This window comes from Azolla caroliniana, unplaced genomic scaffold (genome assembly GCF_043228905.1).
Source record: "Azolla caroliniana isolate FFs.n. ecotype wild unplaced genomic scaffold, voAzoCaro1.0.p SCAF_9, whole genome shotgun sequence".
In the NCBI taxonomy this organism is placed as follows: Eukaryota; Viridiplantae; Streptophyta; class Polypodiopsida; order Salviniales; family Salviniaceae; genus Azolla; species Azolla caroliniana.
This window is the reverse complement of record NW_028230444.1, coordinates 21,473,742-21,545,830: the sequence shown is the minus strand read 5'-3', so window position 1 is coordinate 21,545,830 and position 72,089 is coordinate 21,473,742. Positions and strand designations below refer to the sequence as shown.

Here is a 72,089-nt window from a genome sequence, read left to right as displayed (position 1 = left end):
ATGATAAGTTCTTTTTTGTTCCCTAACTGACTGATCCTACAATTACAAAAAGATTCTCTCTCTCTCTCTCTCTCTCTCTGAAAATGATGATTATACTTTCTTAATTACTGAGAGACCATAAGGCTGTAAGCAGATCTGCTCTTCAATAGGAATCATAAGTGTTCTGTTGTGCCTTAATTGACTGAATATTTCTATAGGAATGCTATCAAGCGGGAGGGATCTGGCCGAGGGAATTGGGGTGCGGAAGTGGAGGAGCCTGCTACCAATAAGTAAGGTCTTTTAGTATATCTTTTGTGAGATCTTGAGCTCCTTGATTTCTCTGTTTAATGTATGTAATTTATTATAATGCATCCAAATGATAGAGAGGTGGCAGTGACTGTTATTCCGGAGGAAGAAAAGCCTACTGAGGAAAAGCCTACTGAGGAAAAGCCTATTACCTCAGACGAGATTCCAGAGAAGAATGAGGATGAGATCCGGGGAAATTCTGAAGACAAGAAAGAGCCCCCTGAGGAAGAAGATAAGGTAGTAAATGCAGTGGATATATGCTCAAAGTTATACTGGTGTGATTTACAATGAGATTTTGTCAAATATCTCTCATATTTTCAGGAAATGACATTAGAGGAGTACGAGAAGATTTTGATGGAGAAGAGAAAAGCCCTTGATGCCTTGAAAGCAGAGGAAAGAAAGGTTGAAGTTGATTTGGCATTCAATTCGATGCAATTGATGGAGAAGAAAAAAGATGCCAATGAGGTGTTTCTGAAACTGGTTAGTTTGCTCTTTTATATAACAAAGTTATGGCTTTTCAGCTAGTTTTTGTTTATTTTTAATTTGGCTTGCTGGATATCAGGGTGGGAACAGGCATAGAAGTCTCTGACTTCTCACACATTGTGTAAAATGCTACTGTGCTAATTATTAATTTTTTGTTTGATTACAGGGATCTGATAAAGGCAAGAAGAAGGAAAGTTTGGAGAAAGAAGAGAAAGCGAGAAAGGTGCTCTGTGATAGTCGATATATAGAATACACATGCGTATACAATATATGCATTCCTACATACGTTTGTTGAACTGCTTCCTCTTCTTGTGTGGGAAATCTTTCATGTGGTTGCCCTCATTGCATCATTCGATGCTTATTATGCATATATATATGTATGTATCTACTTCTGTATGTACATGTGCATTGTGTTTAAATGCATGCAAGTACGCATATATATAGTAGATGTTTGATTTCTAGTCATGATTCCATGCCTTCTTTCAGTCAGTAAGCATTAATGAGTTTCTCAAGCCTGTTGATGGAGAAGGATCTTATGAGCAATCTCGACGTCGGGGACGAGGTGATGGCAGAGGTGGTGGGCGGGGTGATCGTGGAGGTTTCAGGGGCGGTTTTGGAGGCGGATATTCGAACTCTCGAGAATCAATAGCTGCACCTCGCATTGAAGATCCAAGTCAATTCCCTACTTTGGGTGGGAAGTAATTTGGTTATGGTGGAGAGGGAAGTATGTGTGAGAAAGAGAAAACATGGCTTATTTGATATAATTTTAATTGTCCACCTCGTTTGAATTGAGTGTTTTTTGTAGCTAGTTAATGACAGCTGGAACAGCTTGATAATGTATTGACATTAAAATTTTTTCCTCTTTACCATTGCATTTTGTTATCATAAGTCTTGAATTCCATTGTGGCTCTGTAGATTGTGTTAATTTTCAGATGTGATTATTCATTTAGGTCTTTGGAGTGATAATAGTTATGTACGGACATGGTTATAAGATAGGCAATGATAAGGGGCAGATGAGAAGCAACTCCTGATCTGCATTCTTTTGACCTTTAATCCATATCTATTTGTCCTTTCTTAATATGGTCCTTGAATCATGCAACATATTTTCAATTCATGTCAACAGGTATGAGATAAAACATGCACTACTATCGAAGATTCTAATCACGAAGTATTATTTTTCCGTGTCAGAACGAAGTTTTGCAGGGATCAACAAAGCTGGGGTTTAATAGAGCGAATTTTTGTGGGGATTGGCCAAGTTGAGGGTTTCAAATTCTCAATCTTGTGATTGTTACCTCCCTTATATGCTTGATTTTGCGTGGATCTTGGATTAATATACTTTTAGCCAACAAAGCTGGGAGTTATAGAGTGATTTTTTGTGGGGATTGGCCAAGTTGAGGGTTCAAATTTGTAAATGTTGATGGTTGCTATTTGAATAATTCCAAGTACTTCACAAGGATCTTGATTTGTTTGGTACACAATGCTTGTATAGAAGTTTATATAGTTGAATGGCATAATTTTAATGTTCAGGGTTTTGAAATGCTCTTTGCAAATCAAGAGTTCTAAGGGATGGTGGAAAAGAAAGCTTATTTATTAAACTATGAAATTCAGATCTACAGTTTAAACAAAAGATGTCCTTGTGTAGAGATGCCCATTGTGTGTAATTCAATTAGGATCTAACTCAGAGGAAAGGAGAATTATTTATTCTCTATGCAAATCTATCTAGAAAGCAGTGATTTGCCTTTATCCATCAATTCAAAAGAAAACATTGACTCGGGTTTCTTCATATACAATTTGGAATATCTTGCTGGTGGTTCGGCATCTTTCCTAATTAGTGATCATTTGAGTAACTCAGAATCATGTGGTTTTCGTTTCTTCAATTCAACCATCCATACTGCTTAGAATTTTGTATTTCCATAACAACTTCTAATAATATATGGAGAATTGCGTGAGACATTGAATGCCCATAATGGACATGTGAAGTAAAAGTTGCTATCATGCAAAAGACAAAGACATTTCTATGTGATATTGAAGATTGAGGAGCTTCAAAACAAAAGAGAGCTGTAGCTTTATGTACAGCAGAATTTTGAGGTCAAATGTGGTGGAATTGTTTGCATGGCTTAGCAATACTTGACTCAAACAGGGGAACAAATCGCCAACTGCAATATATGGCACAAAGTTTCTCCAAGAACTTGGGAAAAAGGCTTTCCTATAGATCAATATATTGGTGCTAATGTCATATCTTGGTTGTTTCCGCACCAATAGAGACTCGACAAGGTTTTGAGATGTTGTGATGAGGGGGGTGGCTAGTCCCCTTTATAAAGCCCAACACGTAAGGCTCCTAGACTACCATGTGTTCCCACATGTCGTAGCTCCATATGGGTTTGTCCGATAATTGTTTTCCCAGCTATCCTATCCTTAAACCCATTAAAATTAGTTGTACAATTGGTTTATCGGTTTGTGCTTTTAACAACCAATATGCAATAATATGCAGGAGTTTCGCTTAGCAGAGTGATGTGTCCCATCTGGACAGTGGCACCCAAAATGTAGACATGTGGATGTTTCATTGCCCGACTGATGACTCATTTGGGGGCGGGATTTTTGTTTGTTTTTTCTAGCAGGAAGAGAAAAAAATTGATCAAGAATACCCCCACCCAATATGTTTCATAAAATCCCCCAAATACCCTCCAAATATATAGCTGCAATTTTCTTCAAATTTCCTGAAACCTATAATATAAACAAGGCAGGATTTTTGTTTGTTTTGTTTTGGGGAATACCCCCCAATATGTTTCATGAAATCCCCCAAATACCCTCCAAATGTATAGCTGCATTTTTTCTTCAAAATTCACATAAACAAGAATGTCTTGGGTTTCTGCTTCCCTCCTCTGAAGAGGTACAGAGCAATGGAAGCTTTCGCTTCACTGTGTGCCCATGGCTATGGCGCCTCCTCTGTCACATAGAGATTTAACCAGGTTTCATCATCATCATCATCATCATCATCATCATCACTCTCACTTGATCTCCCTGTTGAAGCATTATGGTAAGACCAAGTCTCTGTCTTCTGGTAGGATCTTACACGATTTCTTACTTAGGTCCACTTGTTTCGACCATGATCAATTCCTTCAAAATCTCCTCGTTGATATGTACGGAAGCTGTGGAAGCTTAAAAGAAGCCCAGAACATCTTTGATTCATTACTTCATCCAAATGTATACTCATGGAATGTGTTGCTCCATGGTTATGGTAAGCATGGAAGTCTGGCAGATGCAAGGTCAGTATTTGAAAGGATACCACATCCGGATGTATGTTCATGGAATACGTTAATAAAGCTTGTCAGCCAACATGGTTGTTTAGATGATACTAAATTCGTATTTGGTATGATACCATATCGAAATGTGGTATCTTGGAATGCTATGATTTCGGCTGCACTGAGACCTAAGGATTGTTTCCATGATGCTTTTCATTTCTTTGTTCAAATGATAGCAGAGGGTATACAACCTGACAAATTCACATTTGTATCTGTCATCGACGCTTGCACGGGCCTCCTGAATCTTCACATGGGAAAGATAATCCATGTCCTTATTATAAGTGTTGGTTGTGAGCATGACTTATTGGTTGGAACCGCCCTTGTTAACATGTATGGCAAATGTGGACATTCTTCATTAGCAATTGTTGTGTTTAGAAAGATGCCTTGCCCTGATGATGTAGCTTGGACAGCAATGATGGCGTCTTTCTCTCACAATGATCTAGGCAAGGAGGCTTTGGGTGTATTCTATATGATGTTGCATCGAGGAATCAAAGCAGATGTAGTGACTTATGTTTGTGCTTTGAATGCTTGTTCTAGCTTCGGGGTGGTTAATGAAGGGAAAGAGATACACTCTGCGGTGGTTGAACTTCAACTTGAAAATAATCATGTTATATGTTCAGCCCTTGTCGATATGTATGGTAAGTGTGGGAGTCTCAGTGATGCTCGATGGATTTTTGGAAAGATGTCTCATCAGGACGCCGTGACATGGACAGTAATGATCTCTTCTTATGCCCAAAATCACAAAAATGATGAGGCTCTTCATCTCTTTTATCAAATGATATGTAAGGGCTTCCATCCAGATGCGATCACTTTTATTTGTGCTGTAGATGCATGTGCAAATTTGGCCAACTTGGACGATGGACAAGTTATTCACAGTGCGATCCTTGAGATGGTGTTGGAGAATGATATTGTCATAAGTAATAACTTAGTTAACATGTTTGGAAAATGTGGATGTCCACTTGAGTCAAAGAAAGTTTTTGAGAGGATGCCGTTTAAGAACATTCTGTCATGGAATACCATGATTGGAACATTCGCCTTGAATGGGCATTGTAAGGAAGCCTTCATTTTATTTGACCGGATGCAAGTAGAAGGCATAAAACCAGACGATGTTACGTATCTTTCTATTCTCAGTGCATGTAGTCATGGAGGTCATGTTCAAAATGGCAGCTATGTGTTTACGTCTATGAACCATTATTATGGCATGGGATACACAAAGGATCATTATGTGTGTGTAATTGATCTTCTTGGAAGGGCTGGACATTTAGAAGAAGCAGAAATCTTAATAAAAAGTATTCCCTCACTTTCAGATTTGCCAATGGCATGGCTATGCTTGCTTGGTGCATCAAAAACACACGGTGATATTGATCGAGGAGTTCGAGCGGCCAAATGTTGTGTTAGTCTGGATCCAAAGGACCCTGCACCGTGTGTTGCATTGCTGAATTTTTATTCAGAAATGGGTGAGTCAGAGGATATAGGTGACTTACAAGAGGCTTCAGCTTGAGGTATAATGCCATGGTTATAATGGAACAAACTTATTCATTATGCAATGTAGCATAATCTATATGATACCATCATTAGATTGCCAAAACATTCGAATCAAAGAGGGTCTCACCTCATAAAAACCATAAATTCCATTGACTATGAGATGAGATATTCGAAGGCTTGCATTTTGTGTTGCTACAATTATAGGTCTGGGGAGTTGAAAGAAATGTCAGGACACAACAAGGTTGGAGTAGTGATTTTTCTGCCGAACTTCTTGGATCGTGAATAAATTGTCCCTCTGGATAAAGCATGAAATTCAAATCAATTTTGCTTTCCAGGTGTCCTGATTTCAGCCAATGTTACAGAATCATGGCATTTAAAAGTTGGTTATAAAAAAGAGGTTCCATGGAGTATCTAACATCCATTTCCTCTTGAAAATCTTGAGAATGGTTATAAACTCTCAACCACAGTCGAGATCTTCATACTCTTAACCTAAAAAATGAGCTAGAATATTGTGCTTTGTATGATTGAGCCACCATACCATGTCTGCCACGTTGGAGGAATGATGCAATACTCACATCTATAATGATGTTTTTGTACTATAGGACTCCCAATGTTTAAGTAGTTATAATGTACAACCAGAGATTGGGTTAGGCATTATCAAAAATAACAAAAGCTCAGCATATGTGATTATGTCCCAAAATGAGATTAGGGATTTATGAAAACCAAAAGTGAATCATTTTCACATGGTACATTTGGAATTGAGGAGTGACTCTTGATGTTCAAGAGTTTTACTAATGAACATTGCAATTAAGGATGCACATTGTGACTATGAACATGTGTAGGGAGTGGTCCACATTGGCAATGTGAAATGCAAACGTAAATGTGTTTGAAGGCAAAACATTGAATCAATGTGTGATACTTGTCTAACAAACTTGTTTGGGGGCAACATATGCATAATCAATGAATCTCCCCAGTTGTTCCCCAATGCCCGATCCCACATTGAATAGAATGTGAACATGGAAGAGATTGTAAGCTAAGTATTATGGTGTGGATGATGGATACATAGGGATGGGTTCTAGCATGGATAGGTGAGTGCGATTTTCTTCTTTGGAGAAGATGGTTTTGTCAAGAGGTGGGTAAACAATGATTAGGGAAAAGTGGGAGGATGCCAAAAGTTAAGGCAGAAATGAAATAGGAAGAAAAAGTAGGGATAATGTGAAAAAGGAATGAAAAAATTCGGGCACAGCAAACTTTAAAAAAGAAAATAGGAAGGTGAGCAAATAGAAATACGGGAACATTGTAATTAGGATAAAAATACAAATGTATAAGCAATGAACTAAAATTGGGAAAATAGAGGCAAAAAAATTAAGACTAACATTGTTCCATGGAATAATAGTTTGAAAAATGCAACACCTAATATGCTCCAAGGTGATGATCCTAAGATTTCACTAAGTTGCAAAGCTTGACATTCTTAGAGTTGAAAGTGTCAACGGTAGTCAATCATTTGTTTGTGACATCCTCTTTGTTACTGTGATTGGAAGGGTCTACAAGTGCTCAAGTGGAAACATCTTGACATGGGGATGACTTTAGAAAGCAAGCATTTACAGTCGGTGTTGACCCTTGTTTAGAAAGTTGGTGAAGGTTGAGGTACTCTTTCACTAGTCATTGTTTACCTTGGTTCCTTATAGGAAATCTAGCACATTTGGCCACCCACACATTGGGCTAACTGTTTCTATTTACTATGTGCTACGTTGTTATGGTAGCTTTGGGTCAATGCACGAGAGGTCAATGGTCTTTTATTTTTGTCAAAACTAGTTGAGTGTTTCATCTACCTTTACCACCCTTGGGCTAAAAGGCTTACTACACATGAGTGGGCCCAATATCCTTGTGAGGGTTGGTAGCATTTACTACCCTAGAGCTATCATGTTTAGTTGTGTTGTGCAAGTAGTTGTGTTTTAAGAACCCAAAAATGGATTACATCCTCATACCACCCTTGGGCCATTGTCACTCATTTCCAAAATATACCATGTGGATTTGGTGCACCTTTCTCCCCCTTTGCTTATGACCCCCTGTGCATTGACCCACTCAATTGTTGATGTTCACTTTGAGGGGTTATTTGTTTGGGTAACATAGAGGGGGAAATGATTGTTGGCATATAACATGAGTCCCTCTTGTGTACCCATTAGAGTTTCACTTCTTTATTCTAGCATAATTGTTCGTGCTTTGATCTAGGGTCGTTAGGGCCCTAGTTTTGTGGTTGGTCCTAATAAGGTGTTCCTTCAAATAACCCACTGGTGTCTCCACTAAAGTTTTTTTCGAAAGAAAAGATTGTAGCCAAGACATTGAATGCTAAGATGCCCAAGAATAAAGATCGATATGTAGGATTCAAGTATCATAACAATCAATGAATGGAATGAACTTCAATGAATAAAGATAGAGGCGTCTTTCAAAAATGCCAAAAAGTAAAAAAAGTAGGTTGTGGATACAAATATAGATAAAAAGCTCTTAACGTTTTCATTCGATATCCAAATAGCAAATGAAAAGATTCATTAAAAAGCTAACAAAGAGAGCTTTCTAAAAATATATTGTATGCGAATATTGGAGCTACAGAGGAAAAATAGTGATAAAAAAACACCTCACATAGACTTAGGTATATCTATATTTAAAAAAAGCAAGAATAGCCTATGAATAACACAACCAAAAACCTATAAATAGGAGAGGATTCTTCGCATGAGGGGAGAGAAAAGAGTTGAGAAAAGTGAGAAGAGGCATAGTAGAAGAAAGAAGGAGATGAAGGAGTGATTGTAAATCAAGTAGTTCTTTGGTCTTGTGCTTGTATTTGGAGTCTAACGAATTTGTATTGTTTCCATAATAGTATATTGTAATTTTGTTTTCTCTTCTTCTTCTCTTCTCTATCTTTTCTCTATATTTCTTCATCGTTTTGGCGCTCTCAGGAAGGAAGATTCTTTCCGAATCATTGGAGGGGCTTGTTTTTAGCCAATATGTCTTTTCAATTTGCTTTTGCAGGTGATGGGTCTAAGATGTGGGAGCTTTCTTGGCCACCTTCGAACAACATACAATATCAATAGGGAAGGTGACAGAAATCGAGAAGTTTACTTCATTGGTGGCCACTTTCTATGGAAGAGCAAGGGATTGGTATGAGTCCTTGCAACCTAACCAACAAGTTAAAGCAAAGTATATTTGACGTCATAATGCAACGAAAGTGCGGGAGGAACTCTTTCACTTATGAATGTCCTCAACAAAGTATACCGATTACAAGAGGGAGTTTATTGACCTTTGAACTACGTGGATTTGATTATGTAGTGGAACGGAGGATGATTAGTTTAGGAGGGACCGCCTCAAAGCTAGATGTCCGCACTTTGAATTTGAGGCAAATCTAAAGTTGTGTCTCCAATGCAAATTGCGGACTTAATGAAAACGTGAGTGTTTGCGGAAGCATAAAACAGAGAACAACAGAGAGAGAGAGAGAGAGAGAGAGAGAGAGACAGAGAGAGCAGAACGTAATTTCAAAATTATTTTCAGACTCTGTACACACACTGTGCTAAGTAGCACTATTTATACAAGTCCTCTTGGGACTGACAAAAGTACCATGTACTTCAATGCTCACACGAGCATCTGACACTTACTACGAGACTATAGCTACCTAGTAGTCTATCCTATACTAGGCTTCCGATTGGACTTCCGGTTACGGATTACACCCGGCCTCCACTGCTTGCCGGTTCGGTTGCTCACCGTCATACCGATCCGTTTCGCCCGATCCGTCTTGCTTATCGGCTCCGGAATACCGGCTCCGGCTTATTCAGCCGATCCGGCTCCGGTTGAGCTTGCCGCTCAACACTCCCCCTCAAGCTCAACCTGAGGTGGGGTCGTAGTGTCGACCTCTGTGGCAGTCGGTTCTCCCAACCGACTTCTCTTGGCGTCACTCCGCCTTGCTCGCGCTCCTCGTCCGGTCCGGTCCCGTTTGCCGCGACCCCTTTGGTTCTGCGCGCCTCGACCCTCTCGGTCGGCATGTCTGCTCAATAGCCCCATCTCAGCACTCACGTTGCTGTGACTCCGGGGCTTGCCGATCCGTCGGTTCTCCCACGATGGCATCGACTTCCGCTGTGTCTGTGTCCCCTTGGCCTTCAGTCGATCCGACTCATCCGGGTCCATCTGTTGATCCGAGTCAGCTGTCTCTGATTCGTTCCAGCTCTTGTCCGAATCGGTACACTCCGATTCGACTTCCGGCTTCAGGCCTCTCACCACATCGGACCACATCCGAGTCTTGGCCTTCTCCATGCTTCCCTCGACTTCTTCAGCCGGTGAATCGAAATCGAATTCTTCATTCGACTCCGCATCATGGTCAGTACCGTCGTGATGACCTCCGCACAACATACACTTCTCTTCCTGAGTGCACAACTCTTCTTCACAGCCGCTTGCTCCGACCTATTCGGATATGTCGACTTCCTTCGTTGACTCGGCTTCCTTCATCTTCTTGTCTCCTCTTCTTCCGGCTCTCCTCTTACCAACGGGTTCAACAATTTTTTGGCCTTTGCCCGTTTCGGTAGAGACTTTGCCCTTGCTTCTCAATGAAGCACCCGAGGTGCGTAAACCGCACCTGCATCCCCTGGTCGACAATCTGACCGATGGACACCAGGTTCTTCGTGATTGTCGGAACGTGTAATACGTTCATCAGCTTCCCTTTCTGTCCGACGTGGCTTAGAGGGACTTCTCCGACGTGCACGATTGGGTGAGGAGTGTCGTCTCCGGTTTCGACTACTCCTGGTCGATCCGGTTTCTCCAGAAAGGAGAACCACTCTTTGTGGCTCGTCATGTGGTTTGACGCACCGGAATCAACATACCACACTTCCTCCGTTTTGGAAGTGGTCTTCTTCATTGAGTTTGCCTTGTGATTCATCACCAAGGCTGGCCCCTTACCGGCCTTTCCGGTTCCGGATCCTCCTGATCCGTTTGCGTAGTGCGAGTTTTGCCGGCCATCCTTACCGGTCTTGCCGGATCCGGATTTGTCCGAATCAGCACGCTTTCTCCAACACTTGCTTTCCCTGTGGCCTTTTTTGCCATAGTACCAGCATTCCGTAGCAGATTTGTCTTGCCGGCCTCCGGCACCACCTTGACTCCCCCTGCTTGTGGAAGTCCCAGAACTGCTGTCGGCACGCTCATAGTGCCTTCGTTCCTGCTCTTGCCGGCCGCCTCCACTGCGTGCCGACCCACCTCTTCCACCACGCCCATGGAGCCGATCCGTTCCCGTGTACATCATTCGGCTGTCCAGGGATGCACTGGTAGATGCACCGGCGTGGTTCTCCTCTACAAGGAGCATCGAATGTAAGTCGAAGAATGAGGGGGTATTCTCCCTTGTACACACCGCAGTCCGGAACGCTCCGAACTTGGACGCCAGGCCTCCGAGACATACCTGCACCATCTCGTCTTCCTCTACGGTAACATTGATAGAGGTGAGCGAGTCGTAGATCTCCTTTATCCGGCCCGTGTAGTCTGCCACGGACATGTTCTTCTGTCGAACATTGCTCAACTCCTGTCTGAGTTGCAACTTCTGGGCAGTGGTGCTTGCGGCGAAAACCTTTTTCAGGTTCCCCCAAGCATCCTTCAGTGTCTTGGCGTCACGGATGTGGCTGAGCAGCTGATTGCCGACACTGGACGTGAAGCAGTACATCACCCTGCTTGCCGCCTGTTCCCATACCGGGAAGTCCTTGTGTGCCGAGTCGGGCGCCGCATCATTCGCTCCTTCGACATAACTCCAGTACCCATGTCCAAGCAGGTACTGGTGCATCTTGTAAGACCAGGATGCGTAGTTGCTCCTGTCGAGCTTCTCCACCGGGAGCGACGTAGCCAAGCCTCTATCCATGTCTTCTACTGTGTCTGTTTTCGACCTGTTAGGGTTTTCTTCTCAAGAGTAAATGTCTACAACAGAGGTTCTCAACCCTCGCGCTCTGATACCATGAAAATGTGAGTGTTTGCGGAAGCGTAAAACAGAGAACAACACAGAGAGAGACAGAGAGACAGAGAGAGATAGAGAGAGCAGAACGTAATTTCAAAATTATTTTCAAACTCTGTACACACACTGTGCTAAGTAGCACTATTTATACAAGTCCTCTTGGGACTGACAAAAGTACCATGTACTTCAATGCTCACACGAGCATCTGACACTTACTACGAGACTATAGCTACCTAGTAGTCTATCCTATACTAGGCTTCCGATTGGACTTCCGGTTACGGATTGCACCCGGCTTCCACTGCTTGCCGGTTCGGTTGCTCACCGTCATACCGATCCGTTTCGCCCGATCCGTCTTGCTTATCGGCTCCGGAATACCGGCTCCGGCTTATTCAGCCGATCCGGCTCCGGTTGAGCTTGCCGCTCAACACTTAATCCAAATTTGAAACGGTCCATCTTAAACCATTCATCCTCTATTCCACGACGTAATTGAATTCACATAGTCCAAAGGCCAATAAACTCCCTCTTGTAATCAATATACTTTGTTGAGGATATTCATAGCAAAAGAGTTCCTCCCACACTTCTGTTGCATTACGACGTTGAATATACTTTGCTTTAATGTGTTGCACCCAATAGTTGGTAAGTTACTTGTTGGTTCAATTGCAAGGAATCATACCAATCCCTTGCTCTTCCATAGAAAGTGGCCACCAATAAATGAAGCTTCTCCATATCCATCATCTTCCCTATTGATACTACATGCAGTTCGAAGGCAGCCAAGTAAGCTCCCACATCTTAGACCCTATCACCTAGAAAAGCAAATTGAAAAGCCATATTGGCTAAAAACAAGCCTCTCCAATGATACAAAAAGAAATTACCTTCTCTAGATCGCCAAAATGATGAAGATATATAGAGAAAAGATAAAGAAGAGAAGAAGAAGAGAAAACAAAGCTACAATATACTATCATGGAAACAATACAAACTCATTAACTCCAAATACAAGCCCAACATGAAAGAACTACTTGATTTACAATCACTCAAACTCATAAAATTCCTTCCTTCATCTCCCTCTTTCTTCTATTCTTCTCACTTCTTCTAAACTCCTATCCTTCCTTTTCTCTCCCCTCATGGCTAAGAATCTCCAATTTATAAGCTTGGGGTTGCGTTATTCATAGGCTATTCTTGCTTTTTTTATATAGATATATTTGAGTCTATGTGAGGCGTTTTTTTATCACTATTTTTTCTTGATAGCTCCAATTTTTGCATACAAGATATGTTTTAGAAAGCTCTCTTTGTCAACTTTTTAATGATTTTTTTCTTTTGAAATTTTGATATCGGATGAAGAAGTTATGAGCTTTTTATCTATCTTCGTATGCACAACGTGATTTTTTGACTTTTGTGAAAAACATCTCTAGTTTCTTCCTTCTTTGATTGTTATGATACTTGAATGATTCATATTGAGCTTTATTTTTGGGCATCTTAGCATCCAATGTATTTGCTACAATCTTTTCTTTCGAACAAAAGTTGACGTTACAAAACCATCACTAGTTGGGAAATAAATTGAATGAACATTTGCATAAGTTGCAATATTCTTTCAAGATTCCCAATACATTAGATTTCATGGATAGAGGTTTTCTTGACATAATTTTTACTTGACATAAAAAATAACCCTAAGAAAGATGCTTCATTGGTTATAGGAAGTGGTTGGAGAGCTAGGATTTAGTTAATACTACTTGTCATGATTACCATGATGTGTCATGTAGAGACTTGAACCCGTGGTTTCGTGGAGCATGCAATAACTTCAAACCATTAGGAAATTGAAGTCATATTTCATGAGTTATGACTCTACATGCACACATGATTAGTTATGACTCATGAATGGACATATGGCATGCATGCATCCCAAGGTTTTCATGCACGTGTGCCAAATTATTGGCTTTCATACGTTTCAAGGAGAACTTTATTTAGAAGGGGTTCTTGATCAAGATATAAGTATTTTCGTTCAACTGTAGTCTTTAGCTCCCTAGTCCTACCATACCTTTAATTATTCTTTTACTCTCAATAAAGTTACTCTACTTACATTATCTTATAAGTTATGATCAATTCTATATCTCTTCAACTCTCTCATTCTACCTCGTTCCATCTTCAACACACATACATACATACATTCTCTCTCTCTCTCTCTCTCTCTCTCGCCCCATTAGAAGCATTTTGTGAAAGTAGTGGATTAACAATCCAACCTCACTGATACCCTATGCTTACATATAAGGGAGAACATGTAGAATTTGTACAAAGCTTTAAGTATCTTGGTATCAATGTACTTGTCACAAATAAATGGTGTATCCTTTGAGTCTAGGCTTCACGATGCTTGGAAAATGGTGTATGCTTTGAGATCTCTTAGAGCTTTCAAGTGATGCTATGAAATATGTAGCTAACGAGACCACTAAGGAAGAAGTGGGAATATTACATTGCAAATATCAAACCTAGATGTTGGGCTCAATATAAGGCAAGAAGGCATCTCGATCATATTCAACCTATCTCATTACTACCAACATGACTATTAACTCTTGTAGAGCCCTGCCACTCCTTCACATGTGATCACACAAGGTAGTTATTGAAGTTGCATTATGACATAAAAAACCATCAAATATAAATGCGTATATCATACTATGTGAGGAAGGGCTAATTGTAGAGGATTGTATCACTTGCTTTTTACATGCTCTGCATATAATGGATTTCGTTATGATGATATATTAAGAGCAGGTGATGACTTGAGTGTCATTCGAAAGAGCACCTAGAAGGTTGAGCTAATATGTGTTTGCCTTATTCACACATTGAGACTTTATGCTTCGAAATATGAATATCCCTTCTTATGAAGGAAATGCAAATAAAGAAAACTTGTGTACTTAGGTTCCATGGGTCAATATTGGCCTCACTATGGATGCTAAAAAGTATCTAATCTAATCACTCACTCACTCTCTCTCTCTCTCTCTATATATATATATAAGAGAACACACGTGCACGTACACATAGAGATTTTTTAATGTCCATAAGAGACCAATTGTGATCAAGGAGACTGGGCCTAGCCCATGGCAATGATTGAACTTGGATTCCAATTTCATGACTCTAGCTTAAGTCTTGGGAATTAGGAAGAAATTAAAAAAAAAGTACAAAAATCACCTTTATAGTATTTTACAATGTTTGGCCCTTTTTACACTAGTGCGGCCACAAGGTTTTAGATTCTAGCTTTTCTTTTGTGTGTTCATATCTTGCACCTAGATTCACATCCTTGGTTCCTCCTACCAATGTCAATATCATTCTTGAGTTGTGAAGCATACAACATGTACTTAACCATAACTCTTTCCATGGCTTTGATCTCGATAAGGAGTGATGTTCTCAAGAAGCAATAGCATGTATGGCATTTTTGGCATGATTTCAACACTTTCAAACTTCTTCAAACTCTTTCCAAGTAGATTGGGGATATTATTGCCTCGTACTTCAAACCCATTAAGAAGCATCAGTGTCATCATAGAGATGATGATGATATATATCTAGAGGGGACTGACATTTGTTTCGAAACACACTTCCCACTAGTGTAGTGGGGGATTTTTAAATGGTAATACAAAACGTAATATTTGAACATAGACAAACAAAGAGCATGCCATATGTTGTCAACGATGGTTTTATCATTGTTAGTTCTAAAAGTTGGTACAATCTTATTGTTGAAAAATCATGCTTGCGGTTCCCATATTGAATCATTCCAATTTGTTTCTAATATATTTAGGTAACATATTCTCTTTTTCTATTCATTTTCAGCCAACCCTTGATTTCTATTTTCAATGTATGTGATTGTGAGTGCACCACTATGATGGCATGTCTTCTTTTCTTGGACACTGGTGTTTGGATGTGAACATCATCCACAATCACTATTAGTAATTTTCCCAATGTTGAGAATTAATGTGATTATGCGACTGCTTAGATTTATAGTAGGTTCTTCTCCATTTTGTATGCAAGGCTTCCAATGACATTGGTCTCAACCACATTGACTACTAGGTCAATAGGTTAGGGAAAGATGTAGAGTACCTAAAAAGCTTTTATCCTCTTTGCCAAGCATGTGCCAAAGTTGCAACCTTGTTTGTATACATCAAAGCAAAGTTGTAATTGCTCATTGTTTTTTCACGTGTTCTCGTTAAGGTCATTGGATAAACTCTTCTAGTTGGTCAATACATGCACCAAATATATCAAGTGCCCAAGGGTGGTTTCGTTTCCTACACATGATGCCCATGAACTCTCTAGAGAAGCTTATATCAACCTTTTTACTTGATGGTATAACTTGGGGATTGTCATTTACATGTATATTGGTATTCTCAAGTTCTACTATTAGAATTAGAATTAGAATTTTTATCGTCCATAAAGAGGCCAGTTTTGACCTAGGAGACCAAAATATTCTTTCCCATTCTGGAGAAAACCTTCTTCAAATATACAAAAGGATAGTGGTGTGGTTGACATTTAAGCCGACCCTAATTACAACCTAGAACACAAACAAGATGATCATCAATGCGATGTTTGTTTGGGCCAAGTTCTTGCTTGCCGCCACAACTCTATCATGTTCTCATCCCATTCATTCAATGAGTTGAGGTTCAATCACAAGAGATCCAACCATAAGAGAGAGAGAGAGAGAGAGAGAGAGAGAGAGAGAGAGAGAAGAAAAAGAAGTCTTGCTTGTTTGCCGCATCATAAGAGATAATTACCGTTCCGGCAATAGGCGAGAGGGGAGGACCGATGGGTTGTCAAACACTCTACACATCCCAATGTGATGTAGTAGAACCATGAAATAGTGTTAGCGTTCAAACACCAAATTCGAGTGGGTCAATAAAATAGCGCAACCCCACCATGTCAATGAAGTAGAAGAAGAAGAAGAAGAAGAAGAAGAGGAAGGAAGAAGGAAACCAAGAAGAGAATGTCCAAGTCCACATGGGAAGGGCAATGTAACAATTGACAACGGTTTGGTTCGGTTGAAGAATGTCAAACTCAAATTGTTTAAAAGAAAATTGAAACTTAAACCGAACCACAAAACCATTTAAATTGAAACCGTTACAAAAAAATTAAGCTCAAACCAAATGGTTTTAGAGACTTTCAAACCTTTGAACTGTTAAAACCACGGTTTGTTTTTGGTTTTCAAGTTAGGTTTTAATTCAAAATTGCACATTTTTATTTTAAAATGGTAGAAATTATTTTTTAAACAGTTTGAAGCGTGATTTCAAACCCTAAAAACCGAAAATTGTTAAACAGATAAAGGCTTGAACCAAACTAATAAACCCCAAACCGAAACCGAACCGTTAAAGAAACCTGAACCTAAAACAAACCGAACCGAACCGTTTGAAATCATAAGCCGATAAGTCGTGGAACCATTACCAATTGTTAGGGCCATGGTGGAATCAAATACAATTATGGTGGCCACCTTCCAGGAGCCCTCGAACACAAGACCGCTCGAACCGAACCGATAAACCCCCAAACCGAAACCGAACCGTTTAAGAAACCCGAACCGAACCGTTAGAACTCATAAGCCGATAGGCCGCGGAACCATTGCCTATTGTTAGGCCCATGGTGGAACCAAATACAATTATGGTGGCCACCTTCACCTTTCAGGAGTCGAACACAAGACCTCCTGCAGGCGGAGAGAGAGAGAGAGAGAGAGAAGGTATGGCTGGTGGTATCTAGGAAGCCATGAAGTATGTGGGATCAAGCTCTGCTCATGCTCCCCTGCACCTGCTACCAGTGGAAGACCTAATCAGCCATTTGCACAAGTGTAGAGAGGCAAAGGACTCTGCCCTTGCCCACCATCTCCACACCCACATATGCACTCTTGGCCTTGAAGGCCATGGCGATGTCGGAAACTACATTGTTCCCCTATTTGTGGAATGCGGCCGCTTGCTTCCCGCCTCGACCGCCTTCGCAAAACTTCCTCTCAAAAATGTCTACTCATGGACTTCCCTCATGCTTGGCTTTGTTGAGACTGAGAAATGCCATGTTTCTCTTCGCCTTTATGACCAAATGAGGAAAGAAAGAACCCATCCCAGTAGTTATACCCTCTTGGCTGCCGTGAGTGCTTGCGGCGGCTTGAAACAGGTCAAGAAAGGACAGAACATTCATGTTGATGTTATGTGTATGGGTTATGAGACGTGTGTTTATGTGGTTAGTGGTTTGGTAGATATGTATTCAAAGTTTGGATTTCTAAATGAGGCAAGGCATGTCCATAGCAAACTAATGCATAGAAATTTGGTCTCATGGAATGCTCTAATCACTGGATATGCCGATCATGGTGCCTATCATGATGTAATGGAATGCCTTGAACAGATGAAGTCGGATAGTATACATCCAGATTGTGTTACTTATGTTAGCATTGTGAAAGCATGTGGGAGTGTATATGCAATAGACAAAGGCCAAGAGAATCATATACAAATCACAAAAGATGGGCTTGAAGAAAACCCTATAATTGGGAACATATTGGTGGGCATGTATGCCAGATGTGGTTATCTCACTGAAGCTCAAAGAGTGTTTGATAAGATGGACTATCGAGATGAAATCTCATGGACGGCTCTGATTTCAGGATATGGAGAGCATGGACCATTCGAGGAAGCATTTATATGTTTCGAAGTATTAGAACTTGAAGGTATTGTACCCGATGCCACTATCTTTGCTTGTATTTTGAAAGCATGTGGTAGTGTTGGAGCTATAGCTAAAGGTAAAGAAGTGCACATGAAACTTCTGGAGAAAGGATTTGAGACTAATGTTCATATTAGTAGTGCCTTGGTGGACATGTACTCTAAATGTGGCCGTCTTAATGATGCACGGGGTGTTTTTGAGAACTCGAAACAGAATGTGGTCTTATGGAATACGATGATAAATGGATATGGAAGTAACAATCAATGTACACGGGCTATGGAAATGTTCGAGATGATGCAAATGAAGGGCACAAGTCCAGATTCAGTTACATTCTTGTGTCTTCTTACTGCATGTAGCAGAAATAGTTTTGTGATGGAAGGTGGAGAGTATATGCAAATGATGAGTGATAAGTATGGGGTAAATCCCAATGGAGGTCATTTTATGTGTATGGTTGATCTTCTTGCAAGGTCAGGATGCTTGTGTGATGCAGGAAAACTCCTTGAGGCATTGCCGTCTCACCCCTCTAAAGATATGTGGACTTCTTTTATGAGTGCTTGCAAGACTTATGAAGAGATTCAGGCAGGAAAAAGGTGTTTTAATGAGCTTGTCCAACAGCACCTCCAACCTAGCAAAAGCGTGTATGCTATTTATACATAGCACATTCGACAAGGCACAAGATCATGATGATAGGGTACCTAATTATGCATCTTATATATGGTTAGGGATGTCACGACTCACGATTGTGAAGCTCTTATTGACAATTCTTGGCAGATTGTAATATTGATATGATCAATTTGATTACATTGAGGCTGAAGAGCTTGACTCCTCGGAGATATTGTACTTATAGCATACTCCCCATAGATTTGTAAAGAGATATTAGATATTGAGACATCAACTAACTACATACTTATACCCAAAGAAATGGGTTTATAGTTAAAAATTGTTACACTAAAGCTCGATGGGTCTATAACACCCTTTTTTACATATGGTCAAGAAGACAATGGGATATGTATAGTTGCATACATTTTATAGATCCATCTTGTCTATGGAGGGTCTGTAGAATGCAACACAGTAGATCTACTGTTTCAAAGAGAAATGCAGTTAGCTGCAGTTTTTTTCGGCACATGATATGACCTAGTTAAGATCATAATAAATTTATGATTGGATGAATGCCAAGGAGACTGCTTGCATCCATAATCTCTAGGATGATTAGAGAGAAGCCTTCTGCTATTTGAGATTATTGGAGCGACGATGGGGATAGCATTGAATGTATCGGAGACCTTTACCAAATTCGTAGCATATAGCTGTAACCTTCCTCAACATTGTCAACTGATTTCAACAAATATCCAGGGACAAGGGGTCGTCACATAATGTGTTTTATGTCATGGCTTAAGATATGTCATGACATCTTCACTGTCATTAGCCATTTGTCCAACAGACTGAATAGCATTACACCTATCACTCCATAACTTACTAGATCTGCCATATTATCATGATCATTTGAAATGGATAGAGCTTTATCCCATTGAAGATTTATCGACTCAATAGGAGTAAATACAATTTACACAGAGTTGATTACATTTTTTTTCATACAAAACAACAGAATCTGCAGTGATTCTAGTTCATGGTTCTTCAAGCTGCATAAAGAGCTGAACCTTCATTATCAAATATCAATGGTCTGTTTGCAGATCGACCCCAAGCTACTGTATACAACACATCAATACACGCACAAAAACACTTCATGTTGTAAAATACTGTATAATATTATTATGATGCATTCTTTGCATATGTAATTTTCCCTTAGTACACATGAACATCAAATACAAATATCAGCTGGTATAGGTGAACTAGAGTATAATGGGAATATCATATAACAGAATTTAGAGCAGGCAACAAGAATTTGCTCATCCCTTGAACAGTGAATAAGAATGTGTTCAGTACTTGAACAATGGACAAGAACTTGATTGTCACTTGATCAGCATTTCAGGTGAATACACAGACATAGAACTATCAAATGAGATTCTTTGCCAAACGTCATGGATAATCCACGACCCAATGACACAAAAAGCCAAATGAAAATTGAGGTGAGGTTATCCAAGGAATACTTCAACACTCTCGATAACTCATTCATGGGTTCTAGAATTTCAAGCTTATCCAACATCATGTGGAATGGCTGAAAGCAGCAGTTGACAATGACAGCATATATCTTTAAACTCAACTAGATACCCAAAGCACTTGTACTGAAAGAATTGTTAAGTGTCTATTAAGATCCAATTTTTTTATGCTTTATAATATCCACAATTGTTCTAAAAATTCAATATTTTACATCTTGGCCATAGTAACAAGCACAAAAACAAGGAGATTCTCCATAAGGAATACGTGTTATAATATGAAATCATGCATTATCAAATCAATCAAAATTCCAAAATTAATGGATGTGACCTGGTAAGGGTATGTCTAATGTTTTGAAGATTTTCACAATGGACATGAAACTTCGCAATAAAGTGGGTATGTGAGTGTATGTGTGCAAACTCATGTTCAATCCTTGAGGCAGTAGGTTGACAAGAATATCATGAAAAATTCACTTGATCAACAAGTGAATATTTTTATGCCCTCAATCTAGTGGTTTGTACAATCAGTAAATGATCACACAAAATATCTTATATCACTTTGGAAAAACTCAAATTATAAGTACAATTTGTAACAAAGTTATAAACCTTGAATACAAGCATTATCCAAGTGAAACTCAACATCTCATATGAATCGCAATTAGTAACATGAAACAATTTATGATACTCAACATCTCATATGAATCACAATTAGTAACATGAAACAATTGATGATACTCAACATCTCATATGAATCACAATTAGTAACATTAGATACACAATAGCTTTATTTTAAAGCAATTCAAATTGGAAAGGGTTTAAGAAGTCATCACGCTATGGTTGTTGCCAAACTTTGAACATTGGTGAGTGGCGTTAGTGTGTATGAACGTCCTCCATCTTTGTTGTTGTGGACGAAGTCACCATATGGGATGGTACATTTCCAATATGTACTTAAATAGTGAAATTTTCAATATAATATATAATTAAAGGATCAAGGATTTCCAATCAATATATGTAAGGTGTGCATGGCTCCTGGCATGCCATGTAGGCAACAAGCCAATGTCCATTTGGCAAGCCACTTATGTGGCATACAGGGAGCCAGGCACACCCATGTCGATCAAAAGCAAACAATGATTCAACGCATATTGGGATTGATTGAGAGAGGGATAAAAAGATACATACATTCCATGGCACACTTAAAGACCACGCACAACAATGTGATGGAGAGATTCACAGTTGGCATCAAAACATAATGCTAGAACCGATGGTCGACGACCATGTCATGTCGTGGAGAGAGAGAGAGAGAGAGAGAGAGAGAGAGAGAGAGAGAGAGAGAGAGAGAGAGAGAGAGAGAGAGAGAGAGAGACGCACACACAAGACATAGACTTCAAGTTATTCTAGGGGTGAGAGTGAGAGTGAGAGTGAGAACTAAGAGAAGTAGAGTCTTTATATAGTTGATACAAGGGTGGTGGAGGTTCGATCTCAAATGGTGGTAAAAAAGGAATCTAGGGAGATTCCTATCTCTTTTTTCTTTTTATGTATGTGTATGTATGAGGTAGATCACTCTGACAACAACAACAAAAAACTGATGCTTTTTGTATTTTTCACTCCCAACGCTCAACATGATGAAAAAAAGGCTTTAAAAAAAAGAAAGTAGAAGAAACAAAGCAAAACGATAAAACGTCCCTAACACTTTATAAGAGAAAATCTCATTTGGTACATGAAAGATAAAGTCGACATGTCATGAGTTCGAGTTGTGCATGTGTCTGTGTGTACCCCACCCATCTATATCACGTGGGTTGGTTTTTTTACCCACATTCTATATCTACATCTATACATATAGTTAGCGACCTTTCTTTTCGAGAACTCTCCCTCTCTCGCTCTTGTTTTATTCACCCAACATACATACTACATTCGTTACAAATTGCATTTTCACATCATCCTCGTCTTCTTCTCCTCGATTGCAAGTTGTACTCCTTGTGGAAGTAACAACACCTTTGATGAACTTGTTTAAGAGTCAACTATATTGGTTACTACAAGAGCACCATGTCGTAACACCCCATACCAATTTGAAAGATTACCAAAAAGATGCATGTTTTCTCCATCCATTCCACATTACTATTGCATAGCTAAATTGTAGTGTATGCATGTTTCATCATTGGCTCCCTCATGTCCATGTAAATACAAGATTGCTTAGCGATGCCAATATACAAGTACGAATGTAGCTTTCACCATCAATTTGTTGATGTACATTTAATGGACATGTGAACGTAAGTTATTTGCGTGTGTAAATGTAAGTAGGAAATGATCATGATTAAAGTCACAAATGGCAAAAATGTCCCTTTTCATAAGTGGCTTTTACCATCACTCTCTTGGTTAGAGTTTCATTTTGTTTTATAGTTAATTGCTTTCACAAGGGAAATTTGCACTCTAGAACAACTTAGAATAAGTATATATCACTTAGCAAGCCGCATTAGACACATGCATATTTTCTTTAATATAGATAAATAGAATGATAGGAATATTGCACCCGTGATGGAGTTGGACATCATTTGCAAAGATTTCGCAAAAGCAATCAACACACCATATGCATATAATAAAAAATATCGTTGCATTTCATTTGGAGTCAAGCATCATGCAAGTCGTTATATAAATCCTCAATTTGTATATTGAAACTAAAGTATCAATGAAGTAATGAGAATCTCTGTTCTCCATGTATTACATCATATGTGTTTATAGATATGTTTGAAATTCGACATATTACTAGGATGTGCTAAAGTAAAACCGATTGGAACACAACAATGAAATAGTTGACTTGCAATTGTGAGCATGGTTAGTTTCTTTGCTTTTCAATGTTTTATTATCCACCTCCACTTAGTAATGTTACTATTGAGTGGAATATTTATAACTACTATTGCACCTCATATATTCATATATTTGAATGATTTTGGTCAAACAACACCTTGGCATTTGAGAAAAACTTGCTTATCTTCATGACCCCAAACTCATCTAGGAAAGAGGCATTGTTGTTTTGTAACTCTTAATGCATGCAAGAAAAAACCGTGCAATATTCACTAACTTTTGATAGATTTATGCATAATGGAAAATTTTCACAAAGCTAATAAAAAAACCTTTGACAATCCATGCATTTTCTTCAACGTTGTTGGAGTATCCACGAGATGTAGATAATATTGTTTGTATAATATATAAGTATTGCTATTAAGATGAACTATCATAATATGCATCATCAATTATTCCTTAACATCCCTACATGATGATCACAAATATTTGTAATTTAAACTTTTTATAAGATGTTTATCTTATTAAGGACATATGTGGGATAAGATGACAATTGCAAACAATTGGAGCTTCAAGGCCAAGCAAATAAAAAGAAATATACAAGAGTCTTCCTTACTATTACATAAATCTACACATATTCGTTCTCCACTAACCATCATATCAAGCTAGACAACCAAAATAATATTTGGTATTAATAAAAATCAAAACTAAACATCCAAACTCCAAAAAACAACCCCAAGGAAAAGTTTGAATCTTTGGTTGTTGATGCTCTTCCTACACATGATATTTACTTTATGTGCTAGAACATCAATGTGGAATTTAATCCCATCAACTAGGACAAAACAATGTCTAAAAAGTGATGCAACAAGCAACCATGAATAACTTTATTCACGTGAATAACTTTATTCATGTGGTAAAGCTTTTATTGTACAATATGATTATGAAGCTCAAATATTTGACGAATGGATGGGCTTCCTCTTAACCGAACACCATAGATATACCTAAGAGTAAACCAAGTAGGCTTAAACAATTGGATGATACATTAACTGATCATCCTTGATATGCTTGATGGGAAATGCCCCTAAGTTTAAAAATATGCCAAATGCTCCTTACATACCAAATTATTATGCTTGACTATTATCTCATTTTTCTAGTTGAATTATTTAGTGGTAAGTTTACTCCCGAATTTATCGACATTTGACAAGTCTCAAAAAGGAGGGGAGGGTATTGATTGGACCGTTCAAGGAAATCAAACAAATGGAATTGGAACAAGACCATGACTTCTTTAGTGTTACAAGTATGTACGTAGATTCACTCAACATCATGTCAAGGGAGACAACCTAATTAGCCGGTCCTAATCAAACAAATTTCCAAATCCCAAAGCTCAAAGTTCAAAGGCCATCCCCGAACTCACAACTTTCCCCAAGTCTTCAATCAACTTTGCAACTTAGTTTCCAACAAACTCTCTAGCTTCTAATATGACAATTAGGATTGACCAATGTATGGATCTCCTTTCACCAAAGAATAATTATATCAAGAATATCGTTACAACAAATCCATGTAAATCAATGATGGTAATCAATAAAACAAAATCACCAATTGACTACCACAAAGGAATACTCTATAGGACGTAGTTGATTAAGCACTTCTTGTAGCATCGGTCAGAAAGCTTTAAATCTAAAAGATTCTACATCCAATATATAAATCCAAGGTTTTTCTATCATCATTCTTTTTACTCTTTTACATTTTGTGTTTGGTTCAGATTAATTACTACCTCAAAGTACATTATTATTCCTTTTTACGGGTTATTCGGCAAGCCTCGAAACTAGGTGTGATGTGCTAATTATGTTTTAAAAAATAAAAAGGTAGAACATCGTTTTGCACGTGTCGTAGCAATTAGTAAGAGAGGAGACGAAGAGAGAAATTAATAAATGATAGAAGCCTTTACAACCTAGAAGATAAATGAGAAGAAAGAAACCAGGCAATGTAGCAAACATTTAACCTTAGACGAGAAAAGGCAACGATACAAAGCATTAACATCAATCTTCAAATAAGAAAAAACATAAAAGACATTATCTTTTGATTTCACAGTAAGAAAAATAACTAAATCACCCAAATGACATTTTAGAAATTTCACATTATCTGGTCCTTTGGCAAGCTTGAAAAGGAACTTCGAAGACTCTTCCTTATCGTTGCATCTATATAGATTTCTTCACCACTAACCTCGTGTCAAGACAAACAACCAAAATAAGGTTATTGATAATAATAAAGTTGAAACCCTATTCACAACTAGTTGGTTTTTCCAAAAGCCCAATTTAAACATAACTATATTTATGGTAAACATCTTACGAGGATGACATTTAGTCAATCATACCAAAATTAGTGAATCACATAGCCACCAATAAACTATAATTGATTAGGAGTGTCAATTAAATCTTCATAAAAATGTAATGACAATTTATGAACCATGATCCATTTATCTTCATTGAAGATTGAATGCAAAGGTCAAACATTACATGCCTATTTGTAAGCATTTGTATCATGTTGTGAGAATTCAGAAGATCCTACAGCATGTCATTTAAACTTTGCATTGTCTTCATTTTCTCATATGCATGGTAACCATCACCAACCTTCAGAAGTTGAGAAAGGAGGATGAATTGATTACATAATTTCTCAAACACCCACATACATGCGAAAAGATGAATGAACAAAGCAAGTAATTGCTCTTCAAAGGATAACCAAGGGCGTTTGAGGAAATAATGAAAACTTGAGGACATTTGGGATCATACAAGAAATCGCAAGAGGCCATTTAGCATTCTCCCCTTGCAATTCATGCAAAAAAGTAATGTAAGCAATATTGCATTTGGTTGCCAATGTAAAACGTCTTCATTACGACCACAAACAATTGAGTAATGTAGAGATAGACATTAGGCAACCAAGCAAAACTACTATGGTGAGATTAATTATGTTGAATGGTTCTCAAAACTTAAGATTCTACACCCACTTTATATATTTCATACCCGAGTATCTTATCATGACAATAGACATTATCATTGCAAATACAACCATAGTGCATCACAATTAATATATGAATATATCAACAAAATAAGCAGAAATCAACAAATATGGCCATGTTGTTACCTCTCAACAACAAATGCTTTGAGAGATCATCGATGTTGTTTATCTGAAGATAAAGTGATGATATTATCCATCAACATTTATCTAATCATTTTGAATTCCAATATAATCTCTTGAATTTCATGTTATCAAACCAATGAATTGCATTCTATGTCACCACAAAGAACATGTGCACAATGTCAGGTTCATTATCGACCTCAATTTATGCTTGCAATAGTGTGCTTAAGTGACATCAATTTTCAAGGCTAGTTTATTCATATACCTAGACAAGAAACCATAGATAAAAGGCCAATGCATTCTTCACTAGTGTTATGATGAACCAGTGTGATAATTTTCTGAATCACTCAAACTCTAGAACGACAATACTTTTTTCCTTTAACCAACTTGCGATGGTTGTCTCTAGCCACCCAAGGGCAAGATCAAGGCATCTCCTAACAACATCCATTAGGGTTGGTATATATGTAATGATTAAATTTTGGTACCCTTGCCAGTATAGATCAATATGCTAATTTATTGAGCATGCTCCCTTGGTTTCCCAAAGATGAATACTGCAATTATGCAAGGTGCAAGACTCAATCAAGTGGGGAAATGTACGTTGGTTATCTTGGCTAGCCCTAATTGTTAGATAGAAACATCATGAGGAGGGAATGAGGTTGGTACTAAAGGCATAGGAGATTTCGTTTTCCACCACAGATAATGTTCACTCAACCCATATCAATACCAAAGATCAAACCGTGATGGAATTGATCAGCCCAATAACACTATGAACCATTTGGAAGCAAGTGGGTCTTCTCCAATCAAATAGTTCACTAGGCAACACTATTGCAGGAGATATGGAGTGAAGTTGTAGACATGCTAAAGAGTGAATACGATGGCATCACAGGCGGAGCCGAAAGGTAACACCTACTCTTCATCTAGTAATGGTTGTTCTCTCCCTTTCTTGAATCAATGGGCCTCCACAAAAGATGGAACTATCGAGCCCCTTCTGTGGTATGTATATAACAACCCACCCGATTCACGACTAGAAACTTTTATAACTAATGCAAGCAGTTTTTCTTTTGGAAAACAAAAGAAAAAAAGATGGTATTTAATATATGGAAAGTATCTACCAAAAGAAATGAGAAACCATGGACAAAGAACGTGAATGGTTGATGCTAGTCGAACTATTTGAAAATGATTAGTATTGTCTTTCCATCTACTAGAGTCTGTTGGAAATGTCTCATCGAAACCTTAGTCTTTGAAAAAGATATATGAAGCGAATTTGAGAAAACTGAAATTTTATTGGTTTTCATGTGCCAAGTCAAAGAGCTTTCATATGAAAGTTACCTATGAGATGGAAGTTACACTATAAACCCAAACATGAAAGGGTCATTTATGAGAGAGAGAGAGAGAGAGAGAGAGAGAGAGAGAGAGAGAGAGTAAATAAGAGCTAAAACTTAGGGACTAGCCATTTGCAAACTACAGAGAGAGCCATAATCCCATAAACTCGCTCAAAGCTGATTACAATATGAAATGTGTATATCATTCCATGAGTTCACTCCATGATCTCCTTTTCATGGTCTCAATATCCTCCATGATCTACATATCTGACAGTCTCCTTTGTGGAGTATACTTCCATTGACAAGTCTCTTTGTCCATGTGGAGTTTATTCTTGCAGTAGCTACCCTATTAGTATTTCTAGCCACACTATTTAGGTGTGTGAATGGACCGTCGACACCTAAATGTCATTTTTTTAATACAATGTTAAAATTCTTACATTTAAATGTATTTACATATCTATACTCATTTTTTAAAAGTTGAGAAAAGGCGAAAAACCAAGTAGATTTTTGTTAGAGTAGAACAAAATTTTGGAGGGCTCATACTCGTCTTCTTGGCTCTCCATCAATGCTTTTGAGTACATAGATTAAACACCGACATTTTTGGACATCACCACTTCCATCACTAAACACGTGTTGTGAGTCTTTGGTGGTCTTTTGTATCTTGTTAGTTGGGTTTAAGCTATTATAGAAAATTTTATTTTCCTCTATACATAGTATCATAATATATTTAGAGTAGAACATTGGCAATGAATTGTTTCTTAACTTGGTACCCTAGTTTTTATCCCTCCTTGAGGGTTTTCCATGTTAAAGATTTTGTGTTGTATTGTGCATAAAAATATTGTTTATTTTGTTATTTTTCTGGAATAACTTGTAGAACATAATCTTTGTTTCATAATAAGTGCTATTGTGACTCCTATCAAATGGTATCAAAGCAAGTTTCTAGCACTTTCTTATGGAGATGATTTTTTCTACGATGGTTTGTTTGAATGACACATGCACAAACTATCACCAAATGGAAATGTAAGGTGAAAGATGTACTTTTCGTTAAAAATGTACACTTACCTATTTTTGTAGCGTTGAAACCTAATAGTAAAACTCCAAGAACCAAGAAGTATGTGGCTTTATCCCACAATGTTTAGGAGATAACATTTTAAACCATATTGTGAATGAAACTGATGTTAAAGCTTTATGGAACAAACTTTATATGCATCTAAGGCAAGTAATAATAAGTTGTTTTTGCATAAACAAATAATGCATTTAAGTTATAAAGAAGGTAATTCCACCTCTAATTATTTGAATGAATTTCAAGGATGTTTTGATAAACTTTTTGGTATAGGCATAAATTTGGATGATAAAATACTTGCTCTTTGGTTGTTAAAACTTTTCTCAACTCATGGGAAACTTTAGAGTATCTCTAACTAATGCAATCCTAAATGGAACCGTGACTATGGAATATGTGAAGAGTAGTGTTATAAATGATTAGTTGCGACGAAGGACACATGGGACATCATCACACTCAAGAGGTCTTGATAGTTGAAAACAAAGTTAGAATGCCATTTCTGTGGCAATATAGGACATATAAAAAGGTATTGCTTCAAGTCGAAAAAGGAGAGGCATACATCTAGTAGTAAGCATATTAAAAAGAAGGGTAATAATGATAACTCTAATCATGTTAATACAATTTTCTCAGATGATTTTCTCGTTGTTTATGATGAAGACCTGATTAATCTTGCTTACAATGAAACTAATTAGGTTGTTGATAGTGGGGCATCGTTCCATGTTACATCTAGAAGGGAAATTTTTATTTCATATACTTCATATGATTTTGGAGTTGTGAAGATGAGAAATGATGAACCATCAAAGGTGGCAATGCATGTACTTGATATTCAATTACATCTTATCTCCATTGGTAGGCTAGTTGATGATGACTATTACAAGATCTTTAACGAGGGACAATGGAAGCTCACTGAGGGCTCCTTGGTTGTAGCTCGGGATAAGAAATGCTCTAGTTTTATTTAAACCTTAACTAGTTTGGCTCAATATATGTTTGATTCGACTTGAGCCATCCCAAAATGAGCTCAAACTGTTTAACAAAGCTCAAGCCTAAACCGAACCTCCCACCCGCTAAACCGTTTAAAAACAATTTACCAGTTCAGTTTAGGCTTGAGCTGAGTGGTTGTTGATTCCTACTAAGAACCACCATGCTTTTGAACTAGGAGCAATAGAGAGGTGAACAAAAAATCATGCAAGCATAGACAAGTAACACTTGCAAAATAAATATGGATGGATTTAGAACAATAAAGAAAATAAGAATATTAGAGTTTGTCTCGAGTAAAACCCCAAATCTTGAACAAATAAAATATAAATCCCAATATTAAGAGGTTGCAAGATAAACATATGTGGATTTAGAACAATAAAGAAAATAAGAATATTACAAATTTTTTTCCCAAAAAAGAATATACTCCATTAGTTAAATATGTCCTTTTGTACACAACTTAGTCCCTTTATCGGGTAGACCTTGCCTAAATTATCCCATGATTCTCAGCTACTATATACCCTGTGATGGTTGTACAAAAGCTCGCCACAAGACGTCTACTTACATTTGGGTGACATCTCTTATTTATCTTACACTTTTGCATGTCTCTAACCAATCTATACCTGGTTATATCTATTTACTAGTGATCTCCCCACTTTCCATACACATCATCTGCATTCATTAGCTCACATGTATGTTCTCTATGTATCTCATCACATTCACGCCCCTCTTTCAACTAATCCCAAATCTTGAACAAAAAGAATATTAATCTTTGACAAATATCCTTGAAAATGATATAGGTCAATGTATGTGCTCTTTTTGAACCCTTATGCCCCACAAGGTTAGTAAGTCAAAAAGTTTACCTTGTCATAAGATCCTCACTACATGATAAGGGCAATAGCCTTAAATATTATCATGTTTAATATACAAAGTACTTTAACGAGGAAAATAATGTACTTAAAGCAACAAGTTATGAAAGTTGTTATTTGTATACTTAGGAGAAGAGGGGATATTGTGAAAAATCCACATAGGAGATTAAGATCTATATGTATATAAATCCCTTGCCATTAGTCTACAACCAACCGATTAGAATTGAAAGTTGCAAATAACCAAAGAGAATCATCAATAAAGATGCACTACATATAATGCAGAAATATAAAGTAACAATGTGTAGAACGTTCACCACATTTTAGGCTTTATAGTTATCATTCATCTGAGATTTCTACGAACGAGAATGACGTGTCATGTTCTAAATTGTACAACATGTAGCAAGAGGACTTGTCATATTTACATGGATGTAGATGCAATCTCACATCAACCACACATGCTAAAAGAGTTATTGCATCATCTCAAAAAAAATATTGCATACATACATATTGTACCTTATCATGATCTGGCAATACATTCTGCACTTGATTTCTCTCTCCTAACGGCTTCGAATGTGGCATTGAACGAATCCATTGGCTACAATTCTAACATATCAACAAGATTGTGGGCAATTTCATGTAAAATCTTATACAAATATATGTAATGATTGGATAACAAGGATATTTGCAACATGATAGAATCAAAAATCCTACTAGAAATATCAAAACATATATCCAACGTGCCAAAGTAGTGACATGGCAACATTGATCCTCATGACGCATTATTTATGATTTCAATCTTTTCAAGAAAAATAGATTGCAAAAATTGTGGACTCAAGTTTGACCCAATAAGAAAGAGGTTTCTATTGAAGAGCCTTTGGAGTTTCTTTTATTGAAAAGATCATTATCTTTCACACCATTCTCCAAATTTGGAGATCTTATTGAGAGGATTCTAAATTGATAGTTGATATCAACAACCAAGTTGTTGCACTTGACTCGATAAATAAAGTTTGTGTTAATGAAATATGGTACATAACACAAAAAATGATTTTGTAACAATAACATGGAGATTATGACGGTCCTTTAGTAGAATAGTATGCCTACCAAACACCGTGTACTTTTGGGTTTGGGCTTTTTTGGAGAAAAGGTCATAACTTTTGGCACTGCACACCCAAATTTGAAAAGGCCTTAGTGAGAGGGCTATAAAATGATAGGTCATATGCATATGATAGGGTGGCTGATAACGAAGTCGATGCTCTTACGTCAATAATTAGAGATCAAGTTTAATGAGATATAAATTTGCAATAATTATGTGAATATGGACCTTGAAAATCATTTAAACCATAGACCATGTTTACACACACACACTCGTGCACGTGCTTTATGACTAGATTGCAATGTACCATTTCAAATACAGTTTGTCGTTTTATTCTCTTTCAAACTCCATGATAATTATTTGATTGACATTTAGACATTAGTTATAGAGAAATAAAAAGTTTCGAGTTCTTGCTTTGTTTCAATACAAGTGAATATTTTGGGAGACAATGGTGTCTTTAATACTTGCGTGTGTAATTTTTTAAGGGATCAATGATGGAATGCTAACCAATTATGAGTAGGTCTAAGGCTTAAGCTCTCTCTTAAGTACGATGCATATTATTGAGTGACAAAATGTTCCCTTTACATATGTGTAGGCACATGTTCCAAGAAAGAGATCAAGGGATTATGTGTGTAGGAATATGTAGTAAATTGAATTAGGGGCATGTGTGCTTTTGGTATGATATTTGATATGGATGGATTCGCCAATCTAAAATGCACAAACATTGAGATATCATTGTGGGATTTAGGTTTGGACTGTTTTTTTACTTGAAGCCAGGAAACACAATACTTACATTTGTTTTGTTCCCATTATGTGTTTATAATGGATTAAATCAAAGGAACCAATTCAAAGTGCGGTCTAGTAGGTTTATTACATTTTCCAATGAGCACAATTATTCTATCATGATCCCTAGGAAGAAATTATTATTAACAAGAGTTAATGAATTGTTATTTAGCAAAGCATGCTTGTTCTTTTTCCCATAATGACCCTACTCATGCGCTTTAAAAAAAGTGTGTTGGCAATTATGATTATTACTAATAGAGGATCACCAAGTCTGTAGAAGGAGATTAAGATCCAATTGTCACAGCGGTAATTCAAGACTCGAGCAATCCCATTCCATTTTTGTTAGTGACCTAACAATACGCACTAGGGTGTCAAAGCTACCTAGTTGCACCTTAGTAGATAAAGAAAAAGGGATTGAAGTATATGCAAGAGTGCTCTAAGAGGATAAGAATGACCTTGATGTATGTTGAAAGGTGATGTCGTGGTTAAGTTTATAAAAGAAGTGTTTGTGGATGCTCAAAAGTGCTATAGTAGTTACGCTTGTTGACTTGATAAAAAATTTAACACAATATGAGAGGTGACTAAAGGATATCAACAAATTAGCTTCAAGTGTTACAAACTTACAAGTTACAAATAATATAGTTTGGATAATCACATGCGCGGAGATCTCAAATTCCCTTTCAAGAAGATCTTTGCTATTACTTCTTCCTTTAAGATAATATCAAATTGTCATGCTCTACTTCAATGTCCTAGTGTTGGTTTGAGGGGAGATTCGCTATGTGTAAACTCCACGTAAGAAGCTCTTACATATATCCATGAAAAAAATGAATGCACCCTTTTTCTTATTGAATCTATATACAAAATCTTGTGAGAATTTGTATCAGAAACTAATATGCATATTCAAATATACGTGTGAGGCCCTATATGTACATAGTTACGAGTGACTTGTTCGTTGCCCTACGACAAAAAACCTTGTAGAACATGCATTCGGAAAACTTAGATCGCCCAACACATGTGCGTCGTGCATATACATATTTATGAATGATCTGCCCACCATATGCGTCACCTGTGATAGAAGAATCATCATCATCGATATAGACATAGGTGTCGAGATTGTTCTTATTTGTGGGTGGGGGGATATGTATAAGGAGGGAAAAAGAGTTGAGAGAGAGAGAGAGAGAGGGTTGAAAAGGTGTGGGGCAAATACTAAGTATTAAAGGTAAAGGAAGAATGGGAGAGATCTAAAACATATCCCATATCTAGTGTGAAAGAAATTCCATACATTCAAGTGACAACTAAAAAAAAGAAGAGGGGTGTTTGGGATTTGTTATTGGGTTCATTGATTGATATAATAACCACTAAGAAGAAGAAGAGCTAGAATTAGTACTAACTAGTAGACTGACTATATAGAGTCTACTATGAGAGCTAAGTAGGAGGCAATTTGAAGGCCAAATATGGAGAAAACAGAAGCAAAAAGGAGAGAGAGAAAACAAAGGGTTGGGGTGGGGGGGCAAACGGCAAATAATGAAGGCTAGGTTTGTGATAAAATAAATAAATAACTAAAATGGAGAGGGGTTAGTTTTGTAAATAAATAAACAAAGAACTAAAATGGAGAGGGGCTAGTTTTGTAAATAAATAAATAAAGAACCAAAATGGAGAGGGGCTAGTTTTGTAAATAAATAAATATAAAATGGAGAGGGGCTAGTTTTGTAAATAAATAAAACAAGGGGAAGGAAGAAAATATTTCATGAAGCATGTAGTGTTAAATTTACGTGGGTCTCTTTTTTTAATGTTATTTTAAAAGCTTTTTTTTTTAAAAATAAAAATAAAAAAATATTAAATTAGTGATGTAGTTTTTAATTAATGACGTGGGGGGAGGAGAGGGAGGAAAAAAAAAGAAAACCAACCAATCAACGAATAAATAAATAAATAAATAATCGAATAAAAAAAAGGAAACAGAAGAATTAATTGAATTTGGGCGGAATAAAAAACGAGGCGGATTCCATTTTCGTATCCGTTGAAGGCAGTTGCCGTAGAGCGACCGTATGTAGAGAAAGAGAGAGACAGACCGTACAAAGCGCGTATACAGATAATACAGATATAGACCGTATAGAGAGGAAGAGCGTATACAGAGAGCGTATGTAGACCGTAGACAGAGCGTAGAGAGAGAGTGTGTGTGTGTAGAGAGAGAAGGGGTGGCTCTTAAATTCGCCACCCGCCCGACCCCCAAAATAACATATAAAAATATAAAGACACAAACGAATATAATTCGGGAAAAAGGTAAATAAATAAATAAAACAAAATAAAAAAGATAAGGGAGAAAATTAGAAATTTTAAAAAAATGAATGAAAATAAAGAGCTGCCGCCTGGTCTCTCTCTGTATGTATTTGTTTATTTTTGCCTCCTTTTTTTATTCGATTATTTATTTAATTATTTAATTTAATTTAATTTAATTTTTTTCTGTTTGGCAGTAGTGTATCCGGGACTCTGCAGGAATATTCATTCAGTCACTAAACAGATAAATAGCTAAATAAATAACTAAATAAATTGATAAATAAATAAATAAGTAAATAAATAGCTAATGAAATAACTGAATAAATAGATAAATAAACAAATAAATTAGATAAAATACAGAGAAATATGTGTCCCCACTCTCCTCCTTCCCTCTGTTTTTCTTATTTTATTTAATTTAATTTAGTTTAATTTAAATTTAATTTAACTAACTGATTAATTTTTATATAACACTCCTGCACTGCTTCTGCTATGCTTGCATAATTCTCTCTTTCTCTCTCAGTCTGTCGTCTCTGTCTGCATTTTGATCTCTTCCTCCGCCATCGCTGGTCTCTCTGATCTGTGCAGCCATAATAGTAGCTCCTACTCTTCAAGCTCAGCTCAATACTGCGCTCTGCAAGAGCTTCGAAACAGAAGGAAATCAGAAAGAAAGGAGGCTGCAGAGAAGCGGGAGAAGGAAGGGATAGGACGATTAAGAGAGGGGGAGCCATATCTTCTTCTTCTTCTTCTTCTTCTTCTTCACATGGCTATGGCGAATCTAGCAGACGACGAACGAGTAGTCGACAGTGTCCTCGGATACCCACCTGGCTATGAGAAGCTCTGCAAGCAGGCCTCCACTACCCTAATCCGAGCTTTTCCTCAGGGGCCTCTTCACAGCTTCCACCCTTACTCAATTCTTGAAGATGAGGTGAAGCATAATTTCGGAAGGCATCAATGCATACCCTCCGATTTTCATCTGCTACATTTTCTTTTATGATTCTCTGCTAGATCCTTCTTCTTCTTCTTCTTCATCTTCATCTTCATCTTCATCTTCATCTTCATCTACCTTTAATTCTCTGTTTTCTCTGCGCTGCGCAATCACAGGCCGCTAGAATGGAAGAGATGGATGCTCTGTTCCCTGTTGTAGAGGAGCAGCAGGAAGGGATCAACGCAAGGATTAATCATCATGCAGAAGATCTATGGGCTCAATTAGATCACTTAGGGTAAGTGATTAGCATCACCAACGCTATGATCAGTAGCGATCAATCTATTATTTTGAAAGAGCAATTCATGTGCCTCCATTTTCAGAAAACACTTGTCCATTTCATCAAATGCAGGAATGCAGGGTTCGATCCTGCCCTATTCCGGGTGGACATCTATGGAAATGTCATATATTGGAAGGCTCATGAGGGATCTCCACTTGCATGGTCGATCGATCATTGGTTCCCTCGTTCACGTAAGACACGAATCCACACACATTCATGCTACAGTTCAGAATCTGCTATTATTACACTGCGATTCCTCATAATTTCTCGTCGTCCAATTGGAACATAAACCATTTAGAAGATCCAATCATGGAGCACTACATGATTTGACATAATATGATTGACATAATTTATTTTCCAACATTCCTTTCCAATTGATCGTGTTTTATGCATCTGAATGTTGGCTAGAGCAATCTCTGATTTCTGACATGGGACAAATGTCTAAGCTTGATCAGATTTTGTTGTTTGTCTGTCTGTAAACACAGGAGGAGGAAAGAGTGTTCCAAGCAATTTGCGCCTGGTTCAATGGCAGGTTCAGCAAAAGAAAGGAAACAAATTGGAGTTTCTCGTGCCTTGGTGGGATTTGCAGGCAGGAGTTTCAGTGAACGTTTTCCTCACCATCTTCTCCTCCACCGATGCTGATTTCAGGTTATACCTTTAAGGCGTTTAAGTATAGGTTTTAGGGTTTCTAGTCTTGCTCTCTAGGGTTTATGGTCCAGGACCCTAGGTTTTATAATCTATGTCGTTAGGGTTTAAATTTAAAACCTGTGCTTTTATGGTTTACTACGCTATGAGAGATTATTAGAGTCATTAGAGGGCCTTTACGTCTCCTTCATTGAATTATCATGTTTTCTCCTGTGTATATTCAGACATAAATCATTCTCTTTATTCTTCGCTAATGGAAGAAAAGAGAAGATCGATGAGAAAACCATGGCGGATTTCCACTCATGTCCCAAGATCTTTTTGGAAAGAGTGAATGAGATGGGATTACTCTCAGCTTGTATAGTAACGGTAGCGAAGATGAGGGACCATGACTCTGTAAAGAAGAGTATTGACACGAACAATAACCATAATGGGAATCCTGGTTAGTGAATCAGTGACAGACATTGTTTCTCTCCTGAGGTTTTATCAATTAATTTCTGTTGCTGATATACCTTAATGAGATTTTTGTTGCAGGACGAAAAAGATGGAATCTTGATGAAGAAGAAACTATTAGAAGACCATTGATCAAGTGTACTGGGTCAATGCTTGCCAACAGAGACACCAAAGATAAGCTGGTGGGTTCTTATTAAAAGTTCTCTACCTCTTTTGAAGATTAAATGTTGTAATGCTTCAATCGATATTAATTCAATGCACTTGTGCTTCTCAAATCTGCAGTGTCGATCAATGCGAGATATGCGAGATGAATCGAAGCATGATAAAGAGAATAGGATCCCTAAGGATAGGCATTCTTCCATTTCTTTTGCAATCGAAAAAGAGGAAAGGATCAAAGTAAATCAAGCGGAGCAAAAGAAAGAGAAAGAGGCAACACTCGTGGAGCTTGAGAACCGATTACGAGATTTGAAGATGGGGAATGAGAAGGAGAAATCAATGTTGGAAGAATTTGAGAGGGTGCTTGCCAAGCAAAGAGCGAAGCTTGACAAACAAAGGAAATGGTCTGAATCACAGTCACGTTATAGAATATGCCTTGAGAAGATGATTCGAGACACAATGCAACAGTAAGTCTAATGTTTTCTTATGTTGGCTTAGCTCAATAATATGGTAACCTTTTTTGTTGTTAGAATATAGATGTCTATTGTTGCCAGATTAAGGAATTTTGTGACATGTTTTCTGTTGTTGTAGATGTATAGCATACAAGGAACAAGCAAGAAGAAACCAAGATGCATGTACTGCTTTGGTTGCAAGACTTCAGTCTCAAAGGAAGATTTGTGATGTAGCTGAGGAAGAAGCTGAAGGGAATTTGAAGCAGAGGAAGCGCTTAGAGGCTATGGCGAGGCCAAAGATCACAAAGAGGAGCCGTGATGCTTGGGACACTGATCTCCATAGCTGGATGGATTTGAGCATTAGTTATGATGCTGATTTGATCAAGGACCATAAAAGTCTCTTGAAGGGGAGAGCATTTGAAGAAAATTGTGAGGAAGAATCAGTGGATGAGAATGTGAAGAGTCGGAACTGTGAAGCATACTTGTTTGAAGATGAAATGGAAAGCCGATCGGAGATAAAAAAGGCCATGCAAGCTGCCATGGCTGAGGCTATCAAAGAAGACGAAGACGAAGAAGTTGAAGGGGCTGAAGAAAGAAGTATCCAAAAAGTTGGAGAGAAGTTCAACTTTGAGAACTGGTATCAGGTTCTATTACAAAACCCTGAGGAGAGGGAAAGATGCCATACTGAAAATCCAGAGAATATGAAATCTTCTGACCGTGAGTTTCTCGCAAAGAGAGGGAATGTAGTCAATGGCATTCTCAAGAGACTCAGTTTTAGCCAAGATCAAGAATCTGGTGAGATGAGAGGAATGGTGCCCTCTGCCACAAGAAAGGCTGAGACACTGAAACCAGTTGATGGGAATGTTGTGATTCTTGGTGGTGGCTGTAGGGAAGATTTGATGCGGAAGAGTATGGATCAAGGGAGGAAGATTAATCCAGAGATTGTTGGTGATATGGCAGCGGGCCATGATCGGGAAGAGCCTCTGCATCGGAGGCAGCCACAGCAGCGTTTGGCCCAGAATCTTGCCATAAAATTCGAGACGCAATCGCCCACAACATATGGTCAGTACAGCGCATCCTCCCCAACCACCACATCGGACACAAGATCATCTAACTCGACCAGTCATTACGAGGTAACAACTGCAAATAAGCTGAAATCGGGTAATAATACGAATATTGGCCCGAAATCGCCATCACTGTGCCGCACTGGAGGCGAGTGTCGGAGAACGACCCCATTGCAGAAGCAGAGGCCGGTGTCTTGTGAGAGGAGCGGTGTGCCCACTTCTGCAAAGAAGCCTCACGGTGCTGCTCTTCTTCTTCATAATCAGCAGATGAGACAACAGCAAATGCCACGGCATGAACCTTCGGTGGCAGCAATACTTTCGAGGCAGAGGTCAGTGGGTGGTGGGGGAGGGGCAGCTAGGAAGGCAGATATGTTGATGAAGAGTGCAAGTACAAGAGGAAACAGTAGCAACAGCCGGACAGGGACATGGACAACATTGGATTCGTCGCCGTCGTCATCTTCTCCGTCATTTACTACTACAGCGGCCACAATATCTACTTCTACTTCTTCAGAACCAGTGCAGCAGAGCCCCCCCACCATAGCAAGAGCAATGGGTCGACGATGTAACAGCACTAGTGGAGGTGGCCATGGATTAATTTCTTCTGCTGCAGTGGCACCACCACCATCACAAGTGAAGCATTTAGTGGCAGCCGCACAGCCACGGAGGAAACATTCGAATTTCTTCCAAGACCTAGACTCCTCCATCTCACATGTCTGGAAGAAGGCTGTCAAGAAATTCGACCTCTCTCGTCAGCATCAATGAGCTTCTGGGGTGGGCTGCTTGCTATGCTTCCTTTTGCCACCTCAGCAATTTATTCCTACTTCCTCTTGTTTCCTTTGACACTAAAACTAAAAAAAAGAGAGAATTTAAATTGTAATGGCAGATTTTTATACAAATATATTGAATATGTGTTCTATCTTCTATCTCATCGCTATTGTTTTCATAATGCTGGTTTTAAATATGTAAATCTTCTGTTGAATTGTCTCTGTAGCATAATTTGCTTTTTGTATCACATTTCGTGAACAATATCCTGCTCAAATTTGGAAGTGTATATACCTCGTTTTTGTTGCTTTTAGATCCAACTACTGTTTACATAATTTAGTTACCGAATGAGAATCATAATTATGGATGATATTATGGTAACATAAAATTTGTTACAACTCACAAGAAACCCTTTTTATAACACAACACGAATAAATATACATTATTTATTGTGATATATCAGGAGGCTTTATCATAGCCTAGCAAAATGATCTTATCTTGACGTACTGTTTGCCTTCTCTGTGTTCTAACTAATTCGTAAAAACTTATACCTTCTTCATTTATTAACATGCTCACGAATCACATACTCTCTACCTCATGCTTATGCAAGCACATTAAATCCTCGAATCTTTCCTCAGCTCAAGGATTTATTGCTTCTTATAAATAATCCAATTTCTTGTAACTTAAGACTAACCATATTATGGGCAACATAGATAGATCAGAATTCGTGGGATAGGGTTATACAATGTGACATATATGCAAAAGTTCCAATGTAATATATGCATTATTACATAAACAAGATGATTCTCATCAACCAAACTCAAAGCTTTGAGCCAATGTAGTTGGCGGGGGGAACAAATATTCCCCACCAATTATCATCCCTCTGCTTTGTGTTTTATCTTGTTTGATTTGACACAGTGATACTTGGATTAGTGTGGACCTTTTCCATTTTAAATCATTTAATGTGTGGCAGTTTTCCAAAACTTGGGCACAGGTCCTCGATGGGTTGAGTGATTGTTGATTATTTGAGCACCAAAGGATTCTCCTTGAATCCTTTGTTCAACAAGCTTTTGCGTCAACAATAGCATGACATTGTTCAAAACCTGACTTTGGGCGTGCTCTTCAGCCCTCCATTCCTCTTCCCTTTCTTGCCGAACTAGCTCCCTTTGCTGTTCCTTGTGTTCCAATGTAACAAGAAACTCTTTGACCATCTTCTGTTGTTGAGAAATCAAAGTTTCAAAGATTGTTCGTATAGCACGAAGGTCTGGGACAGTCATGTACTTTTGGCAACGCTTCCTCTTGTTCAAAGTCCCATCTTTCATAACACCAGTGTCATCGATATAGTCTTGTTGATCTAGATGACCATTAAATATCATAGGTGGATGTTCTTCCTTCTCCACTTCTTTGATTGCACAAGCTGATGATGATGATAATTTTTTGTTATAAACCGAGATTCTCATGGTTTCATTGGCATCAATATCTGTCTTAATCTCCCTTGATCTTGATACTCTTCGTGAAAGCATCATTGGATGAAGGATTTCATAGAAAGGATTGGCGTCTCTCTCTTTCAAACCATCTCGCACCTCTTTGTAACCTGCCATAAGCTTTTCCCATTTGTCTCGACACTGCTGCCCATCTCGACGGAATTTGTCTTTTCTCAAACCAAGAGAAACTTGGTCCCACAACTCGGTTTTCCGACCAACCCTTGAAAACCAATCCTCAAGTTCTGTCCTCAGCCGAATGAGACTCAAAATCTCACGTCTAGTCCAATTCTTTGATCTTTTCTTGTGCATCTCTTTGTCCGACTTCTTGATGACATCAAGATTAAATTGGCCGTCTTTATCTTCACCATGTTTGTCTTTACCAACACCATGTCTGACTTGAACATGGTTTGCTTCAGTCCTTACACCATATCCGGAAAACCTATTGATACCATCCAGCCTCTCTTGGGTGGCACAAAGTGGTGTTGTCGTGAGGCTTCCCATGTATGGAAGAAACAATGGCATCGGACCACATGGATGAAATGCTGCAAGAGGTGGGACTAAGGTGGGGATTTGGTGTGGGGATTTATCTTGTGTAGGAGAGTTTTCATACTGGGACAGTGCCATCTGGTAAACCATATCTTCTTTACAATTAGGAGCAAATGCCATGGTTAACACTTAATGAAAGGCAACAAAAGGTTATTTGTTTGACGCTATATTTTGTTCAGTTTTTCAGCCCATCAAAGGAAGCTTCAGAAGTGAAAGAGGACATCAACACAATTCTTTCTGATTCCAAAAAGCAATGAAACAGAACCAAACAAAAACAAAAAAAGACAACTCAGGAAGCAAAGAGACATTTCTTAAACTGGTTTCACAAGATCGAGAGAGAAGAAAGGTAAGCTTACCAGGTTTCAGTGTTACATTAATGGCTTCCAGCTCAGAACAAACATGGGGCAGGGTAAGGCAGGAAACCCTAATTCCTGGCTTTCTCGTACAGGGAAAAAAACCCTAATTCCAGGTTTTTACCCAACCTGCTAATCTTGGATGATTCCTGCCCTAAATCTGGAAGGTGCAGAGAAACAGGAAATATGTTATAGGAATATGTTTACAGAGAGTGCATCTTTGTCTCTCTTGGCCATAAGTGTGGTAGTTATGTTGTGTTCACACTTAGGCAACTATCCACTTTTTCGTTTGTCGGGTCCGTAGGGACTTCACATGCGTACATTTCACACTGAAGACTGTCGGAAAACTCATCCACTTCTCGGAATCCTCATGTGTGCTGGTCAAGCATGCAATTCGCCTCTCTGGTAGATGGAACTTAGAGATGATTGGTTATTACTTGCATGACTGCGTACATTTCACACTGAGACTATTGGAAAACTCATCCACTTCCCGGAATCAATAAACCTCGTGTGTGCTAGTCAAGCATGCAATCGCCTCTCCGGTAGATGGAACTTAGAGATGATTGGTAGATTGTCAGTATCATTGTTACGGGCATGACTGCATACATTTCACACTGAGACTATCAGAAAACTCATCCACTACTCAGGAGTCAGAATCAATAAACCTCATGTGTGTTGATCAAGCATCCAATCGCCTCTCTAGTAGATGGAACTTAGAGATGATTGGTAGATTGTTAGTATCATTGTTTACGGGCATGATCATAATTTATCTCGTGGTAACTTGTACTGCAATATTTTACACACGAAGATAAAAATGAGAGGGTAAACCGAGAGTGTAATGAAGTGAGGATTACTTTTAATCCTATTAATTGAGACAACCCACAAGGGCCAAGTGTGAACTTGTATGGGGGCCTTAGGTCTAGCTATAAATATGAGGCCTAACTACCCTCATTAGTGACACCTTATTTGACTACGTCGAGGCTATGACCTTGTAGTGAACAAACTCTTGTAGCGCGCGCGTCAATACTAGGCATAATTCAATGCCATGGCGATTGTATGGGACGCCGATCAAGGCTTGAGTCCCTCACAATCCCTTCGCTCGAGGGTGGTCGGGTGGATCGACACCCTTCTCTCTCTCTCTCTCTCATCTACCTATCATTTATTTCCGTATTTGATGTTTACATTAGGAATAATCTCTAACATATGGTATCAGAGTGATTTTTCTAATGTTTCTTTTGTTGTTGTTATTTGTTTTGGATGGTGATCGATCTATAGTCATTCAAGCTTGATCCAGAAAGTCGTCAAAAAAGGAACTTCGATACTTCCTTTTATTTTCATGAACTTTTTTTTCTATTCTTTCTTCTCTCATTCTCAATCATGTTTAAGTCGATATGTTAAAATGTTAACCATTCAATTATGTTGTAGTGGCCATAGTTTGTTCATATAAAACGTACATATGTTATGTATGTGTATGAGGCCATACCTCAATTGCCACGAATTTGATATGTGATCTGAGTCTTATGCGTAAGAGGTCAAAACCTCAATTGTGTATTACATTCTTATTTTTGGATGTTGTGTGCGTAGAGGCTACATGCCTCGATTAAATATCTTAATTACATCATTCGTTGGTTTATGTTTTGTTAACAATTCTTTTATATATCCATATGTGATCACATATATAAGTATGTGATCGTATACATGTCATAAATATAAAATGTATATATTACGAATTTGTTACATGATATTGGTATATCGAATATTGTCCATTTGAGGTAATGATCTTGGTGGTTGTCTTAACATTTTTTGTGGGAAAGGAGTAGTCACCATCCATTTTTAACAAATTTCTTTGTTATCCCCCTTGGTCATCTGGATTTTGCTAAATGAACAATTAAACATGCATGGACACAATGATGTTGTGGGCGTAAGGGCTTGACCCACTTTGTGCAAGGTCACCCTTATGAAACCTGCATCCAACATCCCACACTCGTTACATGATTAAAGGGCCACCATGAGATCATCATTATGAAAGGCATTTGTAATGAAAATAACCATGTGATGGGTGACGTGAGCCTACTACAAAAAATAGGGCTAGTGTTGGCTTGACTATTAGGTTACTCCTTATGGTATACTATTGTAATGATGAGACTTGAGGTTGGTTAACGTACGAATACAGTTTTCTAGTTAATGAGGGGGAAATAAGGATGTTGGGAACATGTGTTTACCTTTAAAAAAAGGGGGGGGGGGGGGGGGGTACATGCCTTCACATATCTTTCAATTGCATAAGCATTAAACATTCAATACATTTGGTTAGCTCAAATGTTTAATGGTTTCGAGTTCAAATATGATCATGACCATACAACATGATTGATACATATGACTACTAAACATGTTTAGACTTTAGGTCTAAGTACACTTCAGGGTTCTCGTTATACAACTTAAAGAGTAAAAACTTAAAGAGTAAAGACTTAGTTTATTATTTACATTTTTTCGCGTATAAACTATTCATGACGCGAACATGGTTGAGCCTCGGGAAGCTACCATAAAAAAATCGATATAGAGATCAAGGAAAGATGTTCTACCCCCATGGTTTTTAAAACACCTTTGTGTTACCATAGTTACCCAATCTTGAACCTCATCTCATACGTATAGAGGGGTATTGACATGAGATCATGATATATCAATTAATGTTTGCCCATATGTTGTGGCTATTTGTCTGACCTTGTCCTATTTCTTTGCCAGACATTATATTTTCATGGTTCATAATAATGATCACCAAATGACATCCTCCCAAGTGGAGGGGATTCAAGGAAGTACTCCTAGGGAAATTCCAATTTAGTTGTAGTTTTACAAATACAAAATTCCCTTAATTCTACCTTGATCAAGATTTTTGAACTTCGGCAATCTCATGGTGCTCCAGGAGCACATGTCATTAGTATGCCACGAGATCTTAATAGGCCAGATGAACATGAAGGTGAATCATTATTTGTCGTCAAGGCATTTACAGGAGAAAAAATTGAGAGAACCGAAGAAGTAATTTGCACATGGCTAGCTTATGGGAGTCTCATTTTGAGTTTTATCCCATGCCAAATAGTACGAAGATTGTATATGTTGGTCGAGAACTAGTGGGTAAGGCCGCCACTTTGGTGGTTTGGGCTTCGCACTACTAGCAAATTGCCGAATACCTGGATAGGCTTTGTCATTGTTTTCAAGGGTCCATTTCCACAACCTCCATCTCACACCAAGGCAGCACAATCATTAATGAACTTTTTTAGTCGGCAATTTTCCTCACTAAACAATTATGTTCCCCATCCTAGAACCCAAATTCAAAAATCGGGTCTTGATGGGGACAATTGGTTAATTGCTTGTTTTGTCAATGGCATTCCCAATTCTAACTATCATTGGATAGTGCACAATAAGGATCCAAAATCCTTCGAAGATGTCGTTGAAATTGTCTTTCGTTATCAATGCATTTTGAAGGAACATAGCAAACCTGAAGAGCCTGGAACTAAGCAATCGCAATTCGCTCGGAAACGCAAGACACCCAACAAATTCTTGGATCACAATTTTAGGCGACAATATGCTTTTCGCGTGTTCGGCAAAAGGAAGAATCACACAAAAGAGCAATGTTAGAAGCTCCAACACAAAGTGCACGACAACAAAAACAAAGAGGCAGAACATAAAGGTCAAATTCTTGATGTCCTTGACTTCTTTACAAGTTTATAATATCAATAGTGTCACAGATAATTTATCTTCGTTTGAACAACAACTACTTGACGACATCTTAAATCATTTTTGTGATGTTTTTCCAAGTGAACCAATGTGTTACCTCCTAAATGTAATATGAACCATTGCATAAATCTTTTACTTGGGGTTGCACCAATATATACCTCTATATAAATTAAGTCGATCCAAAGAGGGGGAGGTATTTAAGCAACTCAAGGAATATTTGCAAATACCATGTTATGTATATACATTATTGTAAAGCTCCATGGGGTGTACATGTTCTCTTGGTGAAAAAGAAAGAGGGCATATAGCGCAAATGTATTAGTTATTGATGTTTGAATAAAGTGACGATCAAGAATTTATATCCATTGCCCCAGGAAAATGATTTGATTGATCATCTCCAAGAAGCTCGATATTTTTCAAAATTTGATCTCCGTACGGGCTACCATCAAATTCATATAAGTGAGGAGGATGTTTCTAAAACGACATTTCGTACGCACTATCACCATTATGAGTTTTTGGTCGTGCCTTTTGGTTTGACCAATACTCCGACCACATTTCAACAAGAAATGAATGACATCTTTTGAAAACAACTTGGAAAATTTGTCATTATTTTCTTGGATGATATATTCTACTTTATAGTCATACATTAGAAGAACATGGTAAACATGTTCGTTTTCTTTACAAACATTGTGTGGCAAATAGCTCTATGAGAAGATCTCGAAATGTGAGTTCTTCAAGAAATCAATTACATATCTTGGCAATCTCATATTTGAACGAGGAGTCAACATTGATCCTTCTCACATTGGCCCACTCTTCAAGAAATAGTTCTATGAGAAGATCTCGAAATGTGATTTCTTTAAGAAATCAATTACATACCTTGGAAATCTCATAATTGAACGAGGAGTCGACATTGAGAAGGTCAAACTTTAGCCCACTCTTTGGGATATTTGAGAAGTTCGATCATTCCTTGGTTTTGTCCGCTATGTACGAAAATCTTTTCACAATTACTCCCAATTAACAACGTCGTTTACTGACCTTCTTAAAGATCAAACAAATAAGTCTACAACCCGATTGTATGGAATGCTACATTAGACCTCGCCTTTAAGGAACCAAGAACTAGGTGTGCAAGGCTCCTTCGCTTCTTTTACTAGATCCATTAAAACCTTTTCAGGTTGAAACCGATGCAAGTGAGTAAGGAAACCAATAGCGTTTGAGAGTAAGAAACATGATCCTACTCAGTGCTAGTATACTGTTCAAGAAAAGGAATTATTTGCAGTTATCCATGCACTAAAGTCATGGCAGAAATCGTTTTGTGATAACTATGGACCACGAGTCCTTGAAATATTTTTGTGACTATTATTTTGGAAAATATTGGGCAAGAGCTGAGTCTAGAATAGACATCACCACACCCTCAAAGGAATCCTTCCACATTGTTAACGGATTGCCCTACCATAATGGGAAGGTTAGTGTTTTGGATTTGCTTGAGGTAAAAGAGAGAATTCTTTTTTAATGCCACGACGCACCATCAGCAGGGCACCTTAGAATACATTGCACATTTGTTCTCATCTCCACTCAATTCTATTGTCCTAAGATGCATCATGACATACATAACTATGTGACTAAATGTCATGAATGTCAAGTTCATAAAGTCGAGCGACTTAAATCCACTGGACTTTTACATGATCTCTTGGATATTCTCAACAATAAATGGGAAAGTATATCCATAGACCATCATTGGTTTTCATGTTAGCCTTGCACCCAAAAAGGCCATGATGCCATTTGGGTTGTAGTTAATAAACTAACTAAAATAGCCAGGTTTATTGCTACTAAAACCACGGTTATATCTCCTGAATTGGCTTGCCAATTCGTTGATGAGTTATTCTGTTTTTATAGGTTATCGATGGATATTGTGAGTGATCGAGATCCAAAGTTTACTAGCAACTTTTGGATGCAAATATTTAAGAAGTTAGAAACTACATTGAGCATGAGCTCCACATATCATTCTCAATCCAATGGACAGACAAAACAAGTAAATCAAATTATTGAGGACATGCTTTGAGCATACGGTGCTACAAAGCCAACAAAATGGGAACGTTATCTCCCAAATTTGGAGTTTGCTTATAACTCCAAGCATACATCGACAGGCTAGAGTCCTTTTATGTTGATGTATGGCTTTCAAGCACGATCCCTGATTGATATACATCATGATGAGTTACGAAGTACACGAAACTTTCTAAGGGGATATGAAGATGTGTTGCATATTGCACAAGATAATATAAAAACTCAAGATAGAGTGCATTTTTATGCCAACCAAAATGAGCAATCTTGTGTATTCAACCCTAGTTAGAAGGTATTTTTGCGTGTATCTCACAATTCTAAGATATTGTCTATGGGTAAGTGTGCTTAGTTAGCAACACAATTTTGTGGACCTTGGTTGATCAGCCTATCATCTTCCTCTTCTTGATGGTGTGTAAATTCATGTAGTTTTTCATTGGGAGGGGGAACCAAGTTCAACTACCACTTCATCTAGTGATGTTCAAACCGTCACTAGATCAAGTGGTAATTGAAATTGTTTATATCGATTAGTATTACATCTTTATATATGTTCTATCATAATAATGTGAATATTGACTATTTCACGAGAGAATGTTCCAACACACAAAATAGTATCTTGGTTTACCAGTGTACTTTTATTACACATGCCCTCCATATTGTGATAGCTCACCAACAATGGAATTGGTGTGTGTTTCCATAACTAGCATTGCTTCATCTTAACTTGGACTCTTGGGAACATATTTATGTCTCCATAAATAAAGTCATTATGTATTTTACACATTTTTTCTATTAAACTAGGCGCTTTCACTTAACTAAAATTGCTTGTTCCATTTGCAAGCAATAATCAACCTCTTTATTGTGATTTACCATCAAATGTTTACTTTTTTGCTCATAATCACTATTGTCACACTTTGAAGGCAATGCATGACATAATGATGAATGAAATGCACTAAACTAAAGTATGATTGAATGATTGATTGAATAAGCTTCATCATTACATCATCAGATCTAGATTGGAATCTCTCAAGCCTCCAACATAATGTTAAAACACAACTCTTTTACTCTGTTTACCAAAAAGATTACAATGTTTATTCAATTTATTTTCTAGTTTCTGATTGATTCCACTTTTTAGCCTCCAATAAATTTGAATTTGACTCAATATAAGAAATAATAATCCCATCCTATATATTCTTACTTGAATCAATATAAGCAATGATACTCCTATCCTACCTATTCTTACTTTGTGCACCAAAGAATTGCTCTACCTGCCTTAATAGGGCCATATAAGCAATTATTTCACTTTTTCACTCTCAACAAGTGCCTCAACAATTGGAATGCACATCACCTCCTATAAAATGCCTCAAAGGACTTCACCATCACTTCATTGGGAATAGACAAACATAACTCCCTTCACCAACGCACAACTTGGAATAAGCGTATACCTGTTTTAGATTCCATCGATTATTGTTAACAGAAAATCGAACACTCAAAAACTTAGGCCCTCATTTTGTCAATGCACGTCCTTTTTTAAATTATATTTAAAATGTCTCTTCTCCGATTGTTGTTTTTACATTAAATTAATACTTGCTGTTTTTGTGTGATTTATGTTTTTTAATACACTTATGAATTGTGGAAAATATATAATACAGAGATCAAATAAGACATGTAAATACAATATACCATCAAAAGAGAATTAAACGGAGACAACAAATGGAGGGTGAGGCACTTTAAATAAAATATAGAAGAACAACTTTTTTATAGGTGAGAGCTTGAGGTGGAGAAAAGATAAAGCTTTCAATGGATGTGTTTAAGTTCAAAGCCCGCTAGTCATTTTTATCCATTTTCCTCCTTGAATCTTTAGATCCATCCAAGTATCATTGGAAGCTTAGAAATTGAAACTTCCACCCCTTCTTTGATGTGACCAATGAGATGCTGGCACGTGAATACCATCAACCTGCATACCATCCCTTGTGAATGTCGCTGTAGCATTTTGAGATATGTATTTCAATCACATATTAGAGTACATGGAAGTATTGCATCAGACACTTTAGAACATAATATTTTGTATTGAATGCACGTGTATAAATAAGAACTTATATTCATTCAGGGTTGGGAAACAAGAGATTTGGGAAACAAGGTTGGAATTTTAAGATTGATTATACTACCACAAGTGCTGATGTGACAGAAATTGATCACATTCTTTTTCTTTCTACGAATCCAAATACAATCTATTTGAGGGTAATTAGTATGTCAAGGGTCGTAAATGTCTCTAGAATTCCTGCAGGTTCCCTTTCTTCCTCACGGTTCATAACCCCTTGTAGGGAAGGCAATGCAAGACAATGAACAGAAAAAAAGCTTATGATAGAATTTAGGAAAGAACCCCAATGCTACTTAGAGAAACCTCCTTCCAAAGTATTAAAAAGAAAATAGTGTTATACAATATAAATATTGATAGAAGGCTAGAAGCACTAACAAGAGCCAAGAAAGTTAGACAAAACCAGTCTTTCCTTAGGTAGAAACAATCTAGAAACAACGTCCTCTTGTTATGTTTACAATGACTCATCAATGGCAGCAAATCATGCATATCTACGCTTTCAGATGGAGAATGAATGCACAAGGGATGTATATCCCAGAAGAATAGTGGGCTGACTAAATACCAATTTAGCCCAGGGACAATTGATGTATATCGTCATATAGTATATAATGGCATGCTATAATCGGATACTTATACACCCCTAGACAAAGTCACACAAATCATCGCATAAAGTAGCCACAAATGCCTTTCCCCACACAATGTGCAATGCATCCAAACCTGAGTCATACAAAATAGTTGGTATGATAAGGAATGTTGTGATATAACAATATCTTTGCAACATGAACTAACTTGGAGGCAACCTTCCAACTCCTTGTGAGGAAGAAGAGATCATATTTAGCTAAATATGAAGCACACATGTATCACTTGTTCTTAGGACAAGAGTATAAAAGAACATGGAAAATGTTTTATGAGAGGCAACTTACACACAATTGACCTCACCTCAAGTGTGGCATGAATATGCAAAGCTAATTTATGATATCCCTGGGCAGCCCCCACCCACCTGACTCACGGCCACGTGAATCCACCTTTTTTATTCCACATATTATAAGAAACACCATTTATCGGTTACAATTTGGGAAGGCCCAAGATCATGATGGATTAGTAAGTGAGCACTTTATCTATGCTCGTGACATCTTGCTCCTATTGCTAGCACACATCTTGCTCCTAATTCTTGGATTACCAATCAGAAAGATTCTGGAACAGTATTTGCTTCTGTCATCAAAACAACTTGCTAAACATGGACATATTCATTGTTGGCATCCTGAAATGCAACAATGGTTCGACTCACATGGCATAAGCATCAATGCACTACCCCTGTTCCAATATAGGTTGGATTGCCCCCATCTAAATATGAACAAAGTGGAAAAGAATAGAGTGATCAGCCCCAGGTCTCTTGGTAAGAAGATGGCATGTTATAAGACAATGTGTACACACATTGAAGGATGGATTCATCATCAGGACCTCTTATATGTACACACATCTATCCCATGCGTTGTGCAGTGTGATAGGGCAGCTGTGAACTTCACATCAATTAGCAATTGAGGCCTGCTGTCGCGAAGTTATGCACACACAAATATGCATGAATACCTTTTGAAGAAAGAATTTGCCAATTGTGTCATCAGATGCAAGAGTTTGAAGAACAATATGTTTGTCATTGTACTGTTTTTAAAAAAATAAGGGGGAGATACCATTGCCTCTTTAACTAATGCTTTGGCCCACAACACAAGGTAATGGAATATAAGTACCAACAGTGCTTGGGGGTTTCCTTGTTAGAAATCAAGGGACACATGGAGAAGGTGTTAAAGGGCAACAATAGAACCACATGAGCTCATCAACAAAGAACAATCACAACTTTCTTTAGCCCCATCATTCCTACTCATACCACAAGCCAATCAAGAGCTATACAAATGCACACCTAACCAGGACATTGCAAAGGGGTTACAATAGATTGGGCAATAGCAATTTATCATGCACATATGCCTCGGCCTTCTGGACCATGGTCTCATCACCCTTGCCATCAAAAAATAAAGGCCATTACACCCTGCCATTGCAAGTGCTTCCGTGACTTTTGAGACCTCTCCATTCTAGATAGACTTATGCTAGAGATATTTGAAAGATCTGATTTGAGAATCTTACATGTATGGATGACAAGATTCTTCGGTCATGTCTTAATCTATTTCAATTTACTTTTTTGCTTAGTTACATTTATTTATTTTAGTTTGTTGTTTCTCAAAGATGAGACAATATTTTAAGATGATTGCCCTTGTTTGGTTTTATAGGTCATTTTGGCCTCTTAAAAGACGTTAATATTTCTTTCTTTCTTTCTCCTTTCTTTCTAGTCCTATGATCTGGTCATGCTAGTAAACATAATGAACATGGCTATAAGCAGTACATATTAATATGTACATGTACATAACAGATTTATAATGTCAGTGTACTACATGAAAGAAACTTTATGATTTAAGGTAGAGAAAACCTTATTCTGCAGATTTGTTTCCCTTTAATGCTTCCATGAAAGTGGTTCTCTCCTCTTCAGACATTGCAGCAGTTGAGCAATCTCCAACACCCCAATCTGCTCCCCTTTGACAATATTTATTTTGAATTTCTTGTTTGTGTCTGTTACATTGTTTAATCAAAATTCACAAAGAGTACTAACATTCATAAAAGGATGAACATCAAAAAATGTTTATGAAGATCAAACATGTGGATCATACAGTTCTGCGTTCTGCTTTGATCTTTTTAATAACTCTTGTACTAAGGATGAAGACTTGAATTTTTCATCTAGACCTTCATACCTTGCTTTGTTTTCTTCTGCATAAAAGAAAAAGTGGAATGAGAATCCATACAAACCAGGCACATAACATCCATTACCATACCTTTCAAAGATAAACTATGGACGTTAATTTACGACAAATAAATGTCAGCATGACACTTGTCAATACCATACAGATAGGAAAGAGTAAACGGTTGTCAATTCTCAATATTCTAACATGATATCAAAGTTGAGAGGTTGGATCTAGATTAAGACTATACATGTAGTCGTTGTCTAGTACCAAAGAGATAAAGAGAGATAGAATCAATGGACTTGTCCACAAATGTTGCATTTGCTCCATAGCACATTTGCCCTAGTCCATTGTCTAACGGAACATAACAATCGGTAACGGTTCGGTTTGAATTGAACCAAACTGCAAAACTGCGGCTTAACAGCTTAAATTGTTCAGTTCGATTTGGTTCAAGTTCAAGTTTTTTTAACAGTTCGGTTTTGGTTTGGGGGTGGTTCGGTTTGAAACCGCGGTTTAAATGGTTTGATGGTTTAGGGTTGCCAATTGATTAGTTTTTTAAATATTTTTTTGAACAACCTTTTCATTTTTAAGCCTAATTCTCACATTTTAGGAAAATTCATTAACATTTTGAAAAATTAAAATTTGAAATAATGAAAATAATTTATAATTTATAATTTATAATTGAAATTTTGAATTTTGACCTAACATGAAAACTAAAACCGAACCACAAAACCACGGTTTTCACGGTTTCATGGTTCGGTTCAGTTCCGGTTTAAGTTTCAAAATTTTTAAACGGTTTGGTTTTAACACCCTCGAACTGAACCGAACTGTTGCCGATTGTTAACAACTACACTCTCTACACATCCTACCACACCAATTTCTCCAAAACTTGACCTACTTCAAGCTTGGAAGAGAAGGAACCTTGATGCATTGTGTAATATAGCCATTGGTGTATGTGACTATACGAACATTAGTGCAACATACAACCAAGGCACAAGAAGCTTGCAGCATACTGGCCAGCTAGAAGGAAACCAGGAACTATACAAGGATAGAGAGCCTAGAAAATCAGCTTGCTGCAAAGAAGCTCACTGATGGAGAGAAAGTGGAGTCCTTCGTAAAAAGAATTAATGATCTTCAAGATCAGCTGGTTGTCAGTGGTGTAGCAGTTTCTCCAAAGGATATGGTTCGTCAGTGCCTTCAAGTACTGCCTTCCAAGTATGATGTCCTTGTGACAGCATTGAACAGTCCGATTTGATGCACTCCTTTGAAATTTGACGAACTGAATGAATGCTGCTTGAAGAGGAGCAACAGCTGAAGACAAGAGAAGAAGATTCGGCATTTGTCGTCAAGAGTAAGAGTAAAGGAACATCAACTAAAGGAGTTGGAAGAGGATACCAAAGAAGAAAAGTTTAATGGAAAGTGCTTCTACTATGACAACAAGGGTCACACTATCAACGATTGCCGGAAAAAGATGGCAGATGAGAAGAACCAGTTCACTAAGACTTCTTGGTGACAGCCAAGTCGTCAAGAGTAAGAGTAAAGGAACATCAACTCAAGGAGTTGGAAGAGGATACCGAAGAAGAAAAGTTTAATGGAAAGTGCTTCTACTGTGATAACAAGGGTCACACTATCAACGATTGCCGGAAAAAGATGGCAGATGAGAAGAACCAGTTCACTAAGACTTCTTGGTGACAGCCAAGTCGGCCAACAATGTTATGGATGAGCTTGAGTTGTGCGTCATGACTGAAGAAATGTGCTCTTACATCGACACTCCAAGTCGTTGTTGAATTGTGGATTCTTGATAGTAGAGCATCCCGACATATGACGTGACTACTACAACTCTTGTACACCTCTACAAGAATCTAATGTGGACAAAAGCTTTACAGCCGAAGATGCATAGATGATCATATGAAGTTGATTTACTAGAATAAATCTCCTCCGCAATGCAACATTTTTCATCTCATTCACATCCCACCTCATTGTCTCCATTTTTCCTTCTTCAATACTTTAGTTCAGTCATGTCTAAATGCTCACTTGTTAATGAAGCTTTCTTACATTCTCTAATCTTATCTTCAAGTTTTGTAACCGTTTGCTTAAGTCTCTCATTCTCAATAACAAATCGTTTGTAGTTTTACATTCTCCTTCATGAGTGCCCTAATATCTTTACCTTGTTTCATTTATGGTTTCTTGAAGAGAAATCAAATGAACTCCATTATGGCTGACTTTGTTGCATTCAAGAATCTTTAGTGATCTTGGCTCATTATCTATCATGGCCCCGGACAGTGTGGCTCATTTGCGAGTGTTTGCCATTGTACGACCACACCCTATGAGAAATATACTTTTGAAATCTGTATCGCTTTGATGAATTACAAAACTTATCTTCCAAGATCATATCATAGATCTTGTTGTGAGTTTCAAATCAAACCATAACTTGTCTTTGATCAGACCTCTAATTTATTCCTATCCCTCTCTCTAAATTACTCCTTTTTCTATAATATATTTTCCTTCTATCATATACTCTCTCTCTCTCTCTATATATATATAATATATTTTACTTTGTCATATGAGGTCTGATTTTGACAAGATATGGCTTGAATCAAAGCTCACAACAAGATCTATGATATGATCTAAGAAGATTAGTTATGTAATCAACTAAAGCTAGCAGGTTTTAGAGGTATACTTCTCGTAGGGTTTGGTCCTACAATGGCAAACACTCGTAATGTGGCCACAAAGTCCGGGAGTATGATCGGTAATGAGCCAAGATCACCAACGATTCTTGATATTAATGCAGCAAATTCAACCACAATGGATAAAATGTGTATGAGTCACTTGATTTCTCTTCGAAAAAGAATAAACAAGCAAGGTGAAGAGATTAGGACACTAATAAAGGAGAATGCTAAGGTCCAAATTGTTGTCATTGAGAATGAAAGTCTTAAGAAAATGGTTGCAAAACTTGATGATGAGATTCAAGAATGTAAGAGAGCTTTTTTCAAAACAAATGAGCGCCTTAACAAGATTGAGTTAAAGGAAGCATTAAAAGAAGAAAAAATGGACACAATGAGGTGGGATGTAAGTGAGATGAAAAATGTATGCACAACGAAGTCATGGGCAGATGTATGTGTTGGGGATATGGTATCAAATTCATCTATTACACATGTGATGAATCAAGAGAAGAAAGTATAAAGGTTCCAAATCGTACTTAATCACCTCCACCTATTGAACTTGAAGATGGACTAGAGCATGAAGTTGTTGCTATTCTTGATTCCAAGTTTGTTCAAAACAAGCTATATTATTTGGTGGATTAGCTAGGCTATAGTCTGTCACAACAAGCTATATTATTTGGTGGATTGGCTAGGGTATAGTTCGAGCGACCGCACTTGGGAACCGGCAAAGAATGTTACAAATTCTCGAGCCCTTGTTGAAGAATTTCATCAACAATACCCAGACAAACCAGGTCCTTAACTAAAGACGACTTGCAATACTCATCGTTCGAAGGGGGGGATAGTGTCTTGATGTGACCCCAAACAAGATTTGAACTCGTGACCTTACAATACACGGGTCGAGGCCTTACCATTAGGATAAATTGTAATATGTAGGATATTATTTTCATTGTTATTTACCTAGGTCCTAGAACTTTTTGGAATAATAATCTAGAAAATTCATGAATACTCTAGATTACTCTTGTGATTCTCTCACATCCTCTCTCAGGCCCACAAATCACGACCTCAACACCTTTGTCATTGCAAAATAAAGGCCATTATCTCCCGCAATTGCAGGTGCTTCCCTCACTTCTGAGACCTCTCCATTCTGGATCAACCTATGATAGAGATCTTTCGAAGACTAAAGTTATAATATATCTAACTTGCGAACTTCACATGTGTCGATTGTTTCGTCTCCTTTTTTATCTTATTTACTTTTATATTTACTGAGTAATATTTATTTTATTTTGATTTGTTGTTCTCAAAGACAATACAGCACTTAAGATGTAATCACTTGTTTGGTCTTATAGGTATATTTGCCCAATCTGATTGGTTTATGCATAATCACAACAGCTCCATTTTATTATGTGTACACTCTAGGCATAAAAACTGTTATTTTCCAGCAAAACACACATAACTGTTATGGACATACAACAGACAACTCAAAAATAGCATTATTCTTGACTTATAAGTCAGAATCTAGCATAATACAGGATTAACACATGGATTTGTCACGAATGAACAGTGAAGAAAGAACATTATACCTGAGAAAAGAATCAGATACATACACAGAACACAAATGCATGCACTGCAAAGAAAGAAGCTAACATGGTACACAATACACACATAGAACAGTTATGAATGTACAACAAGCCACTTGAACATAAAATTATGCATGAGAAGTAATCTAATATTGAGTGCTGAAATAAAACATACCTTGAATTTTCTTGAGAATGCCAGGTGTTGGTAATGATGGAAAATCAAATGAGGTTAGTCCTGTGGATCCTGATAAAATACCAGCTTCACCTACAAAGGATCAAAGAACCTGCTGACCTTATCTGAACATATGCCATTAAATGAGAGCCCCATACTCAAGCATTTAAATGGCTGTCTTAGATATGCAGCTTAAATTTATCTTCGTGGTCTTCCTTTGCAATTGAGCAAGCATCAAAAAGGACATTCCATGATAGGCAATACTTATTTCTTAAGGGAGAATACAGATGACGAAATTTCTTAAGAATGAATATTGAAATTAATGAAGCATTTCATCAAAATTTGTGAGAAAGAATACAGAAGAAACATAGCAAATTACAAGACTATTTAATTAATGAAGCAAATTACGACATTACTTGAGAATCAAAGTTACCTTTCAAAAGAACGCATTCAGAGAAAGGAATACAAATCAAGAAACTGTTAACTTATTAAGAAGACAGAAAAACTAAGTATTACCAGGTTTTTTCAGAAAGAGAATAGACAGAAGAACATTTCAAGAAACTTCATGAAAGGACACTGACTAAAGATTTCTTGAGAAAGATTACGTAGAAAGCTGAGAAATATTGCAAGCTTTCTCAAGAAGGAATACACAGACATGTATCGTACATAATTTTTCTTTCAGAAAGTTTAATACAGGATAAAAACAAAGCCTTGAGAAAACGTTCTTAGAGCATCACGAATCAGATATGTACCTGGAGGAGGTGAGCAAACGGAAAAGACGAGGATAGAGGCAGCGAGCGGAGGAATTATGGAAGAGAATGGGGAAGAAGAAGATTTGAGAGGTTTCTGATGATGGTGGTGGTGTGCAGACGATGATGAATGTAGCGAATCGGATGCTTCTGTTGCTGCAAGGATTGACAAGTTTCTCGTGCGAGAGTGATGAAGAAACAAAGGATGTGGGACAGTTCGGAGGCTGTGGATAGGTGCTACATTACTGGAAGGGAGGATACACAGAGAAGAGAGGACAGGTGCCATGGAAAGCTTGGTGAAGAAGAAGAAGAAGGAGAAGATAGAATGATGAGCTCCCTTACTTGGGCATGGGATACAAAATTCACACATAATGTTCAAGTCTATGTACGTACGTATCGTATATGTAGTATGTATCATATATTGACATATTCGTATTCGTTGGGGTTACTAAACGAATGCACGAATACGCATAAGAATCCATGAAACAATATTCGTTTTTAAAAAAAAGATCATATTTTTTAGTTTTTTAGATATATCATATAACAAAAGAGACTTCCACATTAAAAAGGGGATATTTAACTTCACATTAAAAAAGAGACTTACATTAAATAATATTGTGGTGTACATGTGTTCCTTTGTGCCACCTTTTTAGCACACCCTTTTTAGGATGCGTGTACCTAAGCCGACTCACCCTTTTAGCACACCTTTTTTAGCTAAGCTAACCCAAATGGGTACCTTTGTATCAACTATAAATTGAGTATGAAGTAAGAAGCTAACTAGGTTGGTTTTGATTTCTTATGTGCATTTCACATATTGGTGGAGAAGTGGGGTACCAATCCCCCACGTCCAAACATCCACCTCTTCTCCCTCACCTTAGGTTACCCACTAACTTCTTGTCCCAAGAGTTTCTCTGATCCCCCCGCCTACACGATAGCCCTCCTGTCCCCACCTCAGCCAAGTCCAAGTGGTTGTCAGTCCACAGGAGCGATTGATCTCTATTCGCCTATAACCCTCCTACCCCCCACCTCAACCAAGTCCAGGTGGCCCTCAGTCCACAGGAGCGATTGATCTTTCTCCGCCAATTGATCTTTCCCCGATCCCGCTCTGACACGATAGCCCTCTTGTGCCCCACCTCAGCCAAGTCCAGGTGACCCTCAGTCCATAGGTGTGATTAATCTCTATCCGCCAATTGCTAGCTTGTTTTCTGTCACTAGCCCCGTCCAACTATTATCTGATCAAGGATGCCAGTTCCACGAGGATGTCCTCAACGTCGTTACAACTCAACTAGGTGTCCAACAAGTGTTTAAGTCCCCATACCATCCATGCTCAGACAATTTACCTCACCGGACGACTCAACAAGACCCTCAAGAAGGAGATTGCCGCTTACATCAATCCATGCAACAAAACTTGGGATCAATTCTTGCCTTTCGTCACCCATGCCTACAATACATCCGTACATGCATCGACACGAAACCCTTTTCAAGCACTCTATGGGCGTAACTAGGGATCAGCAACGGCTCGGCTCAAGCCTAAACTGTTTGGCTTAGCCAGCTTAAAGCGGCTTAGCGGCTCAGCTCGACCTAATTTAGGCTTGAACTTGCCTTAACGGTTTGAGCTCGGCTCTGCTTGGCTTGAGCTTCGCCAAACCGGCTCAAGCTGGCTAAGCCGGTTAGAAACTTTAGAGCGAAGGGAGAGAGAGAGAAAGAGAGGGAGGGAGGGTGACAACAGACAAGGGGAAAGAGAGAGAGAGACTACACAAAGGGGGGTGTAGGGAATGAACAAGGCCGTCAGTGCGGAAGAGATCACATAGTATGAATCTGTGAGGAAGAAATACCTGTGTATGAGAGAGGCAAGAACAAATTACGTACAGAGAGAGAGAGAGAGAGGCACAAAGAATATATCTATATTCATAAAGGGGCAACCGTTACAACAATGAACAACCAACCTTTACAAAAGGTTACAGAGTCACTTTATATAGTGACTCACTTAGGGCAACTGCCCTTTATGTTATTTACAGAAATAGCCCGAACTTGGGCTCTCTAAGAGGATAGTATGAATACGTCCATTATACATTTGTATTCGACACTCCCCCGTAATGGGCGTATACATGGGTTATCTAAAAAATACAAGTATAGGCATAGGTTCTCGGACAGGTCAGTTTTGTTCGAATCGGCATGATCCGTAGACAGAAGACCGAACTGGTCAAGTCGGAAAAGCTAAGGCTGATCGTCAGTGAACCGATGTCTGTTGTCCGAAACCATCCTGCACTATGTCCGGCTTCAACCGGACCGATATGTTGTTACGCCCATCTGTTACCGAAGAGACCGGAACCGGTCTGCCGAAAGACACTTGGTCATTCCATCTGCGACATTATCGGTTGTGGATATCTTCTCTAAACCGATTTTCCCGGAAATGACGCAGTCCCGAACGAAGTGATATCGAACTTCGATATGCTTGGAGGCGTTGTGATGAACCGGATTTTTCGACAAAGCAACAGCACTCTAACTGTCGCTGTAGACAACTGGAGCCGAGTCGGAGTTAACTTGCCGAAATGTGTGCGCCAGCCGACCGAGCCATAAAGCTTCTTTCACTGCATCGGAGGCAACTACATATTCTGCTTCGGTCGTTGAGGTGGCTGTGCACTCCTGAAGTTTCGACTTCCATGAGATTGCTCCATTGCCGAATTTAAAGCAATATCCGGTTGTTGATTTGTGAATGTCCACACAGCCGGCTGTCATGAACAGTACTGAGACAGAGAAGGAATTAGTACTAAACGAAGGATTAGTACTATGAGAGGTGTGGAACTTCTTCGAGAGAAGGAAGAAGTGAGCGAGACAGAGAGAAAGAGAGAGAGAGAGAGAGAGAGAGTGATGATAAGAAAGATATTTATTATATGAAGAGAATATACAACGGTGGCTAAAAGGCTTAAGACTGGCGTTGAACCAATTTGGTTCAACATAATGCCTAGTGCCCTCTTTTATAGTGTTTTCAGGAGTAATCCTGAAGCTTCTAGAATGTTCCAGAGAAATCTGGAATATACACTAATTTCCTATAATAAAATGTAAATGAAAATAATATCCTACGTATTACAATAGATGGTCTAATGGTCAAGAGCTCGACCCATATAACCTAAGGTCATGGGTTCGAGTCTTGCCATATCATGACACTATCCCCCCTTTAAAACGACGAGTGTCACGAGTCGTCTTGGATTGAGGACCCGGTTTGTGTGGATATTGACGATGGAAGTCTTCAAGAAGAGCACGAGCATTGGTTACATTCTCGATCGGTTCCCAAGTACGTTCGCTGGGACTATAGCCTAGCCAATCGACTAGATAGTAGAGCTTGTTGCGAACAATCTTGGAATCAAGAATGGCGGCAACCTCGTACTCCGGCCCATCTTCAAGCTCGATCGGGGGTGGAGGTTGAATAAGACGTTCTGGGATGGTGCTCTCGTGGTAGGGTTCGAAGAGAGAACTATGAAACACCGGATGTATCCGAAGTTGAGGAGGTAGATCGAGACGAAAAGCAACATCATTAATCTTTCCAATAATACGGAAAGGACCTAATCGCCGATAATCCAACTTCTCACATGGACGAGTAGTCTTGATGTGTCGTCGTAGCAACCACACCCGATCTCCAATATTAAAACTAGATGGAAGTCGATGACGATCCGCGTAGACCTTGTGTGTTTGTTGAGCTTGTTGGAGATGAGTAGATAAATCCGCTTGTATCTTGCGTAACCGCTCCAAACGATCCTCCGCGCACGGATTTGTGGACACCTCTGGGGTTTCAAGTACACTCCACCGGGGGTGACATCCCGTATAAGCATAAAATGGCGTAACTTTAGTGGATGCGTGGATAGAGTTGTTATAGGCAAATTCGGCGAAGTGGAGAATATCTGTCCAGTCGTCCTGATGATAGCTGAGAAAGCACCGCAGATACTGTTCCAACGTTTGATTTGTTCGTTCAGCTTGACCGTCAGTTTGTGGGTGGTAGCCGGAAGAGAGGTTACAAGTGACCTTGAGCATGTTAAAAAGGTGCTTCCAGAATTTTGACACGAACTGGGGTCCACGGTCGCTGATGATACTATCGGGGAGTCCATGATGCCGACATACTTCACGCATGACAATTTCGGCAGTGTCTTCACTGGAGATCTCCTTAGTACATGGCAAGAAATGAGCCATCTTCGTATATCGATCGACCACCGTTAGAATCGCATTGAACCCCTTAGAGACTGGAAGATCTGTGATGAAGTCTAGAGCAATGGATTGCCACGGCTTGCTTGGAATTGATAATGGTTCTAATAAACCATATGGATGATGCCTTGGCATTTTCGCTCTGCAACATGTATCACAAGTCCGAACAAAATCCTCGACAAATTGTCGCATACAGGGCCACCAGAATGATCGTTGTACTAAATGTAATGTTTTAGTACTACCAAAATGCCCAGCTGTATATGTGTCATGACAGTTTTGTACTACTCGAAGGCGGCAAGAACCATTAGGAACATACAAAAGTTCTTTAAAGAAGAGTAATCCATCATGGTATTTGAATTGCTGATAGTCCGTACCTAGTGGTTGCGACTGTGAACACGACGCTCGAGAGGGATCAATTTGTGCTAGTATAGCTTGGGCGAACGCATCTGTCTTCAAGTCTTCACGTATGGTATCGATAACGCGGGAATCCATAGGCATGTCAAAGATTTGTGTTGCTTGTAATCGTGCCGGTCCCAAGATGACTTGTTTTTGGTTATCGAAAGCTGGCTCGCCAGGACGGGGTGCTAGATACGAACGTCGTGATAATGCATCTGCCTTCCCTTGGTGCCTCCCCGGACGATATGTAATTTTGAAGTCGAAACGCGTGAGGAAGTGGGCCCACCGAGCTTGACGTCGATTCAACACACGAGCATCCTGAAAGTAGGCAAGATTCTTGTGGTCACTAAATACGGTGACTGGATGAGAGGATCCCTCCAGAAAATGCCTCCATTGCATAAAAGAATCCACTATTGCCAATAGCTCCTTATCATGGATTTCGTAGTTGATTTCGGCGGCATCAAACTTGCGTGAGTGAAAAGCCACAGGATGTAGCTTTTCATCATTCCCCTGTTGTGACAGAATGCTCCCCAATGCAAAATCCGATGCGTCAGCTTCGATAATGAATGGTTTCTCCGGATCGACATGAGCTAGAATTGGAGCCGATGTAAATGCTTTTTTAAGACTCTCGAAAGCCATGTCCGTTTCTTCAGACCAGGTGAACGGTTGTCCCTTCCTGGTAAGTTGTGTGAGAGGTAGAACGATCTTTGAGTAATCCTGTATGAACTTCCGGTAAAAATTGGCAAAGCCTAAGAAGCATTGCACATCCCGTACCGAACGCGGAGTCTGCCATTCTACCACCGTTCTGACCTTAGCTGGGTCCATGGAGATGCCTTCTGACGAAATGATGTAGCCGAGAAATTCCACTTGGTTGCACCCGAAACTACATTTTTCTAGCTTTGCATACAGACCATGTTCTCGAAGTCGTTTTAGTACTAATAGTACATGAGAATCATGTTCTTCTTGGGTCTTTGAATAAACCAGTAGATCATCCAAATAGATGATCAAACAATCATCCAATAGATCTCGGAATATATCATTAGCCATGTGCTGGAAGACTGCCGGCGCATTAGTGAGGCCGAACGGCATGACAGTATACTCGAAGTGCCCATATCTGGTGCGAAACACGGTCTTCCATTCGTCTCCTGGTCGGATCCGTACGAGGTTATATGCTCCCCGTAAGTCGATCTTCGTGAAGAACCTGGCACCATTGATCCGTTCTAAAAGACTTGAGATAAGGGGAAGAGCATACCTATTCCTGATTGTAACCTTATTCAAGCCACGGTAATCTACAACGAGACGAAGCGATCCATCTTTTTTCTTGACGAAGAAAATGGGCGCACCGGCTGGAGATTTCGAATGCCGAATGAAACCATTTTCCAAATTCTCCTCTATATAGGCCCGAAGGACTTCCAGCTCGGTTGGTGACAAATTGTAGATCGGTCCCCATGGCGGCTCTTTTCCCGGTTGTAAATCGATGGGGCAATCGTACGGTCGATGATGAGGAAGTGTGTTGGCTTGTACTTTATCGAACACATCGGTGTAATGACGATACTTCTCGGGAAGTTGAACGGTGGATTCTTCTTTAGTGGTGCTGGAGGGGTTTACTGATATTGCAAAGAGGAACATTTCCTCCTTGTGCCCTTCTTTACGCAACTGACGTAGCGAAATGGTTGCCATCTTCTGAGTTGACCCTTGGGTTTGTCGACACCGGATTTCTCTTGTTCTCCAATCTATGTCAGGGTTATGTAACTCGAACCACGGTAGTCCTAAAACTATAGGATGTTCTGGGATACTAATAATATTAAATGATACTACACATACTAAGTTATCTAGGACAATATTAATGGGCTCTGACTCTTCTAGGATATTTCCGGAAGCAATGGGACGTCCATCAATGACTACTACAGAGGCTGGACACTGGAGTTTTCTTAGGGATATCTTATGAGCTTGAGCAAATTTCTTATCCATAAAGCAAGAGTTAGCTCCGGAATCTAGGAGTGCTAGGACATGTACTGGAGGGGTACTTTTAGTACTAACTATTACTTGGGCTACGAACACATCACTAACTTGCTTAGAGGGAATGGAACCACTAATGGGCTGCACAGATCTAGGGCTGTCCAACCAAACGGCTCCTATTTTGGCTGGACTTAGTCGTTTAACTCTTCTTCTAACTGACTAAGGACATCAAATTTGTTTGCTAGATCTGGGATATTAGTACTATTAGGACTATCAGATATCCCTACTGAAATAGGTTCGGATTTAGTACAATTAGAACTAGCGACTATTTGGTTTACCTGTCTTCTTGGCCTATGGGGGCAATTTATTGCGATATGTCTTGGTCCACCGCAGTAAAGACATAGTCGATTTGTACGGCGTCGCTGCTTTTCTTCTTCGGATAATGGCCCTCGACGACGTGTAGTGTCAATCTCCATCGGAGTCGGAGTATTCGCTGGAGACGCATTATATGACTCCCTCGGAAAAGGTCTTGCTACCACTGAGGCGTAGGTGGGCTCTGATCTTGCCCTCGGCATCTGTAGCTGTCGTTCCGAACGTCGCTCAAAGAGGCGGTTGTCACATCTCACCGCGCGACTGATTGCTTCTGTTAAGGACTTTGGCTCTTCGGGGAAGGTCAAAAGTAAATCCTTGACGTCGTTGCGTAAACCATAACGGAATTGCTCCATCAACGCTTGATCATCCCAAGGGATATCGGCGGCGAGTAGGCGAAAATCTGCAGCGTATGCGGAGGCTGGACGGTCACCTTGGCGTAATCGCCGGATTTTGTTGATTGCGGTCCTGATGCTGTCAGTATCTCCGAAACATGCTTTAAACTCACCTAGAAACTCTTCAAAATTGTTGAGTAACGGAGATTCCTTTTCTAATAGTGGAGTGAACCATGACAACGCCGAGCCACTTAACAAAGTGCCTACTAAACCCACTCGTGATGCATCGGTGGGATATCGGGAAGGATGCATTTGAATAACTAATCGTACCTGGTTAAGGAATCCTCTAAACTGCGATCGCGTTCCATCGAACTTTGTGGGAAGGCCAATCTTAGGTTCTTTATGAATCCCTTGTGTTCCGGGCCCATGTTGTTGCATCGCTACGATGGTGGCTTTGAGTTGTTGCACGCGTAACGCAAGTTCCCCATGTTGTTGTTGCGTTTGCTGCTTTTCTAAGGAGATTTGCTGAAGATCCCCCAGCAACCGTTGGTTTTCTTGTTCCAAAGCATGGAACTTCTCCTTCAAGCATTGGAATTCCGAGAAAACAGATTGATATTCTTCAGCGCTAACAGTGGCCATGGGATGAAAGAAAAGAGGAATAACAGAATAGTAGGAAATGAGAGAGACAGAAGGTAGGCAAATTGGTTCAAACTGTCATGAACAGTACTGAGACAGAGAAGGAATTAGTACTAAACGAAGGATTAGTACTATGAGAGGTGTGGAACTTCTTCGAGAGAAGGAAGAAGTGAGCGAGACAGAGAGAAAGAGAGAGAGAGAGAGAGAGAGAGTGATGATAAGAAAGATATTTATTATATGAAGAGAATATACAACGGTGGCTAAAAGGCTTAAGACTGGCGTTGAACCAATTTGGTTCAACATAATGCCTAGTGCCCTCTTTTATAGTGTTTTCAGGAGTAATCCTGAAGCTTCTAGAATGTTCCAGAGAAATCTGGAATATACACTAATTTCCTATAATAAAATGTAAATGAAAATAATATCCTACGTATTACAATAGATGGTCTAATGGTCAAGAGCTCGACCCATATAACCTAAGGTCATGGGTTCGAGTCTTGCCATATCATGACACCGGCGAAGTCCGAGTCGGTGTAACCGGCTACGCCTGAAGTTGAGTTCGGACCGAAAAGGATGTCGTGGTCTTTTGTGCCAGCTAAATATCTGAACACATGCTTGACTGCGTTCCAGTGAGATCGGCCGGGATTGTGCATAAATCTGCTGATGACTCCTACGGCGTGAGAAATATCAGGCCGTGTCGCGACCATCGCGTACATCAGAGAGCCTACTGCCGGTGCATACGGTACCGACTTCATGTCTTCCACCTCCGGACCGGATGTCGGGCAGTCTCGCTGAGAAAGCCAAAGATGAATGGGGAGCGGGGTCGAAGCAGACTTGGCCGATTGCATGTTGAAGCGTTCCAAGACACGTCCCATGTAGTCAGTTTGAGACAGAAAAAGCTGTCTTTTGGCACGATTCCGACTAATCTTCATTCTGAGTATGTGTCTTGCCGGACCGAGGTCCTTCATGGCAAACTTCAATCGCAGTTTCCGAACGAGTTCGATGAGCTCTCCGATATGCCGACCGGAGAGTAGCATGCCGTCCACGTAGATGATGAGGAAGACAGAAGAACCGTCTTGAGCTGTTTTGGTGAAGAGGCAGTGGTCCTCATCGCTCTTGGAGAAGCCGACCGACTGGATGAAATCGTCGAACTTCTTGTACCACTGTCGGGGTGCCTGTTTCAGGCCGTAAAGACTCTTCCTGAGTCGGCAGACTAGATGTTCCTGACCGGTGGCCACAAAGCCTTTCGGCTGCTCCATGTAGATTTCCTCCTTTAGATCACCGTGGAGGAATGTCGTTTTCACATCTAGCTGAATCAGCTCCAAATTGTCGGCGGCCACAACACCGAGCATGAAACGAAGGGTTGTCATTTTCACCACTGGCGAAAAGATTTCGTCGAAGTCGACGCCATATTCCTGTCGAAATCCCTTCGCAACTAATCTGGCCTTGTACTTTGGGGTGGTCGAGTCGGATGTCTCCTTTAGTTTATAGACCCACTTGCAAGGAAGAGCACGTCGATTCTTCAGTAAGTCGACCAGATCCCAAGTCTTGTTGGCGCGGATGGAGTGCATTTCTGACTCCATTGCCAAATGCCAGGTGGCTGAATCGGCAGCTGCTGATGCTTCTTCGTAGGACGTCGGTTCGCCGGCGTCGGTGAAGAAAATTCCAGGAGAGTACTGTCGAATACATGTGTATAATGGACGTATTCACACTATCCCGTTTTGGCCATTTATGTAATTAGCATAAAGGGTAGTTGCCCTAAGTCGGTCACTATATATAGTGACCTTGTAACCTTCTTGTAAGGTTGGATGTTGTATTATTGCTTTGGGAAATAGAAAGTTGTTTTCTTTTGTCTCTCTCTCTCTCTCTCTCTCTCTCTCTCTCTCTCTGTGCACGACCTAGAAACTGTCATACGCAGGTACAGAGAAGAATCGAATGCTTCTTGATCTTCCGCAAAGACGACATTGTCTCCAACATCTGGTATCAGAGCCTGCACAGTAGTCGGTCCTTCAATCCGCTGTCGGCCGTCGTCTCAGCATTCGGTTTCCTGCGTCATTCGAAAAAGAGAGAAGAAGAACAAAAGAAAAACGAGGTTTTGCACCTCATCGCGTTAGATCCTCTTGCTTGGAGTAAGCCATCAGGTTGTACTCTGTTCCTTGTGATCGTAACCGCTCGAGGTGAAATCCCCTTGTGTATCATTGACACGATCGTGCTCCATTCGGTTAAACGGCATCCGAAGTAGTCAACAAACGCTGCTCGCCGCTCGTTGTAACCACTTGGTGCAGATCGGTCTCAAGACAACAACCCCAATTCGTGCTTCATCCGGCTGATCGACATTCGAGAGGATCAGTTGGATCTGTCTCTCTCGTCGCTGCAGCCACCCGAAGCAGAATCGGTCCAGATAATCGGTTTCAATAATCGGTATTCGGCATATATATCCGAAGCGAACCGGGCTCACTCCGACTCGGCAACATCCGGGAAGACCAGTCGGTTCTGTCCCTCAAGCTACCGGAGTCAATTCGAGCAAGTTCAACAAATACATATATCCGAAGCCGAACCGACTCGGGTTCAAATCCGACTAGAACGATATCGGGTGAGCCAACCGGCTGCACTCCTTCAAGGTTCGTAGTCAACTCCGAACCGAGCTTCGCCAACCGAAACCAAACTTGATGGCATCAACATCCGGCTCGTCAGAAATGAGTCTACGAAAGTTCGATGGATCGAACTTTAACTTCTGGAAGGAGCAAATGCAGGACTATCTCATAGTCAAGGGGCAAATCGATCCCATCGAAAATGAAGAACCTCCAGAAGGATACAAACCAATTGAGTGGCAGAAGCTGGACAGAATCGTCCGCGCCACGATTCGGATGCACCTATCGGAATCGGTATACTTTACGGTGCAATCGTGTACGACAGCATTCGAACTGTGGAAAACACTGTCGGACACTTACGAAAAGAAGGTCGCCGCAACGAAGATGTTTCTGATCCGGCGCCTCTACAACTTGCGGATGAAAGAATCCGATTCGGTCCAAGCACATCTCAATGAGTACGAAAGTATAAGCTCCCAAATCTCATCTCAGGGGACGGCAATCGAGGATGAACTCAGAGCAATGATACTCATGAGTAGCCTTCCCTCATCATGGGAAACTTTTGTCACAACTGTGTGCAACGCGTCCACCACGGCTGTCAAATACTCCGAAGTCACGAGCGCAATTCTGACCGAAGCAGCTCGGAGAAAGTCTTTTGCCAAAGACTCAACAGACGACGCTTACGTAGTACAAGGTTCGACAGACCGATCGAACATACGAGGAAGAGATTCCTCACGACCGCCGAACAATCAGCGAAGACGGAGCCAGTCACGGGATAACCGAATCTGCAACTATTGCAAGAAACCCGGACACATCAAAGCCGACTGCCGCGCACTCAAGAACAAGAACGACAAGTCTCAGAGATCAGACAAGAAGAGTGGCCGGCATGAGGAGATCAATTACGTCAGCTTCTCAGCTGATGTGCTACCAGACGACCCGAATATACTATCAATCGAAAATCCAGTCGGATCAGAAGTTCTACTCACGACTGAAGAATCGAGCACATGGCTCTTAGATTCGGGCGCGTCATTTCACGTGACTCCTCATCGATCCCAATTTCGGCAATATACGATCCGTCACTCCGACTCAGTTCGAGTCGGCAACTCACAACACTGTGACATCATCGGAATCGGCACAATAGAGCTCAACCTTGCAGGTGGATCTACACTTGTACTCCACAATGTCCGACATGTACCCGAGCTCTCAAGGCCATTGATCTCAGTCGGACAACTAGATGAAGACGGCATTCGTGCCGGTTTTTCTTCGGGAGGGTGGACACTCCACAGGGGGAACCTCCTGCTTGCTAGAGGACCCAAGATACACTCCCTGTATCCGTTACATGTTACGCTCAGAGAGGGTAACCTGTTTTTGGTGGATATTCCTGTGTCATCACTATGGCACCGAAGATTAGGACACCTCAGCAAGGCCGGCATCACGCACCTATCTAGAGCCGGATACATCCCCAAACTCTCCTTCTCCGACCATCAATTCTGCGAGCATTGCCAGTATGGCAAACAAGTAGCCGCATCACACCCGACATCAGCACCAAGAGAAACGAGACCTCTTGATTTAGTCCATTCGGACGTCTGTGGCCCAATGCCGCATCAGTCTCTAGGCGGTGCCTCTTACTTCGTCAGTTTTATTGACGATTCGACTCGAAAGGTGTGGGCTTATCCAATTCGCACCAAAGATCGGGTCTTCTCGATCTTCACCGATTGGCTCGCTATGGTAGAAAATCAAACCGACCGAAAACTGAAATGCTTTCGGACCGACAACGGGGGAGAGTTCAAATCCGAAGAATTCGTCAAATTCTGCCGACAACGCGGCATCCGACGTGAATTTACGGCACCACACAGTCCGGAGCAAAACGGGATTGCCGAACGCATGAATCGGACAATCCAAGAACGGATAGTTTCCATGCTCCAACACTCCGGACTGTCGGATGGCTTCTGGGCAGAGGCTCTACTCACGGCAGTACACATAATCAATATGTCGCCAAGTAGACCTCTAGGACTTCAAATTCCTCAGGAACTATGGATCGGCCGTAAGCCGAATTACGACAAGCTGAGGATCTTCGGATGCGAGGCGTACGCCCTTATTCCGAAAGATGATCGCCGAAAACTTGCACCTCGGTCCAGGAAATGCATTTTCCTTGGCTATGGATCAGACGGCGAAATGGGATACCGACTCTGGGACCCCGAACGCAGACAAATCGTTCGAAGTTCGGACGTTGTGTTCAACGAGTCGGCTATGAATCCATCAATCGAAAAACCGATCGAAGTCCGAAGGGTAACATTTTCCGATGTGCCGACCCTTCAAGAAGGCCCCGCTCTCAACACACGGTCAGCTTCACGGATAGCTGAACCTTACACCACCGACTCGGACAACTCCGACTCGGCACAGCAGAACAATCCGCTTTCGGACCATCCGACCTTGATACCCGATGCGACCAGTCCAATCTTACCTCGACGATCCGAGAGACTGTCGCAACCTCCGGAGAGGTACTCTCCTGGAGTCTTCTTCACCGACGCCGGCGAACCGACGTCTTACGAAGAAGCATCGACATCTGTCGATTCAGCCACCTGGCATCTGGCGATGGAGTCGGAAATGCACTCCATTCGGGCAAACAAGACTTGGGATCTGGTCGAATTACCTAGGAACCGACGTGCTCTTCCTTGCAAGTGGGTTTATCGACTAAAAGAGACGTCTGATTCGACCACCCCAAAGTACAAGGCCAGATTAGTTGCGAAGGGCTTCCGACAAGAATATGGCGTCGACTTCGACGAGATTTTTTCACCAGTGGTGAAAATGACAACCCTCCGCTTTCTGCTCGGCGTAGTGGCAGCCGACAACTTGGAGCTGATTCAGCTAGATGTCAAAACAGCCTTCCTCCATGGCGATCTCGAGGAGGAAATTTATATGGAGCAGCCAAAAGGCTTCGTGGCAACTGGCCAAGAACATCTAGTCTGCCGACTCAGGAAGAGTCTATACGGCCTCAAACAGGCACCGCGACAATGGTACAAGAAGTTCGACGACTTCATCCAATCGATCGGCTTCTCAAAAAGCGATGAGGACCATTGTCTTTTTACCAACACAGCTCAAGATGGATCACCCATCTTCCTCATCATCTACGTGGACGACATGCTAATTTCTGGACGCCACGCGGGCGAACTTGCCGATCTCATTCGGCAACTGCGGTTGAAGTTTGCCATGAAGGACCTCGGTCTGGCACGACACATCCTTGGCATGAAGATTAGTCGGCATCGCAATAAACGACATCTTTTTTTTGTCTCAGACCGACTATATCGGACGTGTCTTGGACCGCTTCAACATGCAATCAGCCAAATCTGCTTCAACCCCGCTTCCCATGAATCTTCGGCTCTCTCAGCGAGACTGCCCGACATCCGGTCCGGAGGGGGAAGATATGAAGTCGGTACCGTATGCACCGGCAGTCGGCTCCCTTATGTACCTGATGGTCGCGACACGGCCTGATATCTCTCATGCCGTAGGAGTCGTTAGCAGATTTATGCACAATCCCGGCCGATCGCATTGGAACGCAGTCAAGCATGTGTTCAGATATCTGGCTGGCACAAAAGACCATGGCATTCTTTTCGGTCCGAACCGAACCTCAGGCGTAGTCGGTTACACCGACTCGGACTTCGCCGGCTGTATAGACAGTCGGAAATCAACAACCGGATACTGCTTCAAATTCGGCAATGGAGCAATTTCGTGGAAGTCGAAACTTCAGGAGTGCACAGCGACCTCAACGACCGAAGCAGAATATGTAGCTGCGTCCGACGCAGCAAAAGAAGCTTTGTGGCTCGGTCGGCTGGCGCACACGTTTCGACAAGTCGACCATGACTCGGCCCCAGTTGTCTATAGCGACAGTCAAGGTGCTGTTGCCCTGTCGAAAAATCCGGTTCACCACAACGCCTCCAAGCATATCGACGTTCGATATCACTTCGTTCGGGACTGCGTCATTTCAGGGAAAATCGGTCTAGAGAAAATATCCAC

General features: G+C 39.6%; 6 protein-coding genes across 7 annotated transcripts in view; 4 read left to right on the top strand and 2 right to left on the bottom strand.

Moving 5' to 3' along the window:
- Positions 1 to 1,667, top strand: part of LOC147860605 (RGG repeats nuclear RNA binding protein A-like) — a 3,180-nt gene extending 1,513 nt beyond the window's left edge. Inside the window, exons 3-7 of the mRNA XM_087324500.1 lie at positions 198 to 269; positions 363 to 522; positions 607 to 765; positions 935 to 991; positions 1,255 to 1,667. Coding sequence (XP_087180626.1) covers positions 198 to 269; positions 363 to 522; positions 607 to 765; positions 935 to 991; positions 1,255 to 1,470 — 664 coding nt within the window. The 3' untranslated portion in view covers positions 1,471 to 1,667. The remainder of the gene's footprint in view (positions 1 to 197; positions 270 to 362; positions 523 to 606; positions 766 to 934; positions 992 to 1,254) is intronic.
- A 1,962-nt stretch (positions 1,668 to 3,629) lies between these two features.
- LOC147860604 (pentatricopeptide repeat-containing protein At2g13600-like) lies at positions 3,630 to 6,350 on the top strand. The gene has a single exon (XM_087325083.1). It carries the CDS (start codon positions 3,697 to 3,699, stop codon positions 5,569 to 5,571), a length of 1,875 nt encoding a protein of 624 aa, XP_087181209.1. The 5' UTR covers positions 3,630 to 3,696; the 3' UTR covers positions 5,572 to 6,350.
- Positions 6,351 to 17,247: 10,897 nt separating this feature from the next.
- Positions 17,248 to 18,843, top strand: LOC147860603 (pentatricopeptide repeat-containing protein At2g13600-like). Its single transcript, XM_087324124.1, has one exon. The coding sequence runs from the start codon at positions 17,248 to 17,250 to the stop codon at positions 18,841 to 18,843; it is 1,596 nt and encodes a 531-aa protein (XP_087180250.1).
- A 16,506-nt stretch (positions 18,844 to 35,349) lies between these two features.
- LOC147860602 (uncharacterized) lies at positions 35,350 to 39,561 on the top strand. The gene is made up of 8 exons (XM_087324940.1): positions 35,350 to 35,529; positions 35,706 to 35,824; positions 35,939 to 36,057; positions 36,352 to 36,514; positions 36,736 to 36,950; positions 37,043 to 37,143; positions 37,244 to 37,584; positions 37,709 to 39,561. The coding sequence occupies exons 1-8, from the start codon at positions 35,365 to 35,367 to the stop codon at positions 39,393 to 39,395; spliced, it is 2,910 nt and encodes a 969-aa protein (XP_087181066.1). The 5' UTR covers positions 35,350 to 35,364; the 3' UTR covers positions 39,396 to 39,561.
- A 599-nt stretch (positions 39,562 to 40,160) lies between these two features.
- LOC147860601 (uncharacterized) lies at positions 40,161 to 41,964 on the bottom strand. Of its 2 annotated transcripts, none has more exons than XM_087325174.1 (2): positions 41,782 to 41,964; positions 40,161 to 41,662 (listed from the first exon to the last, which is right to left on the bottom strand). In XM_087325174.1, exon 2 carries the CDS (start codon positions 41,543 to 41,545, stop codon positions 40,355 to 40,357), a length of 1,191 nt encoding a protein of 396 aa, XP_087181300.1. In that variant the 5' UTR covers positions 41,546 to 41,662; positions 41,782 to 41,964; the 3' UTR covers positions 40,161 to 40,354. The 2 variants fall into 2 exon arrangements, with proteins under 2 accessions (XP_087181300.1, XP_087181301.1); XM_087325175.1 differs by having other exon boundaries at positions 40,161 to 41,503.
- A 7,100-nt stretch (positions 41,965 to 49,064) lies between these two features.
- LOC147860600 (uncharacterized) lies at positions 49,065 to 57,947 on the bottom strand. Its single transcript, XM_087324923.1, has 5 exons — positions 57,602 to 57,947; positions 56,853 to 56,942; positions 52,369 to 52,465; positions 52,131 to 52,270; positions 49,065 to 49,513 (listed from the first exon to the last, which is right to left on the bottom strand). The coding sequence occupies exons 1-4, from the start codon at positions 57,882 to 57,884 to the stop codon at positions 52,132 to 52,134; spliced, it is 609 nt and encodes a 202-aa protein (XP_087181049.1). The 5' UTR covers positions 57,885 to 57,947; the 3' UTR covers positions 49,065 to 49,513; position 52,131.
- Positions 57,948 to 72,089: the final 14,142 nt, after the last annotated feature.

Bases quoted from the DNA above. Each gene is read 5' to 3' on its own strand.
- LOC147860601 (XM_087325174.1), bottom strand. From the start codon at position 41,545: ATGGCATTTGCTCCTAATTGTAAAGAAGATATGGTTTACCAGATGGCA.
- LOC147860600 (XM_087324923.1), bottom strand. From the start codon at position 57,884: ATGGCACCTGTCCTCTCTTCTCTGTGTATCCTCCCTTCCAGTAATGTA. The intron at 56,943-57,601 runs GTACATATCTGA...GATCCTTTGTAG, and splicing joins CGTTTGCTCACCTCCTCCAG to GTGAAGCTGGTATTTTATCA. The intron at 52,271-52,368 runs GTATGATCCACA...ACAATGTAACAG, and splicing joins TCAAAGCAGAACGCAGAACT to ACACAAACAAGAAATTCAAA.
- LOC147860602 (XM_087324940.1), top strand. From the start codon at position 35,365: ATGGCTATGGCGAATCTAGCAGACGACGAACGAGTAGTCGACAGTGTC. The intron at 36,058-36,351 runs GTAAGACACGAA...CTGTAAACACAG, and splicing joins TCATTGGTTCCCTCGTTCAC to GAGGAGGAAAGAGTGTTCCA. The intron at 37,144-37,243 runs GTGGGTTCTTAT...TCAAATCTGCAG, and splicing joins GAGACACCAAAGATAAGCTG to TGTCGATCAATGCGAGATAT.
- LOC147860604 (XM_087325083.1), top strand. From the start codon at position 3,697: ATGGCTATGGCGCCTCCTCTGTCACATAGAGATTTAACCAGGTTTCAT.
- LOC147860603 (XM_087324124.1), top strand. From the start codon at position 17,248: ATGAAGTATGTGGGATCAAGCTCTGCTCATGCTCCCCTGCACCTGCTA.